We start from the raw sequence: 72,089 nt of genomic DNA, 5'->3' as shown, positions 1-72,089 counted from the left end.
ACCTGCCCGAAACGCTACGCGTACTAGTGGCTGTACAAGAATGTAACAACTCTTGTATATATCTCAAAAAAAAAAAAAAAAAAAAAAAAAAAAAAAAAAAAAAAAAAAAGCATGTAACACTTAATTCGGGTGAGTGAATTTGACTCATAATACAGTCCCTTTAATATTCAATGTAATATTATTAATTTAAACATCCATGGGACACTAGTTCATGGAGTAAAATATTTAACCACTTGCTCTTCCTCCTGTTTTCCACTTTTTCTCAAAAAGTGGTGGTCCTTCGTAGCTATTAAAATAGTATCAATTTATATGATTTACATGAGTCAGGTTTTTCCACAGCATGTCATCAGTGAGCAGGAGCAAGTTTTCAATGAACAAGAGCATGTCGTCAGTGAGCCGGAGTATGTCATTAATGAGCAGGATCATGTCATCAATGAGCCGGATCATGTCGTCAGTGAGCAGGATCATGTCGTCAGATAGCAGGAGCTATCCATGGAGCTATCATTATCCATCAACGAGCATGATAATGTCGTCAGTGAGCAGGACCATGTCGTCAGTGAGAAGGATCATGTCGCCAGTGGAAAGAGCATGTCGTCATTGAGCAGAAGAAGGTCGTCATTGAGCAGGAGCATGTTATCAGTGAGCATGTCGCCAGTGGCAGGAGCATGTCAGTGAGCAGGATCATGTCGTCAGATAGCAGGAGCATGTCATGAGTGAGCAGGAGCATATCATCAGTGAGCAGGAGCTGTTGGAAATTTCCTACTCCCCAAATACTAACCCCTGGCACAATATGATAGAAATATTGTGTTAAGATATTAAATCTACTAATATTACTAACTCATAGTGGGGGGGGGAGGAGGGGGGAATTCCTTATTGGAATCTAATTAAACCCAGTCTAACCTCTGCTTAATTTGCGTCGTAATTTAGACTGGTGATTGATTTAATTCATTTAAAACAAATTATACCTCCATCTCAAGGTGGAAATTTCTACAGCCGTGATCAGCTGATTCCCGGTTAGTATAAAAGTCACGTCACGTATACCACTTATGTATGTGTTTTAGACTACTGACTCTTCGATCTAGTAATATGAATAGTGCAAAACTGTCCGCTGGTATCTAAAGTGCATTATTAAGGCGTAAAACAACGTCGGTAATGTATTGTTAGCTAGTAGGACAAAGTTGAATACCATGACGTATTTTCCCGGGCCTGCACCGAGACAGGAGGAAGGGGTAGTGTCACTTGCTCTCCGAGATTCATAACAACATCCCCATGGAAGCGAGCGAATTATCTTCGTGTTATTTTGGGATCATCTGTTTCCTCACGACTCCCAGACGTTGCTGCTTGCTTCATACATCAAAGGGACGTTGCGTTCGGTCGGTGATTACTTTTCTGTAAGATTTTTATGGCCATATTAACATTTTAGAATAACTGGCCGTTACGCCGCAAGACAAACAAAATAATCTGAGTAAATTTAATTCCTTTAGACAGTCAATCCCTTTAGTAGGAGTCTCGTCGTGGACGTGGTGGTGAGCAGACGTGTTTTGATTCGCTCTGCTACTGGCGTCTGGTGGGTGGACGTGTTTATCGTCGCTGCTGGCCTGCGTGTTGACGGATGGGCGGATAGCGTCACACGCTGGGGGTGGTATATGTGCCGTCATGGGCTCCTACACACCTCCACTAAAGCAGAAGGAGTCCATAGGACTCAAGTTTAGTTGTCATGCTGATTCCGACCTTGTATCCACGACGATCTTCGATGTATTACAGATCAAGCGGGAAGAAATATTTGGTTACCAAACACTGCCAGGGAACAGAGTGGTGTTGAAATTTGAAAACAATGTGGCGTTTTCAGAGATTCTTAAGAAGTATGATGATGAAATTATAAGTTTACCTAATGGGAAAGGATCAGTACAAGTGATTAATTTGAGCAAAATGTTTACATACGTTTCTGTGAGGGATGCGAAATTTGAAATGTTGAATAGAACTATTATACATATACTGGAACAATATGGGAAAGTGGACAATGTTCGTTTTAATAAATATACTTATGGACCAGGGAACGGGTGTTTTAATGGAACAAGAACAGTAAAGATGGGACTTCACCGTAATATTGCTTCGTCAATGTCAGTAGCAGGTCATTATATTAAATTTATATACAATGGCCAACTGCAAACTTGTTTTAAGTGTGGGCGTACTGATCACATGGCTGCTTCCTGCCAGGTGGAGGCATCAGAACGGATCAACGTTTTTCATGAACATGACTTTCTGCCATTAATAGAGGATAGTGTATCAGGAAATGAACCCACTGTTGTAAATACTGTAGTTCCAGGTGAGGTAGATGAAGTAACACACAACTCTGTAAGTGAAACGTCTGTGGGAGTTACTCCCAGTGCGAATGAGGCCGGTGAAGGTAACTTAGATCAGGACGATAAAGGTAATGCAGACAAGGAGGGTGCATACGACACTGCTCAAGACGATAAAGGTAATGCAGACAAAAAGGGTGCAGACGACACTGCTCAGGACGATAAAGGTAATGCAGACAAGGAGGGTGCAGACGACACTGCTCAGGACGCTTTACCTGATGTTGTTCAACCTGGTGAGGGTGAGGTAAGTCTGGTCAATATACATGTGGACGCCCATAACATAGGCGCTGACGCTGCGCAGAGCTGCGAGGCTGACGGTGGCGATGACCTTGGTGAGGTGACGATGGAACAAGTAATTGGTTGTCAACTAGATGTAGAGGATGACACCATGGAGGATAGTAATGTAGAAATGTCTGTGCAGAGGGCAACTCCACCCTCTTCAGTAAGGTATGATAGAAAGGGTAAGGGTAGTGTGAAGGCTGGTTCTGTAACCAGTCATGTGAAGAAATGTGGGAAAAAATTTACTCGGAGTATTGATCTGATACGTATGAAGGACTGCGCCGTTAAATTAAGAGTCTCTGAAAAAATTGAGCAGAATGTTGCCGTTGAAGTTCACCGTGACCAAGGCCACGAAGAGTCACCGAAACGTAGCGAGGGCACGGTACAACCGGTGAGTGGGGATCATGGTAAAGAGAACAGTGATAAGGCATGGTGGGATCTTGTGGAACATGAACAGAATCGAGACGCAGGGGCAAGTATTAAACTTAGATTTCGAAAAGGGAAAGACGACACTAAGATAGTGTCAAGTGAGATAATGATGGATGAAGAGTAATTTTGTTTTCTCTTGTAACGTACGATTATGTTACTTTGTTGGGTTGATTAGATACACAGTGTTTAGTGAGTTTCATATTTATTTAGTAGTCCTGGATACAGCAGTGTCGTAGACGTTGAGACGAAGCCTGGAGCAGAGCAGAGAGCTGAGTGAGGCCGGAGTCGTGGAGCTCTATGTGGGAGAGCGTGGCAGCTTGATTGAGAATTGTGAGTGTCTGAACTCGGGGAGCGAGAGCGTGGCGGCTCGATGCGGTCGTAGTCTGCTGTCTGCTCTGTGTCGAAGCTGTCTGCTCTTGGGTCGGTTAGGACTGTACACGCCGAGTGCTACATTGTTGACTGTGGAAATTGAACTGTCTTCTATTCATCAAATCGTTGCTTATATGGTGATTACACCTCAGCTTCCTCCAACAAGGTGAGAAGAGTATTACCTGTAATTGGGGAAAGGATTGTAGCTTCTGTAATTATTTATGATATTAAGATAATGAGATAATGGAGCGAGTATAAGATTAACTTGCTACACTCTCAAAATTACATTCGGGAAGCCTATTAATTTTAATTGTGCTACTTTGAACATTAATGGCCTCAATTGTAGAAATAAACAGTTGCAGCTGTTATCATTGTTAAAATATCATAATTTGGATGTACTTTTAGTGCAATAACACAATGTACAAGATGTTAAGAAACTTGATGTACTGCTTGATTACTTTGAAATATTAATAAATCCAACGAGCTTGTTGAAAGGTGGTACGATGATATTGATTGCTAAGCGAGCCCACATCAAGGTTCTTAATGCTGAAATGGATGATAATGGTAATGTTTTATATGCGAGGATTTCCTTTTTTGACACCATAATTCCTCTTCTTAATGTGTATGCTCCCTCTGGCACCCGCAGGAAGAAAGAGAGGGAGGACTTGTTCTCTAACGAGTTATTGCATTTTTTCAAAAATGATACACGTAAAGTTATTTTTGGTGGCGACTTTAATTGTGTCACTTCTGTGAGAGATTGTAGCATTCAGTCGAACGCATGTGTATCTCCTTCTTCAATTACACTTTTGAAATGTATTGGTCTCAAGGATGCAAATAGCATTAACGGAGGTGTATATGAATACACATTTGTTCGCCAGAAATATGGTTCTAGGATTGACAGAATATATATGCACTCATTACATGATAGAATTAGTTCTTGCAGTACTGTTCCGGTCAGCTGTTCAGATCACTGTATGGTTGTGGTGAAGCTTGTTATTGACGATCAGGTTAAAGTGGGGACAGGGTCATGGAAGCTCAAGTGGAGTCTGTTGCAGAGTAGAGATGTAATTGATAATTTTCAAGTATTGTGGGAACATCTGGTTGGGCAAAAACATAAGTTCAGATGTCTGTTGGAGTGGTGGGACATGTGTAAAGTTGCATGCAAATGTTTCTTCGTGAAAATGTCCAAAAGAAAAGCTGCTGAAAAATATGGTCTGTTAACCTTATTCCAACACAGACTAAAACAACTTTATGTAAAGGTCAATATGGGATTAGACAAGTATGAAGAAATTACGATTTTAAAAGACAGAATTAACAAATTGCGGGATGAAATATCTGAAGGAGTCAATGTTCGCCTCCAGATTAATGACAGGATGTATGGTGAAAAACTCTCTCCTCATTTGTTAAGTAAAGTAAAAAATAACAAGGGTACAGCACTTGTGACTAGTATTAAAGCAGGTGATGGGACGGATATGACAAATACGGATGGGATTGTATGTTATGTTCGGGGTGAATTAGAGAAATTGTACAAAAAAGTGAACGTAGACCAAGGTATGCGGGAGTATTTCCTTGGAAAATGTACACGGGTTTTAACCCAGGATGACAACACGTCTTTATTGGCAGATGTAGATAAGCAGGAGGTGTGGAGTGTGGTCAAGAGTTTAAAGAAAGGTAAATCACCTGACTGTGATGGGTTCCCGGCGGAATTTTATTTCTATCTATGGGATGTCATTGTTAAAGACTTTGTACAAGTGGTGCAGTATAGCATACAGCACAGGAAGCTTAACATATCGCAATCTCATGGGATTATTAAGATGATACCTAAAGCGGGTGATATGCATATTCTAACGAACTGGAGGCCACTTTCCCTACTAAACCAGGATTATAAAATAGTATCGAAACTGCTGGCAAATAGACTTAGGATTGCAATGGATAAAATTATATCAAAGGAACAGTTTTGTGGTGTGCCTGGAAGATCCATAATCAATTGTAATAATGTAATTAGGGATGTTGTGTATTATGTGTCTGAGAATAATGTTCCTTCCTCTATGATAAACCTCGACTGGTCGAAAGCCTTTGACCGTGTTGATGTTCAGTTTGTATTAGAAATATTGGATAGGGTAGGCGTTGCACAAGAATTTATTGATTGGATCCGTATGCTTTATAAACAGTGTCGGAGCAGCGTCTGTATCAATGGAGTCTTAAGTAAACCTTTTTCAGTTGAACGATCTGTACGTCAGGGATGTCCCTTTTCAATGATTTTGTATGTTATATTTCAAGAGCCACTGTACTTGGCAATAAAAAGCAATGACTTTATTGTTCCACCTCGTCTTCCTAATGCTATGACACTTCCTGTTGTTGGTTATGCAGACGATACAACTATTTTTGTGTCGACAGAAGACTCGGTGGTGAATGTTCAGAATGAGTTAGACAACTTTGAAAGAGCGACAGGTGCTGTCATTAACAAGAACAAAACGTGTATGATGGGGCTTGGCAGTTGGTGTAATAAGGTTAACTGGACAGGTTCATGGTTCAAGGTAGTGGAGTCTTTTAAAGCTCTTGGGATTTGCTGGTGTAAAACATATGAAACAACATTGGTTACGAATTGGCAAGTACTATGTTCTAATATAATAGTTGCAACGAATATGTTGTCAAATAGGAAACTGACCCTGTTTCAGAAGGCTGTAATAATCAATTGCATAATTTTGTCTAAAGTGTGGTATTTGTCTCACAGCTTTCCCATAGACAAGACAAGTGCTATAGAGATTGACAAAACTATTTTTAGATATGTATGGTATGGTAGATACCAACCAATTAAACGGACTACCCTATGTAAAGGTAAGAAAAACGGTGGAATAGGAATACTGAATGTGTACCATAAGTCATTGGCAATCATATGTGTTACCTTTAGAAAGGAGATAATGCAGAGGAATAGTGTAAATGCACTAGGACATTACTATTTTAAATTACGTGTTAGCAACTTGATACATATGCCAGAGTATACTGACCTTGCCTTTATTTCACCTCACTTTTATTCATGTGCAGTTGATGTTCTCAGGCGGATTTGTAATATTGAAGGTTTTTTTAATGATGAACAGTAAACAAGTGTATGATGTTATCCTGCCAAATATAGTTCCTAGAGTAGAGGAGGCATATCCACTCTTTAGTTGGCAAGTAATTTGGGCGAACCTTCATGTTAAATTTATTGCCCCAAAACAACGTGAGCTATTGTATCGCTATATTCAAGAGACCCTTCCTACTAATGATAGGTAGTTCATGTTGGGCATTAAGGACAACAATAGATGTGACCAATGTACTGAAATTGAAGATAATATGCATATATTTTATTTCTGTAAGCAGAAAGTTGTTCTTGTAAACTGGATTAGAGACACTCTTAAAGCTTTATGTGGACCAAATATTAGAGTGGAGTTAATGAGGTTTTATATGTTTCATATTGACATAAAATGCAAGAAAATTAGGAATACAATAATTATGTTACTTTCTGATTACATTTTTTGTGTGTGGATAGGCAGGCAGGAAGGTTACTCAGTAGACAAAATATTGAAGTTCTTGCGAGGCAAGATCAGGTATAACATTTGGGGTTTAAGGCTCATGCTCGGTGATGATATGGAAAATTTGTTTACTGAGCATTATATAAAATATATATAAATGTAATAATTTCCCCTGTATTTTAATGTAAATTTATTCTCCAATTTTTGTAAATCGTTTGTGAATAAATAAGTATAACATTCAGTTTTTTTTTTTTTACAAGATCATGTTCTTTACTACTGAAACACTTGTTCACTAAGAATTGTAATGTATAATTGCCTTGTAAAATTTATGTATATGTGATTTATATTGTATTTTCTTAAATAAAAAAAAAATCCCTTTCTTGGAGATTAGATGAAGATATAGTAACCCCACAGGAGTTGCAGTGTATATTTTCTGCAGCGTGGAGAGATACCAATGGGAGCCTGTCGCCTCAGCTTGTGAATCACACGTGTCTACACTGCCACCATGATTAGGCTAGGAATTTGACTGATTTCGAGAGAATATCAGATGCAGTTCTAATAATCTGCTCGACAGCTAAGCCCCTTAAAATTTAATTTATGATATTATAGTTAGTTTACTAACTCCATAACAATTATTTACTTATAAAATTTTACTGTTGAATTTATTCAAGTATATTTAATTTACAAGGTAGATTTAGCATTATTAAGTCTTCCCAAAAAATTTTGTGGAAGTGGAAACACCCGACAAGATATTAAATGTTATTTCAGTCCACTCATACAGTCCATTTAATTATCTAATAACAATATTAAGAAATACTTGTTGGGAAATTCCGACACTAAATTTATGGTATTTCGAGCCTAGATCCTTATTAGGATCAATTAAAAGAATCAGTACAATAATTTAACAAATTTAACATATTGGTTTAAAACCAAATTATTAAATATAAATTAGCCAGAAATTAGGCTATTCAGAATTAAATTCACACGGCAGTAAGTTACCTGCCATGTGGGCCAGTCCCTTCCCGCCTGTGAGTCTCTAATATTTATATGTTAAAATGTTGCTCAAATTTTTAAATGTTAAAAGGTTGTTCTAGTATTTATTTGTTACAATGTTGCTTTAGTATTTATATTTTCCAAAGCTGCTCTAGTAATGATAGGTTCCAGGGGTTGCTCTAGTAATTATATGTTCCAAGGTTGCTCTAGTATTTATATAAGTTTACTTTATTATTTATAAGTTCTAAGGTTGCTCTAGTATTTATGTGTTTCAAGGGCGCTCTAGTATTTACATGTTCCAAGGTTGCTCTAGTATTTTATAAGTTCCAAGGTTGCTCTCGTATTTATAAGTTCCAAAGTTGCTCTAGTATTTATTTGTTACAAGGTTGATCAAGTATTTATATGTTCCAAGGTTGCTCTAGTATGTATATGTTCCAAAGTTGGTCTAGTATTTATGTTTTAAGGTTGCTCTAGTATTTATTTATTCCAAAGTTGCTATAGTATTTATATGTTACAAGTTAGCTCTAGTATTTATGGGGTCATGGTGGCTCTAGTATTTAGGTTTCAAGGTTGTTCTAGTATTTATTTGTACAAGGTGGCTCTAGTATTTAGTTGTTACAAGGTTTTTCTTGTATTTAAATTAACCACGGTTGCTCTAGTAATTGTATGTTCCAGGGTTGCTCTAGTATTTATATATGAACCAAGGTTGCTCTAGTATTTACATGTTCCACGTTGGCTTATTGGCAATCCAAGATTATACTCAATTTGGCAGATTCTTTGGCTAACCCATCAGGTTTATCATGCTGATAAAGCTTATTTTACATTCACTAGAAAGAAGAAGAATTAGATGTGACATGACCGACGTGTACAAGTGGATGAATGGGCACAGCAAAGGGGGGTATTGATAGGGTATTAAATGTAGGAAGATATAATAGAAAACGAAACAATGAGTATAAATTGAATAAGTTTAGATTTATGAAAGAACTGCATAAATACTGGCTCGGTAGCAGGGTTGTCTATTTGTGGAACCATTTACCGCATTAACAATAGAAGTAGGATCCCTCGGTTGTTTCAAGCATAGATTACACATATATATTAATGAATTTGGGTGGGTATAAGTAGGAACTGGCACGTATGGACATTCTGAATTTTCCTTGATTCTTATGTACTTATTCATCCACCTGTACACTTTAGTCATGTCATCCTTAACTTCTCGCCTTTCTAGGTAATGTAAATACAGGTTTTTCAATCTTCCTTCATATGGAAGGTTTCTGTGTCTTTTTTTTTTTGCTTGTTTTTCTATGACGGTTACTGTGCTACATAGTCGTAATGGCTTGGCGCTTTCCCCCTGCGTAGTAGTAGTAGTAGTGGAGAGTTTCTAATTTGTGGAATTGCCTTTGTCATCCTACCCTGGATGCGTTCTAGGGAAGGACTCAGTGTACACGAGATTAAGGTTAGGATATAAATATTACTGAAAATGCAGTGCTGATGTCAATAAAAAACGTAAGGAGTGTTAATTGTGTAGTTCGCTACACGTTCTCACAACTGGGCTGCACTTTACCCCACGAGCGTAATATTAAAATTCTTGTTAGGCAATGTCTCAGTTACACTTACAGTTAATTCAGTTTTAAAATCCAACTGAAAAAGATCATCAAGGCAAATGGGTGGACCTTTGACAAACCGCCGGCTTCCTGTCCTCGTTGAGGCCCACTAGTGCTAGTGGTCCTCAGGTAAATTCATGTATCATGTAAATTCAAATTCATGTAAATATATGTATCATGTTGAACAATTTGATTGTAATTTTTTTAACATATCACTTGTAGCAATTACACATATAACATTAGGAATTCTGCTTATCTCGGTAAGTTGTCAGCTTATATTGGCATATTATATGAACTAACAGCTAGTGCGGCTTGTAATATTACGCCCCCTCCCTTTCCAGCACGCTGACGTCATGAGGGGGTTTGATAGACGGCTGCCGGGGTGTGATGCTCCATGGGACGGTCCTCTGTCCTTTTGAAGCCTTATGCTCCTGCTGCTGTCGTCATTAATTATGCTGGTCATTATTTCTTCTTCCTTTTGTTTCGTTTTTCCTCCCCCTTCTTCTTTCTGATTACCTTTCCTGCCAACCTTTTGCCAGCCTTGATTATTCTTTTGGATATCATCTGTTTTGACACCCAGGTGTTTGGGGAGGCACACTCTCTCACCCGTAGAACTGTGGTACCCGACGTTGCGATGTTGTTCTTGTTAAAGATTTAGCTACTCAGGACGAAGTGTCCATGTAGCACGGTCTATGGTGAGCCCGTAGGACGTTGCGAGCAACGGGACGCTTTTATTGTCAATCACCTTTCGTTGCTGAACCCGATCTCGACGGAGTGACGGTTCTTAAGGTGGCGATTGCGAGGCGAATACTCACGATGCACCCCTGGGAGACCCCGACTTGTCTCTTGTTGGGTGTCCTATCCTCTAATTGTGGGTCCATCGTGGGTATGGGGCTTCTTTGTGAATGAAGTTATTCCTCCTCATTTCTATGACACTGAATGATCCTCAAATAACTTTCCAGGCTCGTGTGGGTGGCGACCAAGCCCCCGAGTCGGATTGTGTTGGAAAACCAGACTTTGTAGCCCCTGCTACATTGGACCCAGACCTAGCTACTCCTTTGATCCTCCCGACTAGCCCCTCCACTCCAGTCCCCTCCCGCCTCTGTGGTAGGGTTGAGCTCCGAATCCCCAGTGAGTGGTCATCATCTGGAGCGCCATTAACCCCCCCCCCCCCCCCCCCGCCACCGAGGGTGCTCGCTGCCGACTCTTTCACCGACGCCCTCTCACGATCCTTTCCAGTGCTAATACGTTCAACGCCTTGTTTGGTCTTGCTACATGGACTAAATACTTTGATCTCAACCATCTGGACACTACATGTCCTGACAATTTCTTCCTCCATAAACACCTCGTTGATTCGGTGGATGCCTCTGTTACTTTTAACCCAACCCGTTTTGGTACATGTGTCATTGCTGCTCCTTCTCAGGATGCAGCTGCCCACTTAGCCACATTGTCCAGCTTGGGGAGACCCCTGTTAGGGTCCAAAAATACCCTGTTAAATGCTAGTGTTGGCACTTCTCCTCCCGCACCATGTTGCGCCCAGTTAAGTAGTGTGTTAGTGTTAAGGACCTGAAAGACTACCACGAGGATTTAACATATCTTTGAAAACCAAGGCCATTCTCTCCTCCAGGTTGATACGTTCACTCGACCCCTCGTGGTCGTCGTCATCAGTCTCTTCACGTTTTGAAGATCACTTTTGATAGTAGAACCCTTCCGCCTTCTATAATTCTTGCTGGTGTTCGCCGCTCCGTTCAGGAGTACATTCCCTCTCCTAGACTTTGCAATAAGTGCTGGTAATTTGGGCATGGTGCCCTCAAGTGCACAAGTGCAGTCTCTCTATGCCCCATGTGTGGGGGCTCAGATCACTCTAAGACGGAGTGCTCTTCTCCCCAGGTCCACTGCCTCAGTTGCAGTGACGCCCATTCTACCTTCTCCCGCGCATGTATCCACTACAAATTTGAGGAAGCCATCCTTAATTTGAGGCACTGCAATCGTTTGTCTTTTTCTGAGGCACGATGGAAAGTCCGTTGTCTCTTCCCTATCGCTAATATATCTTATTCTCGTGTGTTGCGTTCTACCTCTCCTCATCTTTCCTTTCTTTCTCAGTCTCACAACCGTTTCCAGGCATTGGACCTGCACATGCCAACTGATCCCCACCCCTGCTTCTTTACGATCTGAAACAAGGGGTCCTCCTCCTGGTTCTTCATCTGATGTTTCCCTCCTTCCTTCCTTCCTTCCTTCCTTCCTTCCTTCCTTCCTAGTCTGCCATGTCTCCTGTGTCGTCTTTCCCGTCTCCTTCCGATCTTTCTTCCCAGCCCTCGCCCCCTGTCTCTTGGCGTTCCACGCCGCCTGTCTGCCCAGGCTGTTGTCCATCATCCTCCCAGCAATCTTCACGTTGGTCACTCCTGTTCTTCTTCTCCTGTTGCGACTATGGAGGCTGTCACCCAGTATGTTGGTGCTGGCACACCTGGCTCTTTAAGTCAGAAATGTAAGCTCCTTCTTCCTCCACGGCTGGTAAGAATGCGTCACTTTCTTCTCCATCCTCTGACTCTGACTCTATTACTGCATCCCCCTCCCATTTCGGTGGTCGAGCCCTCTGTCCCGGCTTTGGAAGTTCCTTTAGCCCTTGATTCTGTCTCGATTGCTACCCTTGCTGAGGTGCGCTCCACTGTTTCTAATCCTGATCCCCCCCCCCTCTCCATTGCCTTCACCAACTCCGGACCCTGTCCGCCCGCCTCTAGTCCGTCCTCCCGCTCCCTTAACTCCATCATCCCTGCTCAATTTACCCATGCTCCCTAACCTTGATTACACTGATCCTGGTCCTGATCCTGATCCTAATCTTCTTCAGTATGCTGCACTCTTCTTTGCCTTTGGTTGTTTATTGTTCTCTCTCCTTTTGGCAATGTAGATTCGTCAATGGAATATTTGTCGATTTTATCCAACTTCCATGAACTCCAACTTCTGACAACACAGTTTCACCGCTTTGTGTATTGTGACGGTGTTCCCCCCCCCCCTTATGTTTCTCCCACGCCTGCAGTAAGAGTCATGTCCACTTAACCCGAGCGTTCTCTACATCGCAGGCATCGGTTTGGTATATGTGGGAGAATGTAGTGTTCTCGAAGTGCCGAAAAATTCATAAAAGAAGAGTATTCTGGGCTGTGGTTTAGGCCTTTTAGGAAGCCAATATGGCGCTGGCTCTTCTGTTTTCCCGCCAAAACTGTGTGACGTCAGTGACACCAGATTGGTCACCGACAGCGACGTGGCACAGGGAGCCAATGAAAACCTCCCGTGGCGAATATGACATCACGAAGGAAAGGGGGTCCGGTCAGCGCGCCGCGCTGGCGCCATCAGTCTAAGACAGCACGTCAAGGAGGTCGGACGTGCGCTGGGGGGGTCCTGTCAGTTGGACAGTTTACCCCATCTCCGGAGGACTTACGCATCACCCGTGGTCTGCCAACACCTGTGGGGTCTTCCTTCGTTCATGTGTTGAACCGAAGAAGGAATTGACGGGATATTGAGCAACAAGTGCACCAGGAACAGGTGTTGTGCAAGAGTGGAGTCTAGGCAGCGACGTATGCGACGGCTGATAGCTCCACAGTGATGACGTAGTGGATGAGCCAATCCTCCGTGAGGGAATAAGTCTGACACGACACGTCAAGGTGGTTGGACGTGCGAAGATTGGTCCTGTCAGTTTGACAGTTGTTTCCCGCTCCCGTGGATTTTACGCGTCACCCGAAGTCTGCCAGTACTCTGTGAGGTCTTCCTTCGTTCATGTGTTGGACCAGAGAGGGAATCGACGGGATATTGAGCAACAAGGGCTCCAGGACAGGTACTGTGCAAGAAGAAGTGAAGTCTGTGCAGTGATGTATGCGACGTCTGAGACAGTTCACCCATTTGTGACGGCGTAGTGGCTGAACCGAGCCACCGGGAAGCAGTGGAAGAAGAAAACTATTCGGGAATCCGAACGACTGCAGCCGAGACGTAGGCAGGCAGCCGTAGCTGGGAGGAAAAGTTGACGGCCGGGAGACCGACTCCAACCCTACAAGAAGTCGAGGAGGAGCACGGACCTGCAGTGAAAAGGCACGGAGACGACGCGCTTACGGTGGGACGTTGATTGAGTTCCTGGAGGACACGGCAGTGTGTGTGTGGGGGCGTTCCCTACACGAGGCAGGAGCCAGGACCAGGAGCTACAACTCAACTCTCATCGGAGGATAGGTGGAAGTAGGTGATTCTAGTTTCCCTCCCAATTCCCCTTTAGTCAGCTATATTATTTAGCCTTAGTATTTTGTATGTCGTGAGCAAGGCTCACCTATGTCACAGTAAGGCACCAGTGTGCAGAGTGGTACTATAAAGAGTACTCACGATATTTAAGATTATTATTGGTGTGTACAGGCACCCGGAGAAATTGATAAATTTACTGTGTTGATAACGTCTTTCATGAGACTTTAATGAGATCATTTAGTGAGAGAATATATATATAATTATGCCAGTGTTTGGAGTTAGGCTATGTGCCCAGTAACTATGTTATTACCATTATTGATGTCTGACTCATCCATATATATATATATATATATATGTCTATGCTCGTGTAGTGAATAATTATTCATGTGTACAGTGATTAATTGTGTTATAGCCCACGAAAGGAATTACTGAGAACTCCAGTGATATATACTTGCATCCGTTATTATTGAATGAAGGGCAGTGTGTAATACCATGACAGTGAATTATTGTCACCTTTAATATAGAAATGTTTGATTGAGCACAAGATCAGTGTAGCGAAGTATTTACGTGCTATTGTCCCAAATATTGTGTGTTTGAACTTCTAGTGATCTTTGAGAACTAAAAGAAATTTGTGCGTCACGCCAAGCAAACAGATAAAGTAACATTCGCGCGGGGGGTAGTCGCCCAGCTGATTTTGACATTGATATGAGGGGGGAGCGTTGCCAGCTTAGTGAGTTCATATTATATGTGGGAACGAGCGACTCCCGCCTGAAACAGCTGTTTGCTCATTGATATAATCTTGTGATGTCTTTGAATGAGTTTTAAGTAAAATACAAAGTACATTGGTGTTTATATCATCCCCTCCATATTTCTTGTGGCTATGTAATACCTGAAAGCAGAGAGTGATAGAAGTAAATACCTGCCTGATATCAGATCTATTGAGTGTGTCCTTGCCACTGTTACCACAATTCAACAAAACCACTGACGTGTTACTGGACACCGAAAACACCAGTTGGCGACCTTGTGGTTAGTAGTAGAGCCCTATGGCGGGGCGGGCATACAACAGTTAGGTGAACAAGTTGTGTTCCCACTCCTTCTCGATCAGAGGCCGGTTGGGATTGACTGGGATACTCTCCTGGCGTACAGTGGCGCCGCGAGGATAGAGTGAAGACCCGCAGGGCTACGGTGAGTGCCCTTGAGTGTACTGTTGCTCACCCGAGTAAACCCCGACAGTATGTCTCCAGGAGCCGATGCATGGTGCTCATCCTGGTCACTTTCGTTGTTATTCCTTTCACCCCCCGACCCCCCTCCCAGCTTGTGCTTCACTTTAAGCAATGTTAGAAGTAGATTAACAAATATTACCCAGTCTGTCCATAATCCTTTGATAAAGTGTGTGTGATTAGCACGAGTAACATTCATACCATATTTTGGATAATGTTGTCACCGGGACTAATACATAATTTACGCAAGTTCTTGTTATGACCACACACACACATACATCAGTCCTGATCATGCTGTGACTGGTGTAAGAGATGCGTTCAAATTGTATAGTGATATCCTGGCTGATTAGCCTAGTATCACAAATATTATTATATTTACCTAATTTATCGACAATATACTAGTATAAATTGTGTATTGCCAATGTATGTCTAATATACCTATGCATATTATATTTCAGTACCAAAGGTATTTGTCATGTATTTGTGGATATATTGGAAGTATAGTGAATAGCAGAAGCCTAATGTCATGTAGCTTGGAAAACATTATGTGCTTATAGTATAAAATGCTACGGACATGCTATATGAACTATGATGTGGAATGTATACATTTAGGTCTCTGATGTATTACTAGCATGTATACTGTGAAATATAAATTTCATTACTGTTCATTGCATTGTCCTCTTGTCATGTCAGTAATTTATATTCTTGTACTGTGATATGTATACCACAGAGTCAAGGTTTTGATACTTATGTTGGTATTTGAGACTTTATTTATATTCATGTATATTTATGTATAACGGTTGATCCGGTAACGTCTTGAAATCTTCCTTAACTCAACCCTCCCCCTCTCCTTCCTTGCGTATCGTCTGCAGCCAGTGTTACCATGTCTTGCTAATATGAATTCCCTGTTGACATATTTATATATCGTGATATAATCTTTTATGTATTGAATTACTGATATGTATTATTATTTAAGGTTGTTTATTATAACCTTGGGTTAGTTATTGTATGAATTAGAAGCTAATTACTGAGAAATGTCTGCACATGAGCTTGTAACATTTTAAAGAGGAGAGTTAACTGACTTGTGGATTTGTAAACAATGTCGCTCACGGCCGGCTTGGCCCCTTGGCGGTCACTACTCTTTGATATTCTTAGTCGGGTGGATGTGTGTCGCCCCAGTCCGGGTTTAGTGACCTTATTTGTGTTAATTGACTGCTAGGATATTTAATGTTATGCAGTAGTATTTACCATGGATCTTTTAAGCCGATGTACATCATTTTTATACCAGGTGGTAGGTGCTTTTATTTGGATTATTGAGGTGGGCACCTGAGGCTCTTAAGTAAGTGACGCCATTGTGGTATGCTACTACTGCTCGGCTTAGACTCAGTTACAAGTATCTCTGGAAATGCTCATTATCTGCTGATGTAGACCTGACCAAATGTAAACTGTGTCAACCAAATTATTCGCACACCCTCTGTCACTATGTGATGGAGTTCGAAAAGATTCGTGAATTCAAAGATATTCTATAATCATTGTTCCAACGATGCGTAAACATTTCATTCAAAATGATCTGCTACCAGAAATTTTAGCCAAATATCCCCAGTTTGCTAACTGTAGAAAGTAACTAAGTGATTATAACCTATCCACCGCTACTCACTGGATGGGAGGCGGTATGCAGGACAAGCATATCAATTGTGACACTAGCTCTCCACATGTCAGTTCCTTGATTTGGAAACTGAACTTGTGGTCGATCTCGAACCTATTGATGATGTGACGACATATACTGAATTTTGTAACTAGCTCATGAAGATTGTAACTTGCTTGGCTAAATGAATTGTGGGGTTCAGTCCCTGAGCCCATTATGTGCCTCTGTAACCCTTTCCTCTACCGCCCACAAGATGGGTATGGGAGTGCATATTAAATGAACTAAACTACTGTACTATGTATGATATTGATTCCTGAACCTCATTTGTTAATGATTGTGACTCCACTATCCTGTATTGGTATTAGCAGCATAATAGGTGCTAGTGTCCCACTGCGCCAGGATAGAGCCTGGTGTCAGCTGAGTGTATGCTGTTTTGAGGCCTGTTGATGATCATGCAAAGCTTTAAGAAGCTGAATAAAGTGATAGAATGTGAATTATAGAGATTGTACAAATCCACAAGGGGCGTGACGAGGGTTCGAACCTACGTCCTAGAGGATCCCAGACGCTGCCTTAATCGACTGAGCTACGACATGGAAAAGAATTGCAACCAGAAGTTCTACTGACCTGACTCGGATCCTGCAGCCTCTCCGAGACACAAACCATAATTTTGCACAATTCCCCCATGCATCCGAGCTCTATCAATAAGCTGTTCTACCTCTTCGCCCTTACTTCATTACACACAGAAATCACAATGGCGTGATGCAGCAAATGAACAAATTCCCTTGTGTATTTGTTCATTTGATGCATCACACTATTGCGATTTCTGTGTGTATAGAGATTGTAGTTTACTTATTGTTTTATGGTGACCTATGTTATATGCCCCAGTGAACTGGAATTTTTTTGCCGGTCTTTGTATAACCTAGACTTGTATTGATTATTGGCCAGGCTATGTTTTCCAGTGATGCTGTGGAGCACTAGCCTATAATATTATATGGGGGCTATAACAGTTCTCAGGATTATTATATTTCTTACAAGCATATATAGTGCTATAAAGCCACCTAGGCTTCTTGCTTTCTACTGATCATGACTAATGTTCCCACAAACATGTGGGCTTGGATGACATGAGGACTATGGGGTGCACAGCAAATTATGACTCACAGGAAGAGTAAGGGGTGCACAATAAACTATGACTCGCAGAATGATTCATTTTTTTTATTATACACCCCATTCCCATCCCGTGGGCGGTGAGAGAAAGGATTACTGAGCCATATAAAGGGTTCAGAAACTTAACCCCGTAGTTCATTTAGCTAAGCAAGTAACAATCTTTTGAAGCAAGTTACACCATTGTTAATGTTTCATACACTTGTACAAATATATATATATATATATATATATATATATATATATATATATATATATATATATATATATATATATATATATATATATATATATATATATATATATATATAACGATGATAACCATCTTTGTAACCCATATGTAACTCCTTTTTTGTAACAAAGTTCAAATAAAGTAAATATATATGTGTACATACAAAAGAATGGGGGTGGTAGGAGAAGATAATATTAGTGTTCAGTGAGAAACCACAAGGTCTCCTCTGAATACTTTTTATTTTCTTCTCCGAGGCTATGGGTCCCCACATTGGCACCAGAGGTGGTACCCTCACAAACTTTATATATATATATATATATATATATATATATATATATATATATATATATATATATATATATATATATATATATATATATATATATATATATATATATATATATATATATATATATATATATATATAGATTCAGAGGGGAAATGCCTGTTGCGTCTTGGGCACTAGTCCAACTTCAGAGGAATTCGAAGAAGTGTTTGACTTGCAACAATGATCGAACCCGTCTGTGACATTCATCAATGTTTCCCATTGTTGTGTTTTTCAAGAGATCCATAACCTTTAATCACCTTTTTGCATTATTATTTTTGTATCAACCCATGCATATCTTGTAACCATCAAATGCATAATAAAGCACAAAAAAAAGGAAGGGGGTGGTAGGAGAAAAGCACACAGAAACTGTATTGGAGGGGGTCTAAACATTCCCTCTAATGCGTTATGCGTGGTTTCCTCCGAGGCTATGGGTCCCCCTTCTTCCAGCTAGAGGTGGTAACCCCTTCCATATTTATATATATATATATATATATATATATATATATATATATATATATATATATATATATATATATATATATATATATATGTCGTACCTAATAGCCAGAACGCACTTCTCAGCCTACTATTCAAGGCCCGATTTGCCTAAAAAGCCAAGTTTTCATGAATTAATGTTTTTTCGTCTACCTAACCTACCTAACCTAACCTAACCTAGCTTTTTTTGGCTACCTAACCTAACCTTACCTATAAATATAGGTTAGGTTAGGTTAGGTAGGGTTGGTTAGGTTCGGTCATATATCTACGTTAATTTTAACTCCAATAAAAAAAAATTGACCTCATACATAGAGAAAAGGGTTGCTTTATCATTTCATAATACAAAAATTATAGTAAATATATTAATTCAGGAAAACTTGGCTTATTAGGCAAATCGGGCCATGAATAGTAGGCTGAGAAGTGAGTTCTGGCTACTAGGTACGACATATATATATATATATATATATATATATATATATATATATATGTCGTACCTAGTAGCCAGAACGCACTTCTCGGCCTACTATGCAAGGCCCGATTTGCCTAATAAGCCAAGTTTTCCTGAATTAATATATTTTCTTTAATTTTTTTCTTATGAAATGATAAAGCTACCTATTTCATTATGTATGAGGTCAATTTTATTTTATTGGAGTTTAAATTAACGTTGATATATGACCGAACCTAACCAACCCTACCTAACCTATCTTTATAGGTTGGGTTAGGTTAGGTAGCCGAAAAAGTTAGGTTAGGTTAGGTTAGGTAGGTTAGGTAGTCGAAAAATCATTAATTCATGAAAACTTGGCTTATTAGGCAAATCGGGCCTTGCATAGTAGGCTGAGAAGTGCGTTCTGGCTACTAGGTACGACATATATATATATATATATATATATATATATATATATATATATATATATATATATATATATATATATATATATATATATATATAATCATTTATACATAGACATATCAATAATCTTTTTATATCGCAAGTGATTCAACAAGAGGCTCACAACAGTCACTAGTACTGTGGAGAAATGCACGACAGACCACTGGAACTTTGTCTAACACAGTGCACAGTTACAAACCCATTAAGATTTCAACTTAGATTCAACAGAGCAGAAGAAGTTGTTAAACACATATGGCAAAATCTTACTGAAGCGACCATACGAGTCATAAATACTCATACTCCGCCCAAGTAAAACAGAAACAAGCAACACTAAGTGGGCCAGCCAGAGGCTTAGGGCCCGCGCTGGAATTTCCCTGCAAAAAAAAAAGTCACTATACAAGGCACTTTACATTTATAGTGAGTCACACAGTTACTAGTCTTGCTCCACACCCACCCAACTGGGCGGCAGCTTTACAATCATGTACAGGCTGCATTTACAGTTAGAAAATTTTGGATACTTCGACAAGATTCCTGGCAGTACATCATTATGAATGAAGTACTTACATATTTCTTGGGCTTCACTGATGGTGTTATATCTGAATTCCGCGATTTTTTCACACTCCATTATATAATGATGCAAAGTATGTGAAATAGTTCTGCTGACACAGTTTACATTTAGTTATATCTACATCAGCAGATGTTGCAAAACTCCCAGAAGTACTTATTGCCGAGCCTAAGCCTAGAATCTATGATATCTATGATATTCGTGCTCTATGTTAAGGTAAATAAAATTCATCTATGAACAAATCCAGAAGGGCTGTGATGAGAGTTCGAACTTACGCCCTGGATGATCCCAGATGCTGCCACGACATGGTCAGAAGAATTGTAACCGGGAATTCCACTGACTTCACACAGACCCTGCAGCCTCTCCGAGACACAAACCAGGGTTTTACACAATTCCCTCATGCACTCGGGTTCTGCCAACAAGATGTTCTACCTCGTTGCCCTCATTTCAGTGCACACAGACATTAAAATAGTGTGATGCATCAAATAAACAAATCGACAAGGGCCGTAATGAGGGTTCGAACCTACGACCGGGATGATCGGTTGCAATTATTTTGACCATGTTATGGCTTAGTCGACTAAGGCAGCGTCTGGGATAATCCCGGGCGTAAATTCGAATCCTCATCATGGCCCTTGTGGATTTCTTTTCTGTAAATGATGATAAAGTGCAATTAAGGTATCATTAAGGTGCAACTTTATAGGAAATCGTTAATTCCAAAATATATCTTGGTTATTATACTTGAAATATTTTTACATTAATGTTTGAAAACAAAGTTTATATCTGTATTTTCAATATAATATGAAATATTAACGTTTATCAACGCATCTTTGTGAATTACATAATTTATCAGAACTGTGCAGCCTGTGTTCCCCGCCTGGCTGAACCCTGTTGCTCACATTATCGTCTACATCTGTTCCTTCTTCTGACACATAGACCTTTTAGGTTAATCAGCATATATACAAAACAAGTACACAATTGATTGGCTGGTGTGCAAGGCTTCACACTCCCTGAATTAGCTTGAAGTAACTTTAAAAATGCATATATCTTCCTCTTCACTTCAGTTATATTTGTAAAACTATTTAACATGCAGCTTTCTGTCTTTTTGATGACCTAGAAAACTTCGTTTATAACAGTATTTTGATAAAATTAACGTTGATCTTCTAAAGGTCGTAGTTCCCATCGATAGAGAGAGCGGCGGCCAAGAAGCCTTCTTTAAAATATGAATATCCTTCCTCTCTAATAAGGTATAATCTCTGTGACGGATTCACAAAAACTGTTTTATTTCTGCCTTTTTTTTAACATATATAAATATAAGCTTTATTTGTAAATTTCTATTAATTAAGCAATATATCAGAGAATGTAGGGTTCGGTGTTCTATGAGAAAAATGACATGGGCAGTTTAAGTAGCGAACGCATACCAACGAATAACGATTATATATTTATTTATTAATATACAAGAAAGTACATTGGGTATATGAGAGTTCATAGCATTGCTGTTTTTACGTTCTTACAAAGCCACTAACACGTATAGCGTTTCGGGCAGAAACTCTATTAATTATTATCCAAATAACATAAATATTGTACTATGGAGCTGCTTTAACTTCCAGACACGTTTTTTTTAATAAATCCTAAAGGTTTTTTTTATATTTATGCTAGATATTATTATAAATACGCATTCTACTTATTAATATCACAAATTAAGTTTGCGACAATTGAGCAGAGAAGTGCGACGACTGGATCACTGTGTACAGGAGGCTGATATGGCAGCGAACACTCTCAAAGCAACAATATATCTTGGATAAGTCGCTCCACAACATTGTCGCTTGGACCCCTCTATTTCCTATGGCGTCACTTGCAACATATCTACTTATAATTTCATTATGAAATTTGATTATTTCAGTGTAAACATAGATTCTTTCATGTTCCGCATTCTGCAATAACCTTATAAAGTGTAAATAATTGTACCATATTTCTTCATTACCTGCCTAATGCTAGGAGGCTTTGGGTAGCATTTATAGTGACTTTGGGTAGCTTTGGTAATTCTACGGATCCTATCCTAGGGTCCTAATTTTCTGCTGGCTGAACAGCAGCATTAGGTGAAAAGATACGTGCCCAACACTATGAAGAGTCTCATGTTATCACATTCTAATGAAACACGTAATCAGTCTACTGATTGTGGCAAAAGATTGAAATATCTTGGAAACTATAATATGGCACATTTCAGAGAATACCGGTGACAAACTTAATGAAAGTCCAGAGTATGGGAAGAGGAGCACTCACCTTCATATACGAATTTCTATACAAAAGAATGTGTTTGTACTAAGAACATGAGAGTAACTTATATTATGCAACTGTAACAAACTTTACCTGCAAACAACACACAGCCCCCTCTGTTTAAGTCCCTTAACATGCTAAACATAAATTCACGCCACATATAATTGCCAGAGTCAGACTAATTTAACTGCCAGGTTCAGGGTAATATAACTGCCAGAGTCAGACTAATATAACTGCCAGAGTCAGGGGTAATATAACTGGCAGAGTCAGACTAATATAACTGCCAGAGTCAGACTAATATAACTGCCAGAGTCAGACTAATATAACTGCCAGAGTCAGACTAATATAACTGCCTGAGTCAGGGGTAATATAACTGGCAGAGTCAGACTAATATAACTGCCAGAGACAGACTAATATAACTGTCAGTGTCAGGGTAATATAACTGCCAGAGTCAGGGGTAATATAACTGCCAGAGTCAGCCTAATATTACTTCTAGTCACACCACACACACACACGTGTGTTGTAGTGGCACTGCCTCCCCCCCTGCTCCACACACGTGATACAACATAATGTGGTCATGTGGCCGGTAAAGCTGTTTTATGTTTCACTTTATTGGTGTTTATTTTAATCTTTGCTTAAATTGTCTTTGGTTTTCCGGAACTTGTTATTATCAAACGTCCCTCACTTGACACCTGTGTGGATGACCTGAGATGTTGACACCTGTGTGGATGACCTGAGATGTTGACACCTGTGTGGATGACCTGAGATGGTGGCACCTATGTGGAAGATCTGAGATGTTGACACTTGTGTGGATGACCTAAGATGTTCACACCTGTTTGGATGACCCGAGATGTTGACACCTGTGTGGATGACCAGAGATGTTGACACCTGTGTGGATGACCTGAGATGTTGACACCTGTGTGGATGACCAGAGATGTTGACACCAGTGTGGATGACCTGAGATGCAACAAACAATCTGACGCATTGTTGCTTGCCCGATCTGACTGTTATGCAACAAAAGCTGTTTGATAGTATTCATAAGAGGCTGGTGAACCATGCCCGCTCGGCCACGATGATCAAAGTGTTATAGCATGTTGTACGCCTCGTATATACTGAAGTACAATGTGTTCTATGGAATAGAAAAATTTCATGGATGTTATTTAACTCATTTAGAAAACAGTAACTGAATCTCTGAAACAAATTAATGTTTTTATTGCTCCTAGTATATCTAGGTAAAAATAAACTTATATGTAATCTTACTTTTGCAGCTGATAGAAACCAGGAGCCAGGAAGAAGGTCTTGCCAGGTCACTGCGACGGAGACCAATGAGTTCCCCACGCCCGGGACTCTGCTTTATAGACTTGCAGAGCGCTCCGGTAACTCTGATTGGTCAATCACTCGGTGAGCATAAGGTGCCGGCCGCTCATTGGCTGATAACTCGAGTATTGTGAATCCAGTAACTCTATAAATGTCATTAACTGACGTATACAGTTTAAGCTATTATGGCCAAACAAACATAGTCTCTCTCTCTCTGCGTAGAAGATATTTGCATAGAATGAAAAATATCCACACGAAAATTTATAATATTCACAATGTTGATGTATTTAATGACTTGAGTATTAGAGAACACCTCCCAAAATATACGAATATATATATTTGTACCCAGGCAGAGCTGGGACTCAGCAACGAATGGACGTTGCCGAGCCCCAGCAACCCTCCTCCATCTCTCCATCCACCCCACCATCCCCCTCCCCTCCCCCATCCTCTCATCCTCCAACCATTACCCACTCCCCCGTCCCCCTCGTTCTCCCCACCATCTCCCACTCCCCCGATCCCTTGTAATCCCTGCTATTCCCCCCTTTCCCGTCATCTCCTCCACCCAACCATCCCCAACTTCCCCCATCCCTTCGTCCTCCCCACCTTTCCTCACTCCTCTGTTCGATGCGTTCCCAAATAACCTGATGTTCTCTTCAGTGAAAAATACGAAGAACATTTAAAAAAAATGAAAAATAAACAAAAATAAAATAAACTTTATTCACGAAATGAACAGTATGGTAAACAACAACACAGGTGAATTCCAACACGATATCACAAACGAAATAATTAACTCAAAATGAAAGTAAATCGAAATTTATGAAAATTTAATTTAAGAATGCAATCGGAAAAATTAAAATGGAATCATAATTTTTTTTTGTATACCGTATGTTGCTTTTACGTCCAACAGATGGCGCTGTTTAAAAAAAAAATGTTTTTACCTGTCACAGGTATGGTAAGTATATAAAAACATGCGTATTCGAATGGAACATTGTGTCTCTCTTTCGAATGCGCGTATTCGAATGGAACGTTTATATTACACTGTCAGAGTTGTATGGTCAGCACAGTAACTGGACCAGGCAATGTGATGTAGTCATTGCGCGAATTCGCCTTGGCTATAGACACATCTGGCAGGTTAGTGAGGCTGAGCCACTACCAGAATATTCAGATTGTAAACTCTGTGATAAACCTTTAATGCATTCACTAGAACACTATATTGATGAATGTGAAACCGTAAAGGACTTTAGACCTCCTGGCCTCTTGTACCACCAACTGTGTAACTATTTTATTGACTCAGGTGTTCTGGACGACATCCTAACAATTTACCCAAAATTTGCTTGTCCATTTTAAAGAACGAAGAACAATTTTTATTTATATTACTTCTAAGCTGTATCACTAATAAACCCATCCCTGCCCTTGTGTGGCAGTGCACAATAGAGAGTTGTTTTCACATATCCATACATTAAAACATTGATTGTAATCATGATATATATGTGCTTCAGTCTACAGTTTAGACCTATTGTCTTATGTATGACCGTCTGTCCTGCGTGACAGTGAATACTAGCATTATCCTCACTTTAATAAGACTATCAAAATCCTCAGATTAGGCAAAATTGTAATTAATTTTGTCAATAAAGATGTTAATCATAATAATAACTGTCAGAGTCAGGGTATAATAACTGCTAGAGTCAGGCTACTATAACTGCCAGAGTCAGTGTAATATAACTGCCAGAGTCAGGGTAATATAACTGTCATAGTCAGTGTAATATAACTGCCAGAGTCAGGGTAATATAACTGCCAAGGTCAGATTAATATAACTGCCAGAGTCAGACTAATATAACTGCCAGTCAGACTAATATAACTGCCAGAGTCAGACTAAAAAAAACCTGCCAGAGTTAGGATAATATAACTGGCAGAGTCAGACTAATATTACTGTAGTCACACCACACACACATGTGTTGTAGTGGAGTACAACTTACAACACATGTGTTGTAAGTGGAGTATTGACCACACAATGGAAACACGCAATAATTGTTCCCATACCGAAGCCTAATGACCCTGGTAATTACAGACCTATCAGTCTCGTGTCATGCACTTGCAAGATGCTTGAAAGGATCATCCTAAACCGACTGTTGCACAAAATAGGCAGGTTAGAGGAGGGAGTCAATGGATTTGTTAAAGCACGGAGCACAGCAAATTGTATAGTTAATTACTTGGCTAATGACACGGCTAGGTACTCTGTATTTGTTGACATCAAAGGAGCCTTCGACAAAGCACAGGGGATTGCGATCCTGGACGAGCTTCCATGCATGGGTGTCAAGGGGCGACTCATGAAATGGGTTGAAGACTACCTCACAGGAAGGAAAGCCAAGGTTTGCTTCAATGGAGCACTCTCCAGAACAATGAATATGGAACTCGGGACCCCCCAAGGCGGAGTCTTAAGCCCCACACTATTCAATGTACTTATGAACACCATTGCAAATATTGATTTTCAGGAAGGAACACAACAAGTGGGATATGCAGATGATGTCCTAATACAAGCTCCCACCTTGGAAAAATTGAACAGTCCATTGAACTCCTTGGAAGGAAATGTATTGAGCTCGGTTTCACTCTCTCCACAAACAAGACGAAGGCATACTCCCATCACAAGCGGAGAGCAAATGAAGAACTACAAATTAATGGTGTAACACTTGAATGGGTTGACCACTATCGCTACCTTGGCGTCACTGTCGGCTCTAACAAGGGAAAGAAAGAGGAGCTCAATCAACTCATAGGAACATGGAAAAGTCGACTCAGGGCACTGAAAGCTATGACCTGGAATGGAGATGGAGCCTCTATTGCCGTGCTTAAAATGATGTACACAGCCTATGTGCGCTCCGTCATAGACTATGCCAGTCCACTTCTGTGCACCTACTCCCAAAGCGATATGAAAAGGCTTGAAAGCATTGAAAATGAAGCCATGACAATCATTCTTGGAGTTCCAAGAACTGCCAAAACGTCTAATCTACGAGAGGAGTTGTCCCTACCCAGTGTTAAAATCAGAATTCAGGAGCTGAATGCTAAGCTTGCAATTAGGATAGCCAGAGATCCCCATTACAATGATATTGCTAAGAAAAAACTGAGCTCTGTGCTACTTTCAGGGGAAAACAGGAGACGCAAAAAATGGCATCACAGATCAGTCTGCTACCTTGAAGAGCTTCACCTGCTTAAGCAAGCCCGAGAGCTCCTGCCTGTAGAGAGGTTACCTCCCAGGGAGGAGGACTCATGCAAGATCATCATCAATGAAATGGCAACGAAAAAATCCAACATGATACCACAAGAAATGAGGCACAAGTATCTCGAGGAAATTTATAAAGAAGCCGGAGATGAACTAGATCAAATCTACACTGACGGGTCATCTAATCCTGTCAATGGCAGGGCTGGTGCAGCATACACGGTAATCAAAGATAATACTTTCCAACGCAGCAATAAGGAAAAAGCGCGTATTGAGAACTATGCCTCTTCAACGCAAGCAGACCTAACTGTCATTGTTATGGCGTTAAGGTTTCTTGAACGGAACACTAATGGTGCAGTGATTTGCACCGATTCAAAAGCAGCACTGCAAAGCCTAAGTAAAAATCAGGCAGAAAATCTTGCAATAGTCGCTGAAATTAAGAGAGCTGTGAGAGTACTTACCAATCAGGGAAGAGTCATCAAGTTTCTGTGGATCCCCTCCCATGTTGGAATATGTGGGAATGAACGAGCAGTTGTGCTGGCTGCTGAAGGCGCTGAAGGAGACCATATTGAATACTTCATACCCAAGACTCAACTACAAATTAGAGGTATTATCAGGCAACATCACCGTGACAAGGTAACTGAGGAAAAGAGGATAGAAGCACAAACCAGTGAATCTGTACGATGGTACAACATGGTTGCAGCTGCCAATCCCAGTCATTATGGCCGAAGAGGAGAAGGACGAGGGAGAGAATCAGTAATAGCGAGAATCCGTCTTGGATACAAATATCCATGGAGATTTGGAATGGAAAGAACAGTTGATCAGCGAAGTTGCAGAATCTGTGGTGAGAGTGATGGACACCGCCTTGACCACTATCTACGTGAATGTGAACACCTGAGAGACATTAGAAATATGTGTAGAATAATAAACCCCACATTGTTTGAGTTAGGAAAACACTATTTGTCAAATATTGATACTGTTCTTAAAAGATTTCCCCATTTTGCACCCGCAAGATAACGTAAGCTTTTAAGGGTTGATAGATGTTAATCTTCTTGTTTGAGGAGCTGTTCACTTGAGACAGTTAAGCAAGTCCCAGCTGTGTCTAGGTACAAGTGACAAGATGAACAACCCAGCGGGTTTTCTTCCTATTGGGGAGTGTTGTACATGCTGCTATGGCGGTGTGTCCACTCACAAGATGAGTGGCGCTGCCCAATAAACTCGCCCCTCGGGGCAAAATTTAAAATTTAAATTTATGTGTTGTAGTGGCACCACCTCTCCCCATGCTTCACACACACGTGATATAACATAATGTGGTCATGCGGCCGGTATAGCTGTTTTATGATTCTCTTTATTGGTCTCTATTTTAATCTTAGCTTAAATTGTCTTCGATTTTCCGTTACTTGTTTATATCAAACGTCCCTCACTTGACATCTGTGTGGATGACCTGAGATGTTGACACCTGTGTGGATGACTTGAGATGTTGACGCTTGTGTTGATGACCTGAGATGTTGACACCTGTGTGGAAGACCTGAGATGTTGACGCCTGTGTAGATGACCTGAGATGTTGACACCTGTGTGGATGACCTGAGATGTTGATACCTGCATGGACGACCTGAGATGTTCACACCTGTGTGGATGACCTGAGATGTTGACGCCTGTGTGGATGACCTGAGATGGTGACGCTCGTGCGGATGAGCTGAGATGTTGACACCTGTGGGGATGACCTGAGATGTTAACACCTGTGTGGATAACCTGAGATGTTGAAGCCTGAGTGGATGACGTGAGATGTTGACACCTGTATGGATGACCTGAGATGTTGACACCTCTGAGGATCACCTGAGATGTTGACTCCTATGTGGATGACCTGAGATGTTGACGTGCGTGCGGATGGCCTGAGATGTTGACACCTGTGTGGATGACCTGAGATGTTGACACCTGTGCGGATAACCTGAGATGTTGACGCCTGTGTGGATGACGTAAGATGTTGACACCTGTGTGTATGACCTAGGATGTTTACACCTGCGTGGATGACCTGAAATGTTGATGCCTGTGTAGATGATTCGAGATGTTGATGCCTGTGTGGATGACCTGAGATGTTGACGCTTGTGTTGATGGCCTGAGATGTTGACACCTGTGTGGATAACCTAAGATGTTGACGCCTGTGTGGATGACATGAGATGTTTTCATCTGTGTTGATGACCTGAGATGTTGACGCCTGTGTGGATGACCTGAGATGTTGACACCTGTGTGGATGACCTGAGATGTTGACACCTGTGTGGATGACATGAGATGTTGACACCTGTGTGGAAGACCTGAGATATTCACACCTGTGTTCTTACCTAATTGTGCTTGCGGGGGTTGAGCTCTGGCTCTTTGGTGTGGATGACCTGAGATGTTGACACCTGTATTCACCTAGTTGTATTCACCTAGTTGTGCTCTGCTCTTTCAGCCCACCGCTCAACTGTCAATCAATCAACTGTTACTAATTACTTACAAGTTTCTTTTTTCTTTCTCCCAACTCCCCCACACACACACACCAACGGCCATACCGCGTAGAGAACACCGCTTCTCGTCCGATCAGCGAATTTAAGCAACGTTGGGTTTGATTAGTACTTGGATGGGTGACCGCCTGGGAACACCAAATGCTGTTGGCAATAATGTTTAGCAAGGAGCCTGAGCTCAAACCCCGCAAGCACAATTAGGTGAGTACTCACCTAGGAAGCAGCTCCGTAACAGCTGTCTAACTCCCAGGCACCTAATTACTGCTAGATAACAGGGACATTCAGGGTGAAAAAACTTTTCCCATTTGTTTCTGCCTGGTCCGGAAATCGAACCCGGGCCACAGAATTACGAATCCTGCGCGCTGTCGATCACACCTGTGTGGATGACATGAGATGTTGAAACCTGTGTGGATGACCTAAGATATTGACACTTGTGTGGATGAAATGAGATGTTGACACCTGTGTGGATGACCTGAGATGTTGACACCTGTGTGGATGACTTGGGATGTTGACACCTCTGGGGATGATATGAGATGTTGACCCCTGTGTTCATGACCTGAGATGTTGACACCTGTGTGGATGACCTGAGATGTTAATACCTGTGTGGATGACCTGAGACGTTAACACCTGTGTACTCACCTAGTTGTACTCACCTAGTTGTACTCACCTAGTTGTGTTTGCGGGGGTTGAGCTCTGGCTCTTTGGTCCCGCCTCTCAACCGTCAATCAACAGGTGTACAGATTCCTGAGCCTATCGGGCTCTATCATATCTACACTTGAAACTGTGTATGGAGTCAGCCTCCACCACATCACCCCCTAATGCATTCCATTTGTCAACCACTCTGACACTAAAAAAGTTCTTTCTAATATCTCTGTGGCTCATTTGGGCACTCAGTTTCCACCTGTGTCCCCTTGTGCGTGTTCCCCTTGTGTTAAATAGACTGTCTTTATCTACCCTATCAATTCCCTTCAGAATCTTGAATGTGGTGATCATGTCCCCCCTAACTCTTCTGTCTTCCAGCAAAGTGAGGTTTAATTCCCGTAGTCTCTCCTCGTAGCTCATACCTCTCAGCTCGGGTACTAGTCTGGTGGCAAACCTTTGAACCTTTTCCAGTTTAGTTTAGTTGTGTGAATGACCTGAGATGTTGACACCTGTGTGGATAACTTGAGATGTTGACACCTGTGTGGATGACCTGAGATGTTAACACCTGAGGGTATGACCTGAGATGTCCACACGTGTGTGGATAACCTGAGATGTTAACACCTGTGTGGATGACCTGAGATGTTGACACCTGTGTGGATGACCTGAGATGTTGACACCTGTGCGGATGACCTGAGATGTTGACACCTGTGTGGATAACTTGAGATGTTGACACCTGTGTGGATGACCTGAGATGTTCACACGTGTGTGGATGACCTGAGATGCAACAAACAATCTGACGCAGTTACCTACCCAGAACTGACTGTTTTGCAACAAAAGCTGTTTGATAGTGTTCATAAGAGGCTGGTTAACCATGCCCGTTCGGCCACGATGATCTAAGTGCTATAGTATGTTTTACGCCTCGTACATACTGAAGTACAATGTGTTCTATGTAATAGGAGCATTTCCTGGTTATTCTTTGACTCATTTTGAAAACAGTAACTGAATCTGTGAATTAAAATAATGTTTCTATTGCTCATTGTATATGATGGTAAAAAAATTAAATGTAATCTTACTATTTGGAAGCAGATAGAAACCAAGAGCCAGGAAGGTCTTGCCAGGACACTGCGACAGAGAGCAATGAGTTCCTGAGGTTGTTGTTGTTGTTAAAGATTTGCTACCTGGAACAAAAAGTTCCAAGTAGTCCCTGAGGCCTGGGACTCTGCTTTATAGACTTGCAGAATGCTCCGGTAACTCTGATTGGTCAGAGTCACTCGTTGAACACGAAGAGCCGGCCTCTCGTTGGCTGATAACCTGAGTATGGTAAATCCAGTAACTCTTTGAATGCCATTCACTGACGTTTACAGTGTAGGCTATTATGGCCACACATACATGGTCTGTCTGTCTGTCTGTCTGTCTGTCTCTCTCTCTCTCTCTCTCTCTCTCTCTCTCTCTCTCTCTCTCTCTCTCTCTCTCTCTCTCTCTGTCTCTCTCTCTCTCTGTCTCTCTCTCTCTCTCTCTCTCTCTCTCTCTGTCTCTCTCTCTCTCTGTCTCTCTCTCTCTCTCTCTCTCTCTCTCTCTCTCTCTCTCTCTCTCTCTGTCTCTCTCTCTCTCTGTCTCTCTCTCTCTCTCTCTCTCTCTCTCTCTCTCTCTCTGTCTCTCTCTCTCTCTCTCTCTCTCTCTCTCTCTCTCTCTCTGTCTCTCTCTCTCTCTCTCTCTCTCTCTCTCTCTCTCTCTCTCTCTCTCTCTCTCTCTCTCTCTCTCTCTCTCTCTCTCTCTCTCTCTCTCTCTCTCTCTCTCTCTCTCTCTCTCTCTCTGTCTCTCTCTCTCTCTCTCTCTCTCTCTCTCTCTCTCTCTCTCTCTCTGTCTCTCTCTCTCTCTGTCTCTCTCTCTCTCTGTCTCTCTCTCTCTCTCTCTCTCTCTCTCTCTCTCTGTCTCTCTCTCTCTCTCTGTCTCTCTCTCTCTCTCTCTCTCTCTCTCTCTCTGTCTCTCTCTCTCTCTGTCTCTCTCTCTCTCTCTCTCTCTCTCTCTCTCTCTCTCTCTCTCTCTCTCTCTCTCTCTCTGTCTCTCTCTCTCTCTGTCTCTCTCTCTCTCTCTGTCTCTCTCTCTCTCTCTGTCTCTCTCTCTCTCTCTCTCTCTCTCTCTCTCTCTCTCTCTCTCTCTCTCTCTCTCTCTGTCTCTCTCTCTCTCTGTCTCTCTCTCTCTCTCTGTCTCTCTCTCTCTCTCTCTCTCTCTCTCTCTCTCTCTCTCTCTCTCTCTCTCTCTCTCTCTCTCTCTCTCTCTCTCTCTCTCTCTCTCTCTCTCTCTCTCTCTCTCTCTGTCTCTCTCTCTCTCTGTCTCTCTCTCTCTCTCTCTCTCTCTCTCTGTCTCTCTCTCTCTCTCTGTCTCTCTCTCTCTCTCTCTGTCTCTCTCTCTGTCTCTCTCTCTCTCTCTCTCTCTCTCTCTCTCTCTCTCTCTCTCTCTCTCTCTCTCTCTCTCTCTCTCTCTCTCTCTCTCTCTCTCTCTCTCTCTCTCTCTCTCTCTCTCTCTCTCTCTCTCTCTCTCTCTCTCTCTCTCTCTGTCTCTCTCTCTCTCTGTCTCTCTCTCTGTCTCTCTCTCTCTCTCTCTCTCTCTGTCTCTCTCTCTCTCTCTCTCTCTCTCTCTCTCTCTCTCTCTCTCTCTCTCTCTCTCTCTCTCTCTGTCTCTCTCTCTCTCTCTCTCTCTGTCTCTCTCTCTCTCTCTCTGTCTCTCTCTCTCTCTGTCTCTCTCTCTCTCTCTCTCTCTCTCTGTCTCTCTGTCTCTCTCTCTGTCTCTCTCTCTGTCTCTCTGTCTCTCTCTCTCTCTCTCTCTCTCTCTCTCTCTCTCTCTCTCTCTCTCTCTCTCTCTCTCTCTCTCTCTCTCTCTCTCTCTCTCTCTCTCTCTGTCTCTCTGTCTCTCTCTCTGTCTCTCTCTCTCTCTCTCTCTCTGTCTCTCTCTCTCTCTGTCTCTCTCTCTCTCTCTGTCTCTCTCTCTCTCTCTCTGTCTCTCTCTCTCTCTGTCTCTCTCTCTCTCTCTCTCTCTCTCTCTCTCTCTCTCTCTCTCTCTCTCTCTCTCTCTCTCTCTGTCTCTCTCTCTCTCTCTGTCTCTCTGTCTCTCTCTCTGTCTCTCTCTCTCTCTCTCTCTGTCTCTCTCTCTCTCTGTCTCTCTCTCTCTCTCTCTCTCTCTCTCTCTCTCTCTCTCTCTCTCTCTCTCTCTCTCTCTCTCTGTCTCTCTCTCTCTCTCTCTCTCTCTGTCTCTCTCTCTCTGTCTCTCTCTCTCTCTCTCTCTCTCTCTCTCTGTCTCTCTCTCTCTCTCTCTCTCTCTCTCTCTCTCTCTCTCTCTCTCTCTCTCTCTCTCTCTCTCTCTCTCTCTCTCTCTCTCTCTCTCTCTCTCTCTCTCTCTCTCTCTCTCTCTCTCTCTCTTCCTGTTTATAAGATATTTGCATAGAATGGAAAATATACAAAAGAATATTAATAATAGTCACAATGCTATTGTGTTTAATGACATGAATATTAGAGAACACCTTCTCCCAAAATATACAAATATATATATTTGTACAGCCAGGTACAAATATATATATTTGTACCCAGGCAGAGCTGGGGCTCAGCAACGAATGGACGTTGCTAAGTCTCAGCAACAATCCTCCATCCCCCCATCCTCCGCACCATTCCCCCCTCCCCCATCCCCTCATCCTTCAACCATTCCCCATTCCCCCGATCCCTCGTCGTCCCCACTATTCCTCTCATTCCCCGTCTCGTCCACCCCACCATCCCCCACTCCCCCATCCCTTCGTCCTCCCCTCCATTCTCTAGCCCTCTGTCCGCTGCGTTCCCAAATGATCTGATATTCCCTTCACTGAAAAATACGAAGAACATTTAGAAAAACTAAATAAAAGTAAACAAAAATAAAATAAACTATATTCACGAAATGAACAGTATGGTAAACGGCACAGGTAAATTGCAACAAAATATCACACGCGAAATAATTCAATCAAAATTAAAGTAAATCGAAATTCATTAAAATTAAATTTAAGAATGCAATCGGAAGCAATAAAATGGAATCATAAATTATTTTGTATAGCGTATGCTGTTTTTACGTCCAAAAGATGGCGCTGCTTTTGAAAAAAATCATGTTTTTACCTGTCACAGGTGTGGTATGTATTTAGTAAGTATATAAAAATACGCGTATTCGAATGGATCATTGTGTCTTTCTTTTGAATGCGCGTATTCGAATGGAATGTTTATATTACACTGTCAGAGTCAGGGTAATATAACTGCCAGAGTCAGACTTCTATAACTGCCAGAGTCAGATTTCTATAACTCCCAGAGTCAGTGTAATATAACTGTCAGAGTCAAGGTAATATAACTGCCAGAGTCAGGGTAATATAACCACCAGAGTCAGGGTAATATAATTGCCAGAGTCAGGGTAATATAACTGCCAGAGTCAGGGTAATATAACTACCAGAGTCAGTGTAATATAACTGCCAGAGTCAGCCTAATATTACTTCAAGTTACACCACACACACACGTGTGTTGTAGTGGCACTGCCTCCCCCCCCCCCTGCTCCACACACGTGATACAACAAAATGTTGTCAGGAGACCTGAAAGGCTGTTTTGTGCTTCACTTTATTGGTCTTTATTTTAATCCTATCTTAAATTGTCTTTCGGTTTTCTTCTACTTGTACTAACAAACGTCCCTTACTTGACACCTGTGTGGATGACCTGAGATGTTGACGCCTGTGTGGATGACCTGAGATGTTGACGCCTGTGTGGATGACCTGAGATGTTGACGCCTGTGTGGATGACCTGAGATGTTGACACCAGTGCAGATGACCTGAGATGTTGACACCAGTGCAGATGACCTGAGATGTTGACCCCTTGTGGATGAACTGAGATGTTGACGCCTGTGTGAATGACCTGAGATGTTGACTCATGTGTGGATGGCCTGAGATGTTGACACCTCTGTGGATGACCTGAGATGTTAACACCTTTGTGGATGACTTGAGATGTTGACACCATTGTGGATGATCTGAGATGTTAACACCTGTGTGGATGACCTGAGATTGTGGCACCTGTTTGAATGATCTGAGATGTTGACACGTGTGTTGATGACCTGAGATGTTGACACCTGTGTGGATGACCTGAGATATTGACACCTTCGGGGATGACCTGAGATGTGGAAATCTGTGTGGATGACCTGAGATGTTGACGCCTATGTACTCACCTTGTTGTGCTTCCTGGGGTTGAGCTTTAGCTCTTTAGTCCCGCGTCTCAACCGTCAATCAACAGGAGTACAGGTTCCTGAGCCTTTTGGGCTCTATCATATCTACACTTGAAACTGTGTATGGAGTCAGCCTCCACCACATCACTCCCTAATGCATTACATTTGTCAACCACTCTGACACTAAAAAAGTTCTTTCTAATATCTCTGTGGCTCATTGATGTGAATGATGTACTTCAGTATATACGAGGTGTATAGCATGCTATAACACTTAGATCATCGTGGCCGAGCAGGCATGGTTCACCTTCACTCCACACAGGAGTCAACATCATTCACATCAATTGATATGTGAATGACCACTGATGTTGACACCTGTGTGGTTTACCTGAGATGTTGACACCTGTGTGGATGACCTGAAATGTTGACCCCTGTGTGAATGACCTGAGATGTTGACACCTGTGTGGATGACCTGAAATGCAACAAACAATCTGACGCAGTTACTTACCCACAACTGACTGTTATGCAACAAAAGCTGTTCATAAGAGGCTGGTGAACCATGCCCGCTAGGCCACGATGATCTAAGTGTTATAACATGCTATACACCTCGTATATACTGAAGTACAATGTATTCTGTGGAATTAAAACATTTGTTTGCTGTTCTTTGACTCATTTACGAAACAGTAACTGAATCTTTGAATCAAATTAATGTTTCTCTTGCACCATGTATATCTTGGTAAAAATGCAATTAAATGTAATCTTACTATTCGGAAGCTGATAGAAACCAGGAGCCAGGAAGAAGGTCTTGCCAGGTCACTGCGACGGAGAGCAATGAGACCCCGACGCCTGGGACTCTGCTTTTTAGACTTGCAGAGCGCTCTGGTAACTCTTATTGGTGTGTCACTCGGTGAGCACAGGGTGCCGACCGCTCATTGGCTGATAACTCGAGTATGGTGAATCCAGTAACTCTATGAATGCCATTCACTGACCTGTACAGTTTAAGCTATTATGGTCACACGTACATAGTCTGACTGTCTGACTCTCTCTCTCTCTCTCTCTCTCTCTCTCTCTCTCTCTCTCTCTCTCTCTCTCTCTCTCTCTCTCTCTCTCTCTCTCTCTCTCTCTCTCTCTCTCTCTCTCTCTCTCTCTCTCTCTCTCTCTCTCTCTCTCTCTCTCTCTCTCTCTCTCTCTCTCTCTCTCTCTCTCTCTCTCTCTCTCTCTCTCTCTCTCTCTCTCTCTCTCTCTCTCTCTCACTCTCTCTCCCACTCTCTCTGCATTGAAGATATTTTCATGGAATGGAACATATCCAAAAGAAAATTAATAATAATCACAATGCTGTTGTGTTTAATGATATAAATATTAGAGAACACTTTTTCCCAAAATATTCAAATATATATACAGTATTTGTACCTGGCTGTACCCGGCCAGGTGGAGCTGGGGCTCAGCAACGAGTAGGCGTTGCTGAGCCTTGGCAACCCTCCTCTATCCCCTAATTCTCCGCACCAATCGCCTCTCCCCATCCCCCCCTCATCCTCCAGCCATTCCATACTTCCCCTGTTCCCTTTTCCTTAACACTACCCCCCACTCCCCCGTTTCATTGTCGCCCCTACCACTCCCTCCCCCCTTCTCCATCTTTTCGTCCACCCCTCAATCCCCTACTACCCCATACCTTCATCCTTCCTACCATTCCCCACTCCACTGTCCGATGCGTTCCCAAATGACCTGATGTTCTCTTCACTCACAAATAAGAACAGTTAAAAAAACTAAATGAAAAAGTGGAAAAAATTTAATAAACTATACTCACGAAATGAACAGTATGGTAAACGACACAGGTGAATTTCAACACAGTATGACAAAAGAAATAATTGAATCAAATGAAAATAAATCGAAATCTATGAAAATGTATTTAAGAATGCAAACATAAACATTGAAATAGAATCGTAAAATATTTAGTATAGCATATGTTGCTTTTACGTCCAACAGATGGCAATGTTTTTTTAAAAACTGGGCTTGTTTTTATCTGTCACAGTTGAAGAAGGAATGTAGTAGGTATATAAAAATGCACGTATTCAAATGGAACATTGTGTCTTTCTTTCAAATGCGCATTTTCGAATGAAACATTTAAATTACACTACCAGAGTCATTGTAATGTAACTGCCAGTCAGACTAATGTACCTGCCAGAGTCAGTGTAATATAATTACCAGAGTCAGTGTAATATAACTGCCAGAGTCAGGGGGAATATAAATGTCATAGTCAGTGTAATATAACTGTCAGAGTCATGGTAATATAACTGCCACATTCTGGGTAATATGATTGCCAGAGTCAGACTAATAAACCTTCCAGAGTCAGATTAATATTACTGCCAGAGTCAGGGTAAAAGAACTGCCAGAGTCTGACTAATATAACTGCCAGAGTCATGGTAATATACCTGCCACATTCTGGGTAATATAACTGCCAGAGTCTGACTAATATTACTGCCAGAGTCTGACTAATATTACTGCCAGAGTCTGACAAATATAACTGCCAGAGTCAGTGCAATATAGCTGTCAGAGTCAGGGTAATATAACTGCCAGAGTCAGGGTAATATAACTGCCAGAGTCAGGGTAATATAACTACCAGAATCAGGGTAATATAACTACCAGAATCAGGGTAATATAACTGCCAGAGTCAGGGTAATATAACTGCCAGAATCAGGGTAATATAACTACCAGAATCAGGGTAATATAACTGCCAGAGTCAGGGTAATATAACTGCCAGAGTCAGGGTAATATAACTGCCAGAATCAGGGTAATATAACTACCAGAATCAGGGTAATATAACTGCCAGAGTCAGGGTAATATAACTGCCAGAGTCAGGGGTAATATAACTACCAGAGTCAGCCTAATATTACTTCTAGTCACACCACACACACACACATGTGTTGTAGTGGCACCGCCTCCCTCCCCCCCCCCCCCACCTAGAAGGTTATTACCTTCTAGGTGGGTTAGAAGTCTCTGGTTGATCAGCCTTTCAAAGACTTTGCCAAGTATCTCTAGAAGGCTGATGGGTCTATAGTTCTTTGGGTCAGTGTGAAGTGTCCCAGGTTTTGGAATAAGAACGGCAGTGGCAGATTTGAAGGTGAGAGGGAAATATCCAGAGGCATTGAATAAGTTAGTGATAGCAGCAATGATAGAAACAGTTGTCTAAGAAGGATATGTCCAATGCCAGACGCACCAGGGGCTCTGCGACGAGTGCCAGTGAGAGCTGTCTTGACATCAGTTGGAGTCAGGGGAGTCTGTAGTTCAGTGCGTGAATTGAGGTTGTCAAGGTGGATGAGGTCATCAGATGTAGTTTCATGTCTGTTTTGGTGTATCCAGTTTTCGACTGTTTCAGTGTTGGGGAGGGCAGATGGTTCAGGAGGATGTGGATGAAAAATTTGTTCCAAATTGTGTTTAAAAATGTTGAGTACTTCATCAGGATCAGTGATTTTGTTGTTGTTATGTAGATGGTATTTAAACGGTGCGTGAGTTGATCCTTGTAAGCGTTTGATTTGTTTCCAGAATTCTTGAGGTGTCAGTTTTCTGTGTTGTTCTGCTTGTTCTATGAGGTGTCTCCAGTGTTTTAAGTGATCTTCGTCCAGGCTATTAAGGATGTGTTTTTTTAATGCTGTAAGGTCCCAGAGTACTTGTCCAGGACGATGCATGTTTTGTAAGAATCTAGTATGATAACAAGCTAAGAGGCGTTTTGTGCGATTGGAAGGGGGTGAAAGTGAAATGTGGTTTGTGTGTTGTTTTAGGAATGGAGATATTTGCAGCATGAATGATGGTATCTTGTATGTTGCGTGCTTGTGTGTCAATGTCAGTGTTTATGTTTGTCATTGTATTCATAAGTGAGATCAGTGTCATCAATGTGTTGAATGAACATGTCCCAGTTTGCTCTATGGTATGAGAATTGAGGAGTGCTGGGAATGAGAATAGGATTTGTGGAGACTGTGAGAATTAAGGGAATATGATCAGAGCCCGTAATGGGGCCTGGTGAAATGTGATGTTGTAGGTTGTTGCCATGTCTGTTGGTGAATATGAGATCAGGTCTGCCAGAACCTGTATGACTGAAAAAAGTGGGGAAGTCAGGGCCCAAGAAAGAATAGATTTTTTGGGTGTATATTTGGTGAAGCTGTTGGCCATGCTGATTTGTGGTATTGTTGTGGAATGTAGGGTGTTGTGCATTGAGGTCTGCAAGCAGGAAAACAGGCATGTGAGTGTGGTTGAAGAGAGTTGTGATGTCTTGCATGGGAATGCCAGTGTTAGGACGGTTGTAGGTTGTGCAGATGATGAGAGGACCCATTTGTGTGTGGACTTTGATGGCTGAGAAATATTTGTGAAACCAATGAATGTATAAGAGTTCGTGTTTGTATGAAGACCGTATGAGTATTGCAACTCTTTCATGTGCTTCATCAGGTGACTGGTAAGAGGAGTAGCCATAATGTTTGATTTTATGTGAGTTCGTAATGAATGTGCTATTTAATAATAGCACATCAGGTCTCTCGATCTCAATAAAGTCTGACATTATGTGTCTAATGGAGAAATATGCCAGCACGTTAAATTGGATGATCTTTATGAATTCTGAGGTTTTGATGGGGTGCTGTTGGGGTTTTGTGCATGTATAGGGTGAGCATGAGGTTTGCGTGCTTCAATGATTTTGGCAAAGCGAAGCGAAAATGTCCAAAGAGTTGGCAAGCAGGGGTTTGAAGAATAGGGCTAGGATGCAGAAATCTTGAGCGAGGAACTGGAGACGAGGTGAGGAGGGGAGATGATGGTGGCCCAACCACCGAGGATTTGAACTTGAGGCGAGTGAAGTAGGGTTGAGTGGTGCGTTATTTGCAGTACACACAGGGGCCGGCACCCAACCAGCTGGCAGCTGATGGTTGATTTCAGATGTTGATGTTAAATCATAGCGTTAGTGGTCTTCTTTTTGGTTGACGATTTCAGCAAACTCTGATCTTTGGTCTTCTTCTTGGGCTTGTCGGTCTCGGTCTTGGTGGTCTGACTTTGTGCTGGCTTTGTGGTGCTATCGTTGGGGGTTGTTGGTGCGGTGTCGTGAAGGAAATCGGCAGCTGAGTAGTGACATTTCCGTGAAGGAGGTGATGGTGTTCCAACAGACACGTCCTCATCCGGTTCATCAGATGAATGAAGACCAGAGGTGGTAGATCGCAAAGGTTGAGTTCTTGAAGGTTGATTAGCAGTAGTAGGTATTGCAGCAGAGGGGTTTTCATAGTATATACCCTCTACAGGGTCACACCAAGGGTCCATTGCAGCTAAATTCACCACTTGGACGGGTGAAGGGTCAGCGACAGCTGGAGAAACGTGTGGAGCAGGAGCTGACAGAAAGTCTGAAAGTGTGGCCGCGTTCACAGTGATGTCATGGTTAGCAACTGGAACTGTAGCAGACGTGGGGGTGTCAGGAGGCAGAGTCTTGTGAGCTGAAGGTACTAGAACAAAATCTGAAGTCCGCATTGAAGTGGCAGAATCGTCGTCGGGTGAGGAGTCGGCATCCTCTAAAGGGTCAGTTGCTGGAGTTGAACCTAGAGTGTTGAAGACTTCTTCAGGAATATTGAAGGTAGGGAGATCATTCGCCATGTAAAGAATTTTCACAAATTCTTGGGGGTTAGTGCCAGCAGTCATTCTGGCCGTCGATGTCAAAGCTTTTACTGTGCTACACAGTGACTGGCCGGGATGGGGTGGGGTGAAGGCGGCCGTGTCTGGATCGATGAGTGGCCGGGTGACTGGGATCTGGGTCCCCATTGGCTAGTAAAGGTAGTAACAGGATGATGCTGGTGTTTGGTGGTGATAGTTCCTCCTCCCTGAAGCTCCGGGAAAGTGACTGTTTGGATGTTGAATGTAGAGGTTGAAGTGGTAGCTGAAGTGCTGGAGCTGGTGCCTGCTGCCGAGGTAGAGGAAGATATGGATTTCTCCTGGGTCTCCACGTTTTTGATAACTTCAGTATGCGTGGACATTGATGGAAGATTGCGACATGTTTGCCGTTGCAGAGCAGGCAGTGTGGTTCTTTCGAAGTGCAGATCGAATAGTGGTGGTCTTTGTCGCAAATGCTGCATTTCTAGATGGTCTGTTGGCACTCGTTGGTTTGGTGAGAGTAGTCGTAGCACCGGAAGCATTGGGTGATATTGTAGTTTCTTTCCTTCTTCACTCGAAATGACGGGACGTGTACTTCATAACAGAAGAAGCCATCTGAGATAACTTGGGAAATCTGATTCACAGTGCTGAAGGTGACCTTCAAGGTGCGGCTGTTGCACAACACGGTGTCAAGTACATTCAAGCCTGGATTCTCGTTCTCTATGTTCTCTGCAAGTTCTCCAGTGTAAAGTGCCTCGTTTATCCGCTCAATGATTCAGCGGCTGACCTCGCTGATAATGACAGACCGGGCACGAAGCAACTGGCGTGGGAAGGGGAAAATGAGGTGGAGCTGTGAACAAAATCGATATTTTTGACTGATCAGTTTGTCGACGTCTTCCTCGTTAGAGAAACGAAAAACGAAGTTGGTGCCTTCTTGTTCGATGTCGTCAGGTGTTACTTCAGCTACATCCTTGAATACCTTGGTGAACGCGTGATCGTCAAAGAGCGTACCCTTGACCTTGAAGTGCTTGTGATGCATGGTGGACGAAGGATCTCTCTCAAAGACTACACGTCACTGGAGATGGCCACCCGTCTCTACCCGGCATAAAACACCAAGCTAGGAGTAGGGTCTGACCAACGAGAGTGACGCAAGTCTTGCTGCCAATTATTTAACCACCCTGCAGTGCTAGGTGCCAGAGAGAAGAGCTGGAGTAACGAAAACACGTCCGGCCGTGACGGTTGCAAGTTGCAGAGTCGTGATCGTGATCCTGTGATGGCCAGAACCTCAAAACTTTTAGCGAGTTGAGCAGTCAATGGCGCTCGAGCGGGCGCCTCAAGACTGCATATATTGGCAAAAATTTTGAGGTTGTGATCATGACTTTGACAGTGGGATGGGACTCTGCTTTATAGACTTGCAGAGCGCTTCGGTAACTCTGATTGGTCAGAGTCACTTGGTGAGCACAAAGTGCCTGACCACTCATTGGCTGATAACTCGAGTATGGTGAAGGCAGTAACTCTATGAATGTCATTGACTGACGTGTACCGTTTAAGCTATTATGGCCACACATACATAGTCTGTCTGTCTGTCTGTCTGTCTGTCTGTCTGTCTGTCTGTCTGTCTGTCTGTCTGTCTGTCTGTCTGTCTGTCTGTCTGTCTGTCTGTCTGTCTGTCTGTCTCTCTCTCTCTCTCTCTCTCTCTCTCTCTCTCTCTCTCTCTCTCTCTCTCTCTCTCTCTCTCTCTCTCTCTCTCTCTCTCTCTCTCTCTCTCTCTCTCTCTCTCTCTCTCTCTCTCTCTCTCTCTCTCTCTCGCTCTCTCTCTCTCTCTCTCTCTCCCCCTCTCTCCCTCTCTCCCTCTCTCTCTCTCTCTCTCTCTCTCTCTCTCTCTCTCTCTCTCTCTCTCTCTCTCTCTCTCTCTCTCTCTCTCTCTCCTCTCTCTCTCTCTCTCTCTCTCTCTCTCTCTCTCTCTCTCTCTCTCTCTCTCTCTCTCTCTCTCTCTCTCTCTCTCTCTCTCTCTCTCTCTCTCTCTCTCTCTCTCTCTCTCTCTCTCTCTCTCTCTCTCTCTCTCTCGCTCTCTCTCTCTCTCTCTCTCTCTCTCTCTCTCTCTCTCTCTCTCTCTCTCTCTCTCTCTCTCTCTCTCTCTCTCTCTCTCTCTCTCTCTCTCTCTCTCTCTCTCTCTCTCTTTCTCTCTCTCACTTTCCTTGCATTGAAAGTATTTGCATAGAATGGAAAATATCCAAAAGAAAATTAATAATAGTTACAATACTGTTGTGTTTAATGACATTAATATTAAAGAACAACTTCTCCCAAAATATACAAATATATATATTTGTACAGCCAGGTACAAATGTATATATTTGTACCTGGCTGTACCCGGCCAAGCAGAGCTGTGGCTCAGCAACGAAAGAGCGTTGCTGAGCCACAGCAACCCTCCTCCATTCCCCCTCCCCCATCCTCCAATCATTCCCCACTTCCCCAGCCCCTCGTCCTTCCCATCATTTCCCCTCCTAGTCCCCTCGTCCTCCCCCACTCCACCGTCCCCTCGTCCTCCCCTCAATTACCCCCTCCACTGTCCCCTCGTCCTCCACACCATCCCTCACTCCCCTGTCCCCTCATCCTCCTAACTCCCGTATCCCCCTCATCCTCCCCACTGTAACAACTGAAGCTGTTTTAAAATGAATAATTGTATGAGAGAGTGGGAAGGTTGGAACCACGTATAAGGACCTGACCCAAGCAAGGTCGCATCCCCTGGGGATTGGCGGTGGAAATAACTGGCGCCTTTGTTCACAGTTTCGTATGATGAATTATTCCACATTATTCAGTAATCTTGAGCAATTAGTCTTCATTCAAACTTTATAGTATTACTGTTTATAGTATCGAGAGGATCCTAATTGTCAGGATAATGAGTTAAGTCACCATCAGTGACGTCACGAGCCGTGACTAGACTCTGCTGCGATGTGACCTCAGCTGTCGCAGGTCATCAGAGTTTCCACGTCCACTATTTCTCAAAGGTCAAATAGCAATTTTGTAATCGGAAATAGCCCTTCCCTAAGTGCTTGTGTAATTAACTTCAGTTAAAAGAATTCAACCAATGTAGGTCGTTCAGCACAACAGAGATTAGTTGTTAAACTTAAGCCTTGCTAGTAACTTAGTAAACTAGGCGGAAGACTACCGATCTGTGCTTCTGGGTAGAGGAGCATGAGGGAAAAATAGTGTGGTACCAGGAACAGCTCGGGAAGGTGGCCACTCCACCTCTCCCCAAGATCAGTAGTCCACCGAGCTGGTCGTATAAAGAAGGTAGAGTTGTTAAGATTTGGTATAGGGAGTTAGTTCAACTCATTGCTTTTCACATCAGGGAGTGCTCAGTTTAGGGAGTGCTCAGTTTAGGGAGTGCTTTGATTTTAGATTTTGTTTAGTTTTGAATAAACCATTTAGCTAGTAAATTGTCTTTTTATTAATTTCCATTTTATGTAATTTATTTACATTGTCCCGGACCACGTGGGTAGCCTAAGAGGCCGAGTTGAGTTGGGCCGCAGAGTCTAACACCGAATATGAATTCATTATCCCTTTGATTTTAATTAATACAACACTTAACGTAAAATTCAATTCATATATTACTAGTGGGGATCAAGCCCCAAGGTTTATTGATTAGCATGATCGATCCAGACCTCGGTCATTGCTCAGTGGTAATGGTCTGGTGGTGGCAGCACAAGGCGATTCTAGAGTTTTGCTAGAAGTCTGTTTTCACGTCATAAGGTTGTAGAATCTTAAGCCGGTCAATGGCTTAAGACCACGTGGCGTGGGGTCGGCTCAAGTATAGCTCTGGGGGTCCCTTGGTTTGAGAAGTGAATAAATATTAAGGACAGGGTGAAGGTAAAAGAAGATTAAAAGTAGGAACGAACTCACCCGTGTTACACCATCATCCCCCATTCCCCCGTTTCCTAGTCCTCCCCATCATTCCCCAATCCTCACATCCTCCAACTATTCTCCACTCCCCCATCCCCTCGTCCTCCCCATCATTTCCCCTCCTAGGCCCCTTGTCCTCCCCCACCCCACCGTCCCTTCGTACTCCCCGCCATTCCCCCCTCTGCCGTCCCCTCGTCCTCTCCACTATCCGTCATTCCCCTGTCCCCCTCATCCTCCAAACTTCCCCATCCCCTCGTCCTCCCCACCATCCCCCATTCCCTCGTCCTCCCCACCATTCCCCAATCCTCACATCATCCAACTATTCCCCACACCCCTCATCCCCTTGTCCTCCCCATCATTTCCCTTCCTAGTATCTTTTCTCAAGATAATCTCAAGATAGTCCCCTCGTCCTCCTCCACTCCACCATTCCTTCGACCTCCCTACCATTTCCCCCTCTGCCGTCCCCCCATCCTACCCTCTATCCCTCACTCCCCTAGTAGTGAAATATGTGACTAGAACCGCACGCGCCATCTGCCCAGGTGGGTCTAAGAGAGCCAGCTGAGCAGATGGTGCGTAGGTGTCTAGTCACAAAGGGTTTGGGGGAAAATTTCCCGGAAGTTTGGCGCGTGTCGGACGCGTGTGAGCGTCCGGTGTTTGGGTATGCGGTCAGGAAAGATGGGAGGTCATGTTATTGGGGGTGTAGGAGAGTATGTGGGCTATGTGGGGTATGTGGTAGAGTAAGAAATACAAGGATATGAGTGGAATATGAGGATAATAGTAAATGAATATGTATGAGTGTTTGCCGTAGACTTAATCCTGTGTGTAGATAATAGTTTTGATTAAAGATGATAGTAAGTAAGCTATGTAGAGGCTGTGTGTAGGTGTGAGGGGTCCCAACATAGGCGGATATGTTGATGGGGAGGGGTGGGGGATGGGTGAGGGAAGGGTGAGGGGAGCTTCCCCTCGGCGTGAGAGTGCGTAGGGCCATTTGTGGTTTGTGGTTTTTGACGGGCATTATTTTTCTTCGAGAGAGCAGAGTCCAGGAGGAGATGAGAGCTGCAGCAGGAGGGATGTGATTCATTTGCCTTAATAGATTTTCAATGTCTTCAGAGCGGTCTTGCAGATGTTCACCCCAACAGGCCTCTCCCAACACTGCGGAATCGTTAAGGAGGGGCGACGTTCTTACTTCCGCCAGCAGGCCCTCACCTGCCAACCATCAATCACTCCCACCCCTCATCCCCTCCTCTCCCCATACCATCAGGGGTCCCCTCTCCCTCCCCTCCATTACCATCTAGAGTGGGGCACCCCTCTTCCCCTTACCTTCTAGAGTGGTACGGACCAGGATCACATACCGTCACATCGATCTGAGAAGTGTCACCACATGGCACATCACTTAGTAAACTCAGTCAAAGTCAGTAGATTAGCGTTTACTAAAAGAGGGAAACATTTTTTGGCGGGGAGCGAGCCTGAGGTGTACCATCTCTCTCTCTCCTGACACTCTCACTGGGACATAGCAAAGGCGTGCCATGGGCACAACATACAAATTCCATCAAGAACTACCTACATGTTGCTAAACAGTGCAATCTCACACAAGGCATTCATATGGGCAGTAAAGGCTTGCAGAGACGCATAAAGGAGTCCAGGACTGAACCCCACAATTCATTTTTAGCTAAGCAAGTTACAATCATGACGAGCTAGTTACAAAATTCAATATAAGTCAACCCATCGTCACGGGAGACGCGATCTCTACCTACAAATTGTTCTTGTTAACTGTGATCACATCATCTGCTGGCGCAAATAAATATCATTGAAATGTATGCATGTCTACTCAATCTCCTTCACCTCTTCTTCCTACACCCATTAATGCTGTGCAGACCTTGTAACACACAACCGCGTTATCATAGCAAGACAATGTCACAGAATGTTCAAGACTCCTGAATGAATGAAACAGCAATCCGTCTCGTTAAGGTCTAACCTTCGTGGCGGTTTGAGGCGTAGTGAGATGGACGAGGTACTGGGATGGCCTTACCCTCTCCCCATCCACCCTCACCAAACCCCTACCCCCCTCCCACCCCCCTTCCAAGCCCAAACCATTAAGCATCACATCACCCTTCCCAGACCGGATGTTTTGTGCAAAGCCTTTAGTATTATTTCTGATCATATGTGTAACCTTGTATCGCAATGTGACCAACATGGTATCATCATTCTTTGTTCAAATAGCATTTTTTAAGAATATCGAGAGTCATAAGCGGGTCTTCAATCTTATTATTATAACAAATCATAATTTGTTGTAAACACAACTGCATGGGATACACATAGCAGTCAGTGGTTTCTCTCTCTCTCTCTATTCAGATCATTTAATAGTTGAGGAAAAGTAACATCAATTCCTTTCTCCTGCCGCCGCTGTTCACATATCTTTTTTCATTTCACTTAGACTGACAGCGCACCAGAGTTTGGAAGACTAATGTCAATTTTCGAGTCCCCATCACTCTCACCCTTATAACCTTGTAATGTAACACGACCAACATGATGACATCGTTCTTTGCCCAAATATCATTAATGTAACGTGACCAATGTGGTAACTTCGTTCTTTGCCCAAATATCATTTTAAGAGTAACGAGCAACTTTCTGTCCGATGTCTGAATATTGAAATGTGAACCCCATTTAGCCAAACACAATATCTCCATTACATCTCATACCATATAAATATTACGGTCTGCAAGTTTTAGACCTCTGTAACACATTGTAACGTAACGCAAATCAACTTTCTGCAGTCCAAATAACATTATGAAAGTATGACTTAGTCCATCTCCATTACATCTCCTACCATATAAATATTACTGTGTACCATTTTTAGCCCCTGTAACACATTGTAACGTAACGCAAATCAACTTTCTGCAGTCCAAATAACATTATGAAAGTATGACTTAGTCCATCTCCATTACATCTCTTACCATATAAATATTACTGTCTACCAGTTTTAGCCTCTGTAATTCATTGTAACGTATCGCGGAAATCAAATTTCTACAGACCAAAATAACATTTTTAAATCAAAGTATGACTGTCCATCTCCATTACATCTCCTACCATATAAATATTACTATCTGCCAGTTTTAGCCCTCTGTAACACAATGTAACGTAACGTAATGCAGAAATCATCAACTTTCTGCAGTCCAAAATGTCATTTTGAAATGAAAAGTGAGACTTAGTCCATCCCCATTTTATCTCTTACAATATAAATATTGGTGTCCACCAGTTTTAGCCTCTGTAACACATTGTAACGTAACGTGGAAATCAACTTTGTCTGATGACCAAATAACATTATTGAAAATGTCAACCATGTTTAGCCATTACACAAAGAAAAATATTACCGCTTTTCTTTGAGAAACTTATATGTGGTGATCATATCTCCAGAGTCCACACAATAAGCCACACATCACCCATCTTCTGTTTTCAAATCACAGCTCGCATCTAATTTAATGTTATTTTTTTTTTTTGCAGAAACTATGTTTTGAGAATATGCTAAATGTCAGCAATTACTATTCGTATCATCAAACTCCTTTCAGTCATCAAAACAAGCAGAGGTGCCGCATAAACCACTAAAGATCTGATGTATGCAAGGTACATCATTTTGACAATTCTGTCACCGACCCGCCTTAGCGAGATGACTGTGCGCAACAGTACCCTAGCACTCTTAATAATTTTATTCAAGCACTGTTAACATAGCATAATGTAATTTTTTTCACATTTCATATCGCGTGTGTAGATTTAGTTTTAACAAAAAGTGAAACACGAGAGCATGAACTAATAGGGTTGAGATAGGAGGAAAGGCTTTGTGGAAGATAAAAGAGCCGAGGAGACATGTTCCCTACCTACATTACTATTATTTCTTGCAGACCTGTCCAGAAAAGCAGTCAGTCAGTCACTGAGTCAAACATTTTTATAGTTAAAAGTTTTTCATCTTAAAAAACAGGGACTACTAGTCTTCATTTTTTCTTCTATCAAATCAAATAGACGCGAGGGCCACTACCTATTGTTGTTGTCTGTGTCTGTCTGTCTATCGCTTGACTAGGTTAAGGACCGCAATATCCCACACCATACATGCTACGGGCTCTCACTAGTCAATAAACACAATTTTGTATCATTTCTTTACTAAATAGCACTCCGAATCATCTTTGCACATTTTAATTTTACATTGTCACGTGCACAGCCATCAAAGGGGAATCTCACTACTGCACGGATGTCGTGTGTGTGTGTTAAATAAAAGGTCCTTACATAGCTTATCATTTTCTTTGAGAAACTTATATGTGGTGATCATATCTCCCGAGTCCACACAAATAACCCACATCCATATTGAGAAAGAGAGAGAAGGCAAACATAGCTTGGTTATTGCATCTAGTTTTAAAAAAGGGGTAAGAATAAGAAGAGTCATGTTCCATAAAAATACTTTACAGCATCCATTATTTATGTGCAGTAAGAGGGAAACGGGATCCGCACATACAATTTCCAAGCATTACAACGCTATCGAGGTAAACATAACATAAAGACAATAATGTAGTAGTATGCTATTAATCAGCTAGTCAAAACTTTACATAACAGATATGACTTCACAGAGTTTTTAACCTTTGCAAGTTTTTCAATGTTTTCTCTTCACTTGTGCTAAATGAGTCAGACAAAATGTGACATTTCATTATTAGCCAGGCAATACGCTATTAGCTAGATAGTCAAAACATATAACAAGCATTATTTCAGCGGAATTTTTTCTAGCAAATATGCTTCCTTTAAGCAGCTCAACACATCAAACACCAGCAGTCCGCGAAATTCCCTTTAGTCAATAATCATCCTTTACAGTATTTCTTGACTAAAATAGCACTCCAAAACATAAGTGGTCATATTTATTCTCACTGACGCACTATAGTCAATAATTTGTTTCGCAGAGTGACAAGTTATGCCTAGTGACGAGATTTCACGGTTAGCATAGTTTAAGAGAGTTCACACTGTATTAATTATGGTCATGGATATGTTATGTTATGTTTATGAAGATCATTACTTCTTATTTTTAACATTTTTCTTGCCCCCAGCTTTTCAGTCTTCTCATATTCTTTTCAAATAAAGTTTGCTTACTGTTTTCCAGTAGATTGGCTTCACATTACATATATTAATCAATTTTCAAATTCAGTTCAGTTTCTTTTAAATATCACAGCTTTGTTGTCCCCACTGCCAGTATCTAGTTCAAGACCTCTTATTATCAATGTCATTAATACTACTATCATCATCCATGTATTGGTTGTCTCAGACATTCAGTTAACAACTTAGTAAGTGTTTAATGAACGTGAGAATCACTTCATGTGCGCTCATTTTAGTTTAGTTTAAAGTTTTCCATCTTGAATAAATACTACTATCACCAACTATGTATTGGATAGCTCAGGCATTTAGTTAACAACTCAGTAAGTGAAAATCACTTCATGTGAGCTCATTTTTAGTTTAGGATAAGGTTTTTCCATAGTGAAACACTATTATCATTAACCAGGTATTGGGTGGCTCTACCATTCAGTTTACAACTCAGTAACTGTTTACTGAACATTGATATCCCTCCATGCGACCTCATTTTTTAGTTTAAAGTTCCTCCATCGTAAAAAAATAAAATATTACTATCACAAACCATGTATTGGGTGGCTCAACCATTCAGTTTACAACTCAGTAACTGTTTACTGAACATAGATATCCCTCCATGCGACCTCATTTTTTAGTTTAAAGTTTCTCCATCGTAAAAAAATAAAATATTACTATCACAAACCATGTATTGGGTGGCTCAACCATTCAGTTTACAACTCAGTAACTGTTTACTGAACATAGATATCCCTCCATATGACCTCATTTTTTAGTTTAAAGTTTCACCATCGTAAAAAAAAATTAAATATTATTATCACAAACCTTGTATTGGCCGGCTCCGGCATTCAGTTTACAACTCAGTAAGTGTTTACTGAATGCAAAATCGCTACATGTGTGGTCATTTATTTTAAAGTTTCTCAATCTTAAAATATTACTATCATCATCAACCATGTATTGGCTGGCTTAGTCTTTCAGTTTACAACTTAAATTAAATACTATCATCAACCCCGTATTGGGCTCTCGGGCATTCAGTTATCCACTCGGTAAGTGTTTACTGAACGTCGAAATCATTTCCTGTGTGCCCATTTTTTACTTGAACCCGTCTCCACTCCAAACCAGTCAGGACCTAGGGCCCAGACTCGGACCGCAGGTCCGGTTTGGAGTGGAGACGGGTTCAAGTAAAAAATGGGCACACTGGGCAATGATTTCGACGTTCAGTAAAACAGTTGTGTTTACAATCAGATAAAAAGATTCCGGAGCTTTCCCTCACATCAAACCTCACATGAAAAACACAGTATTTAAAAAAAAAATGTTTTTACCTATCACAGTCGTGACATCTATATACCAGGTATAAAAAACATGCGCGTATTCGAATGGAATGTTTATATTACACTATCAGAGTCAGGGTAATATAACTGCCAGAGTCTGGGTAATATAACTGCCAGAGTCAGGGTAATATAACTGCCAGAGTCTGGGTAATATAACTGCCAGAGTCAGGGTAATATAACTCCTAAAGTCAGACTTACATAGCTACACGAGTCAGACTAATATAACTGCTAGAATCACATTACACACACATGTAGTAGTGGCACAAACACTCCCCCCTGCTACACACACGCGTGATACAGCATAATGTGGTCATGTGGCCGGTAAAGTTGTTTTATGCTTCACTTTATTGGTCTTTATTTTAATCTTAGCTTAAATTGTCTTCAGTTTCCTCTACTTGTTATTATCAAACGTCCCTCACTTGAAACATGTGTGGATGACCTGAGATGTTGACACGTGTGTGGATGACCTGAGATGTTGACACCTGTGTGGATGACCTGAGATGTTGGCACCTGTGTGGATGACCTGAGATGTTGACACCTGTGTGGATGACCTGAGATGTTGACACTTGTGTGGATGACCTGAGATACAAAAAACAATATGACTCATTGTTGCTTACCCGATCTGACTGTTATGCAACAAAAGGTGTTTGATAAGCTCAAAGTGTTCATAAGAGGCTGGTGAACCATGCCCGCTTGGCCCCAATGATCTATTAGAACATGCTATATTCCTCGTATGTACTGAAGTACAATATGTTCTATGAATAGGAACATTTCCAGGCTGTTCTTTGACGCATTTGAGAAACAGTAACTGAATCTCTGAAACACGTTAATGTTTCTATTGCTCCTTGCGTATCTAGGTAAAAAAAAATTAAATGTAATCTTACTATTTGGAAGCAGATAGAAACCAGGAGCCAGGAGGAAGGTCTTGCCAGGACACTGCGACGGAGAGCAATGAGACCCCCACGCCTGGGACTCTGCTTTATAGACTTGCAGAGCGCTCTGGTAACTCTTATGGGTGTGTCACTCGGTGAGCACAGGGTGCCAACCGCTCGTTGGCTGATGACTCGAGTATGGTGGTGAATGCAGTAACTCTATGAATGACATTCACTGACGTTTACAGTTTCTCTCTCTCTCTCTCTCTCTCTCTCTCTCTCTCTCTCTCTCTCTCTCTCTCTCTCTCTCTCTCTCTCTCTCTCTCTCTCTCTCTCTCTCTCTCTCTCTCTCTCTCTCTCTCTCTCTCTCTCTCTCTCTCTCTCTCTCTCTCTCTCTCTCTCTCTCTCTCTCCCTCTCTCTCTCTCTCTCTCTCTCTCTCTCTCTCTCTCTCTCTCTCTCTCTCTCTCTCTCTCTCTCTCTCTCTCTCTCTCTCTCTCTCTCTCTCTCTCTCTCTCTCTCTCTCTCAACCCCCTCTCTCTCTCTCTCTCTCTCTCTCTCTCTCTCTCTCTCTCTCTCTCTCTCTCTCTCTCTCTCTCTCTCTCTCTCTCTCTCTCTCTCTCTCTCTCTCTCTCTCTCTCTCTCTCTCTCTCTCTCTCTCTCTCTCTCTCTCTCTCTCTCTCTCTCTCTCTCTCTCTCTCTCTCTCTCTCTCTCTCTCTCTCTCTCTCTCTCTCTCTCTCTCTCTCTCTCTCTCTCTCTCTCTCTCTCTCTCTCTCTCTCTCTCTCTCTCTCTCTCTCTCTCTCTCTCTCTCTCTCTCTCTCTCTCTCTCTCTCTCTCTCTCTCTCTCTCCCTCTCTCTCTCTCTCTTTCTCTCTCTCCCTCTCTCTCTCTAGAAGAGATAGAGAAGATATAAAAAAATAGAGATAGAAGAAGAAGAAGATGAGAGAGAGGGGGGGGGGGGAGAGAGGAGAGTGAGAGTCTTATTAGTTAGACTAGTAAACTAATAAGTTGCTGTTGATGAGCAACAGCAACCCTCCCCGTCTCCCAGACATCCCCACCATTCCGCCCTGCCCCGTCCCCTCGTCCTCCCAACCATTCCTCACTTCCCCCTTTCCTTCATCCTTCCAACCATTCTCCGCTGCCCCGTTCCCTCGTCCTCCCCACCATTTCCTCTCTCCCCACCATCCACCGTCCTTTCGTCCTCCTAACCATTCCCATTCCACCGACCCCTCGTCCTCTCCACCATTTATTTATTTATTTATTTATATACAAGAAGGTACATTGGGTTTGTGAGAATACATTGCGTAGTACAGTATTTACACTCTTGTAAAGCCACTAGTACGCGCAGCGTTTCGACCATCTCCCACTTCCCCATCCCCTCGTCCTCCCTACCATTCCCCCGTCCCCTCGTCCTCCCCATCATCCCCACTTCCATGTCCCCTTGTCCTCCCCCAACAATCTCCATTCCCCTGTCCTCTCGTCCCCACCATCCCCAACTCCCCCATCCCCTCACCATCCCCATGATTACCCCCTCCCCTGTCCCCTCATCCTCCCCACCATCCCCCACTCCCGTCCCCTCGTCCTCCATACCATTCGCCACTCCCTCATCCAACTCATTCCCAAATGATCTGATGTTCCCATCAGAAAATTGGGAACATCAAATGATCTGATGTTCCCATCACTGAAATATCAGAAAAACAATTAAAAAACGAAATGAAAAACAATGAAAAACAAATAAAATAAACTATACTCACGAAATGAACAGTATGGAAAACAACAAAGCTCAATTCCAATGCTATGTCACACAAAATAATTAAATCAAAATGAAAATAATTTAAAATCTATGAAAATTCAATTTAACAATGAAATCGGAAACATTGAAATGGAGTCCAAACATATTTAGTAAGCGTGAGTTGCTCTTACGTGCAACAGATGGCTCTGTTTTTAAAAAAATCGTATTTTTACCTGTCACAGGTGTGGCATCTATACTTATACTCACGAAATGAACGGTATGGTAAACAACACAGCTCAGTTCCAACTCAATGTCACACAAAAAAATATTAAATCAAAATGAAAATAAATCGAAATGTATGAAAATTTAATTTGTCAGAGCAATTGAGAACATTGAAATGTAATTGTAAAATATTTAGTTAGTAAGTTAGTTTAGTTTAGTTAGTTTAGTAACATAAAAATACGGATAGCATGTGTGGCTCTTGCGTGCAACAGATGGCGCTGTTTCTAAAAAAAAAAGAAGAATGTTTTTACCTGTCACAGGTATTACTTGTGTACTTATACTTTTGAAATGAACGATAAGGTAAACAACACAGCTCAATTCCAACACAATGTCACACAAAATAATTAAATAAAAATTACAATAAATCAAAATCTATGAAAATTAAATTTATCAATGCAATCAGAAACATTGAAATGGAATTTGTAACATATTGAGTATAACGTGTGTATTGCTATTACGTGCAACAGATGGCGCTATTTAAAAAAAAAAAAATGTATTTACTTGTCACAGATGTGGCATCTATATAGTAGGTATATAAAAACACGCGCACGTTCAAATGGAACGTTGTGTCAGAATTTCAAAACATTCGGTGAAGAACTTTGGGAAATTACAGCGTGTGTTGCTCTTACGTCCAACAGATGGCACTGTTTAAAAAAAACATGTTTTTTCCTGTCACAGATAACGCATATATATAGTAAGTATATAAAAACATGCGCGTATTCGAATGCAACGTCGTTTAAAAATTTCAAAGCAATTGGTAAAGAGGTTTCAAAAATTTCTCTCACATGGAAAACACATGAAATACACAGTTAAACGAAAAAACGTTTTTTTTTCCGTCAGAGACGTGACATCAATATAGTATGTATATAAAAACCTGCTCGGATGCAAATGGAACATTGTGTGAAAATTTCAAAGCAATGGATGAAGAACTTTCGGAGATTAGCGATTTTAAACAATCGAACATTTCCATTTTTATTTATAAAGATACAAGAAGGTACATGGGGTTTGTGAGGATACATAGCATGATGTTTACAAACTTGTAAAGCCACTGTATGTGCAGCGTTTTGGGCAGGACCTTAATCTAACAGATAATTTTAAGTTGGTACATTCTAGCAAAATATATAAAATGATAACAGGTACATTGCAAGAAAAAAATGTGATGGAAGAGATTAGTAGGTATATTAAAGCACAATGGTAGCTGTGGTTGATTGCATTGACAGCTTGATTGGTAATTTAACAAAGATAAATAGGCACAATACAGCATATTGATAGCACCTATAAGAAGACAGCAGTGATCACAATGGTAAAGTTGTTTGGATTAGGTACATAAGGATTGAGAGATTGGGTACCACTAGATACAGTGCAATTTTATAGCACAAGGTGGGAAACTATGATGATGAAGTTAGGTACTTTTTGGTTTAGTTTTTGAATGAGGCAAAAGTTGGACAGCTTTTCAATTTATTAGGGAGTGAGTTCTATAGACTAGGGCCCTTTATTTGCATAGAGTGTTTACACAGATTAAGTTTTACTCTGGGGTTCTTTACTCTTAAGTTTTTTTTGTTCGGCAATAAATCCTCAAATCAAATCAATCTCAACAATACCCAAATTTGTAACAAAGTAGATGGCAAATTTCTTGGCGTTCTCATTGACCACAAGCTGAATTTCCAGGGACACATTCTAAATATAACAAAAAAAGTTTCAAAAACTGTTGGCATTCTTTCTAAGATCAGATATTATGTACCTCGCCCTGGCCTGATGACGCTTTATTACTCCCTCATCTATCCTTATCTCAACTATGGTATTTGTGCTTGGGGTTCTACTACCCAAAAACATTTACGTCCTCTAATTACTCAACACAAGCTGCTATTAGGACAATATCCAATTCTGGCCCCTGACATCACTCGGTACCCCTACTCAAATCTTTGAATATATTAGATATTAAGTCACTGCACATCCTCTCATGTGTATTGTATATATACAAAACGCTGAGCTGTAATATCAGTCCTGACCTTAAAATCTTCCTAGAAGGTTGTAACAGAACCCATAAGCACCACACCAGAAACAATTAAATACCTATTTGATATTCCAAGAGTATGACTTAATCAAACTAGAAATGCTCTACAAATCAAGGGACCCAGAATGTGGAATGACCTTCCCAATCATGTTAAAGACTGTACCTCTCCCAACCAGTTTAAAATAAAAACTAAGCACTACCAAATTAACTCCATTTAACCTACCTTCCCCTAAATGTCAACCCATGTCTGCTATATATTTCAAACAATGCTGTTTGTCGTCCAAATTGTATATTTGCTATTTTTCTGCCATGTTCCCCCTTTTTTTTTAATTCTGTATTTTCTCAACACAATTTATACTGTAACACTGTAATGGTGTTTTGTATTTAATATATACATAGTACAGGAGTCACAGACAAGTTTGAGAGGCGCCAGGTTGGCGGCTCCTAGTAATTAAGAAAGTCACACCTCCAGAGTGTTAATGACCACCAAGTGACCAAGGTCAGGTCGTGTGAAGTTGACCTGGTTTCTGCTAAGCTCATAATTGCAGCCGGGTATCCGGGGGTGGGGTGTCCTTCAAACAAGTCGCCAGTCTAAGGTGTGGCTTGGTAGAGTGCCTGGGGCTATCTACTTGTGGGCGGAGTTAGCTAGTTGGCCTCAATATATACTGAGGGAGCTGTAGAATCGAGAGGATAGGAGATAGGAGAACAGCCAGCAGAGCAGAACAGAGGACAGCATAGCCAGGGAGGCTGTCTGCCGGACGGGGCAGGACAGTCTCTGTCAACTACAGACCCTGCCCCCACCCCCCACCCCCTCTCTATCCAGCTATAGGCAGACACTTGGTGAGGTGGACATGAAAGGTGACTTATTTCGTGTACTAAGATGTGTGATCTCAAGGGGGCAGCCAGCTGTAGGGACTCTCAGAGTTCTGTGTGGTACGTGGCTCACATTGTTTATCTGGACATAATGAACCTTCAGTTCGATTGCTTGAATTCTGATATTTATCATGCTAAATAAATAATTGATTGACTTACTTTTAATTTGATTTTAATTGTGTTTCCGAGTTCTTGGAATTTCTGATATATGCAAACTAGAGTGTAGAGTACTCTTGAGTTAGGGACTAAAAGAATCTTGCCTGGAACATGATTTCAGTTGACTCATGCTAATAACATCTTTTGATACAGACAAGTTCCATTCCTTGTCTTGTATGTACTGTCTAGAATGGATGGTGGCAGCCTTTCTACTTCTACTTTCTACTTCTACCTCTCCTATTCACTTCCTACTCCCTTTCCTCTCCCTCTGCCTCTCTCCTCCCTGTCCTTTTCACCTGACGACCCTCATTACTCCTCGCTACATATATCGCCCTCACCCCAACCCTCACTAATTTCTTCATTATTCATCTTTCATTTCGTTCTCTTATATGTTCGTGGCAGTGAACAGCTGTTCTAGAGTTCTCTAGAGTCGCGAGTAGTGGAACAAGTTACAATGCCTTGTGTTCGTGATACCTATGTAATCAAATACCTAGGTCACAAGGTGTTGAATTAGAGAGGCTGCAGCAGGGACTCTGGTGGGAACGCTGGAATACCTAACTGGGGGACGGGATAATGAACAAAAGAGAGCTATTTCCCTCCCCCCCCCACCCGATAGAATAGTTAACTAGAGGCAGGATAATGGACTTGAGAAAGTTATTATCACCCCCCCCCCCCCGTTACAGTACTTTAATCTCAATTAGTATTATGTTTTAGTCCTAGTGTTTTTCCTGCCCTAAACGCTTTGCATAATAGTGGCTTTAGGCATTGTATGTACTAGCTCTATCTATAAATCCATCAATGTTTGTATCACACCTTGTATGTATGTTCTTTACCTGAATAAACATTTGAATTTGACAAAGACAAATACAAACTCTTCAGCACAGCTAGGACACGAATACGGGGACACAGGTGGAAACTTAGTACCCAAATGAGCCACAGAGACGTTAGAAATAATTTTTTCAGTGTCAGAGTAGTTAATAAATGGAATGCACTAGGAATTGATGTGGTGGAGGCTGACTCCTTACACAGTTTCAAATGTAGATATGATAGAGCCCAGTAGGCTCAGGAATCTGTACACCTGTTGATTGACAGTTGAGAGCCGGGACCAAAGAGACAAAGCTCAATCCCTGCAAGCACAATTAGGTGAGTACGCTAGGCATTGTTAATGGAAGCGGTAATTATATGATCAAGTGTCATGTATTTTTTCAGACCTTCTTCTTAAATTACATCATTATGGAGTCAGAGGACACTCCCTTCAATACCTCAAGTCTTACCTTACTGACAGGCTCCAGTATGTTTCTGTGAATAATTCAATTTCTCCCACCCTACCCATCAACATCGGTGCTCCTCAAGGCAGCATACTTGGCCCTCTCCTCTTTCTCATCTACATTAATGAACTTCCAAATGCCTCCCAACAGCTCAAACCAATTCTATTTGCTGACAACACAACCTTCATTTACTCCAGTCCTGACCCCTTTGCTCTAAATACCACAGTAAATACTGAGCTAAATAAAGTCCATCTTTGGCTAACCGCCAACAAACTCACCCTTAACATTGACAAAACTTTCTATATTCTGTTTGGCAATAAATCCTCTAATCAAATAAATCTCAAAATAAACAATACCCAGATTTGTAACAAAATAGATGGCAAATTCCTTGGCGTTCTCATTGACCACAAGCTGAGTTTCCAGGGACACATTCTAAATATATAAAAAAAAGTTTCAAAAACTGTTGGCATTCTTTCTAAGATCAGATATTATGTACCCCGCCCTGCCCTGGTGATGCTCTATTACTCCCTCATCTATCCATATCTCAACTATGGTATTTAATTGTGCTTGGGGTTCTACTACCCAAAATCATTTTCGTCCTCTAATTACTCAACACAAAGCTGCTATTAGGACAATATCCAACTCTAGCCTCAGACATCACTCGGTACCCCTACTCAAAACTTTGAATATGTTAGACTTTAACCCTTAAACTGCACATGGCGTATATATACGCCATAGGGTGCCAGGCCCGATTCAAATGGCCGGCGGCTACATAGGGATCATTAGCTTCCTCAGGGCTCTTGTAAACTGACGCCATTTAAAAAAAATCGTGGGCAATATTCTCAGGTGTGAGAGGCAGAGTACTGTTGGAGCAACCAAGGCTGGCGCACGCAGCATGAGCGAACAGCATTTTTGTTCAGCTTGTGACCACAACATCGCCGAAAAATGTCAAAATAAATATATAATTGTTATTATTCAGCGATGACAATATTACAGATGACCCCTGACTGTGATATAAATAACCAGGGTTGTGATAATAGCAGGAATGTTGTAATAATTAGCGCTGTGGGAGGAGTGATCCTGAGAGACGGAGGGAGACAGCATCGTTTACTGACTGTGGCCACCTATTATTGTTTGCATTCACCATACCAGCTCAGTGGTTCTCTATGGTGAACACAAATGTAGATACTTATATATAATGTGTGTATCAGTGTAATAACAGCAAAAGGATTATGCTGGGAGAAGCCATTTGGGTGACGGAGGTGACGTTGTTTGCACGATTTGTCTAGCTGTTTAGAGGGTGGCCACTATGCTCTTTGGGCGCACTACAAGCTTATGTGTACAGTTACGGTGCATACAACATGCAGATACTTATATATAATATGTGCATATAGGGTAATAACACTGCAAACAGTATTGTTGGGGGAGAAAGCTTAGTGCATGTGACCTTGAATGAGTGAGGGAGCAGCCAGCCGCCAGCTGTGTATAGCAACGACTCTTAGTGCCTGAACTAACTATATCAGCTTAGCTGTACAGTTGTGGTGAACAAAATATATACATACTTATATATAATGTCTGTATATAGTGTAATAACACCACAAATGGTATTCTTGGGGGAGAAAGTTTAGTGCGTGTGTTGAGGGAGTGGCAGTGAGTGGATGGCTGGTGTGTGGCGGTAACTCCTCGTTGCTCTTTGACTCTCAATACCAACTTAGTGGTTCGTTATGGTGAACAAAACATGCAGATACTTATATATAACCTGTGTATAGAGTGTAATAGCAGCAAAACTATTTGTTTATTGTTTTATGAACATAATAATTGAATCACTAATATGCACACCATACTTTTGAATATAGCGATTATTCACCACTTTTATTATATAAATATATTACAATACACACTATTGAATAATATTACTGCAAAAAAATAACAAAAAATCAATCGGAGACATTGAAACAATTAGGTTATAATATCTTTGTGGCAACTCTCACCTGTCAGCGCGGGTGACCGGCTCTGACGACCGCTCTGTCAACGCCCACTTTTTGCCCGACTTCCTTGGTCAATTGCGCTCAAAATATGTCACCTACGATTTTTTTTTCATTTTCCCGTGCTCAGGGGACACAAATTAACATGTTTAGAAGACGTAAAAAAATTTTGAATTTTTGTTTTTTCTTACGCATAGGGGTGTAAATGTCCTCAGGACCCCTGAGCAGTGGAAGGGTTAAGTCACTGCATATTCTCTCATGTGTATTATACATATATAAAACGCTGAACTGTAATGCAAATCCTGACCTCAAAAGCTTCATTGAAGGTTGTAACAGAACCCATGAGCACCACACCAGAAACAAATACAGTTTTGATATTCCAAGAGTACGACTTAATCAAACTAGAAATGCTCTACAAATAAAGGGACCCAGAATGTGGAAAGACCTTCCTAATCATGTTAAAGACTGTACCTCTCTCAACCAATTTAACATAAAAACGAAGCACTACCTAATAAATTTCCTGTAACCTACCTTACCCGTGTATTGGCAACCCATGTCTATTTTTTTTTTAAACACCGCTGTTTGTCGACCTAATTATATTTGTGCTGCTCTTTCGGCCATGTTCCCCCCTTTCTTATTTTTATATTTATTTGCACTCAACACATTTTATACCTTAAACTCAATAATTTATTTATTTATTTATTTATTTATTTATTTATTTATTTATTTATGCATATACAAGAAGTGACATTGGAAATGAGAGGATACATAATATGGTAATTACAATCTTGTAAAGCCATTAGTACGTGCAGCGTTTCGGGCAGGTCCTTAATCTAAGATAATTTTAAGTAGGTAAATACTTGCAAAATTTATAAAAAAAAAAGATAACAGTTACATGGCAAGAAAAAAAAAAGATGAGAGAAAATTGTAGGTACAGTATATTAAAGCACATAGGTAGCTAAGATTGATTGCAATGACATCTTGAATGGTAGTTGACAAAAATTGGTAGGCACAATACAGCATATGGCTAGCACATAAAAGAAGACAGCAATGAACACAATGATAAGGTTGTTTGGGTTAAATACATAAAAATTAGGAGATTGGGTAACACTAGGAACAGAGCAAATTTAAAGCTCAGTGTAGGAAACTAAGAAGATGAAATTAGGTACTTTTTGGTTTTGCTTTTAAATAAGGCAAAAGTTTTACAGTTTTTCAACTCACTAGGGAGTGAGTTCCATAGACTAGATCCCATAATTTGCATAGAGTGTTTACACAGATTAAGTTTGACCCTGGGGATATCAAAGAGATATTTATTTCTGGTGTGGTGATAATGGGTCCTATTACATCTGTCCAGGGAGAGTTTCAGAGCATGGTTTGCATTTCAGAACAGGGTTTTGTAAATGTAGTTGACACAAGAGAATGTGTGGAGGGAGTTAATATTTAGCAAGTTTAGGGATTTAAACAAGGGAGCTGAGTGTTGTCTGAAAGCAGAGTTAGTTATTATTCTGATAGCAGATTTTTGCTGCGTGATGATGGGCTTAAGGTGGTTTGCAGTGGTAGACCCCCATGCACAGATACCAATATTAAGATAGGGATATATTAGTGCATAATATAGTGAGAGGAGAGCAGAGTTAGGAACATAATATCTGATTTTGGAGAGTATACCAACTGTCTTAGAGACTTTCTTAGTTATGTGTTGACTGTGGGTGCTGAAGTTGAGTCTCTTGTCTAGGAATAGGCCAAGAAACTTGCCATCATTTTTATTACTGATGTTAATGTTGTCTATCTGTAGCTGAATTGCATTTGATGATTTGCTTCCAAATAAGATGTAGTAAGTCTTTTCGATATTTAATGTTAGTTTGTTAGTTGACATCCATAAGTGGACTTTTTTTAATTCATTATTCACAACATTATTTAGTGTATGTGGGTTGAGGTCTGAATACATAAGGGTAGTATCATCAGCAAACAATATAGGTTTGAGAATATTAGAGACATTAGGCAGATCGTTTATATATATAAGAAATAGAAGAGGTCCTAAGATACTGCCCTGTGGCACTCCAACGGTAATTGGTAGAGCGGAAGAAGTTGTATCATTGATGGTTACATATTGGTGTCTGTCCCTAAGATAGGATCGGATGTAGTCAAGGACAAGGCCTCGGATTCCATAATGCTGGAGTTTAAGTAAGAAGTAGTTGTGATTAACAGTATCAAAGGCTTTTCATAGGTCAATGAAGAGTTCAATCGGAAACTCATTTTTGTCAAGGGTTGAGTTGATTACGTCAAGGAGACTAATGATTGCATCGTTGGTGCTCTTTTGGGACTGGAAGCCAAACTGGCAGGGGCTGAGTATGTCGAATTTTACGAGGTAGGAATAGAGCTGTTTGTAAATATTTTTTTCAAATATTTTTGATAGAATGGGTAGATTTGATATTGGTCTATAATTGTTTATGTCCGCCGAATTGTCTTCTTTATGGTCTGGCGTTACTCTTGCGTTTATGAGGATATCAGGGAAGGTGTGACACTCTATAGATTTGTTGAACAGTAGGGCTATGGGTGGGGCAAGGGCATGGGAGGCTCTCTTGTATACAATGGACGGAATTTCATTGGTGTTCCCTGCCTTGGTTTTTAGAGAGTGTATGATGGACACAACATCTGCTGGGCTGATTGGTGAAAGGAGAAGAGAGTTTGGATAGCTGCCTGAGATATATGTGTTAATATATGTCTGAGTCTGTGGGAAAAACATTAATGATTAAAGCTTAAAACTAATGGGTAAAAAGAATAAAATGTGTTGAGAACAAATAAAAATAGAGGTAAAAGAGGGGGGAACATTGTTGAAAAAGCAGCACAAATACAATTACAAATTATTACAGAAAATTACAATCAAACAGCGTTGATTTGAAAAAAAACAAAAACAAAAAACATACATGGGTTGACAACAGAGGGGTAATGTAGGTTACAGGGAATTTATTAGGTATAGCTTCGTTTTTAACTTAAACTGGTTGAGAGAGGTACAGTCTTTAACATGGTTGGGAAGGTCATTCCACATTCTGGGCCCCTTGATTTGTAGAGCATTTCTGGTTTGATTAAGTCGTACTCTAGGAATATCAAAACTGTATTTATTTCTGGTGTGGTGCTCATGGGTTCTGTTACAACCTTCTATGAAGCTTTTGAGATCAGGATTGGCATTATAGTTTAGCGTTTTATATATGTATAATACACATGAGAGAATGTGAAGTGACTTAATGTCTAACATATTCAGAGATTTGAGTAGGGGTACGGAGTGATGTCTGGGGCCCGAATTGCATATTGTCCTAATAGCAGCTTTGTGTTGAGTAATTAGAGGACGTAAGTGATTTTGGGTAGTAGAGCCCCAAGCACAAATACCATAGTTGAGATATGGATAGATAAGGGAGTAATAGAGAGTCACCAGGGCAGGGCGTGGTACATAATATCTGATCTTAGAAAGAATGCCCACAGTTTTTGAAACTTTTTTTGATATGTTTAGAATGTGTCCCTGGAAATTCAGCTTGTGGTCAATGAGAATGCCAAGGAATTTGCCATCTAATTTGTTACAAATTTGGGTATTGTTTATTTTGAGATTTATTTGATTAGTGGATTTATTGCCAAACAGAATGTAGAAAGTTTTGTCAATGTTAAGGGTGAGTTTGTTGGCAGTTAGCCACAGATGGACTTTATTTAGCTCAGTATTTACTGTGGCATTTAGAGCAAGGGGATCAGGACTGGAGTAAATGAAGGTTGTGTCGTCAGCAAACAGAATTGGTTTGAGGTGTTGGGAGGCATTTGGAAGGTCATTAATGTAGATGAGAAAGAGGAGAGGGCCAAGTATGCTGCCCTGGGGAACACCAATGTTGATGGGTAGGGTGGGAGAAATTGTATTATTCACAGAAACACATTGGAGCCTGTCAGTAAGGTAGGATTTGAGGTATTGTAGGGAGTGTCCTCTGACTCCATAATGATGTAATTTAAGAAGAAGGTTTTGGTGGTTGACAGTATCGAAAGCTTTACGCAGGTCCACAAATAACCCAACAGGGAATTCATTTTTATCAAGAGCTGTATGAATCGAGTTAAGCATACTAATAAGTGCATCTGAAGCCATATTGGCAAGGGCTAAGTATATTGAGTTTGGCTAGATATGAGTAAAGCTGCTTATAGATTAGTTTTTCAAAAATTTTTGACAAGTTTGGCAGGATTGATATAGGTCTGTAGTTGTTAACATCTGTGAGATCACCACATTTGTGGACAGGCGTTACTCTTGCTTTTTTTTAGAATATCTGGAAAAGTTTGGAGTTCAAGTGACTTGTTGAAGAGCAAAGCAATAGCAGGGGCTAAAGATCTGGAGGCTTTTTTGTAGATTAAAGTTGGTATCTCCTCAAGGGCACCAGACTTGGTTTTTAGGGAAAGGATTATCTCATTGACGTCAGTGGAATTAATAGGCTTTAGGTACAGAGACTGTGGATAGTTACCTGTAAGATAGTCCTTAATGTCAGTACTGGAAGATGGAATATCATTAGCAAGGGATGAACCAATGGAAGAGAAGAACCTATTGAACTCAATAGCAGAATCAGAGGCTGAAAGCTGACCATCGTTATTAGACAAGAGTCGGTTTGTTATTGAAAGACTTCTTTGATCCCAATATTTGTGAAATTGTTCTCCAAGTTTGTTTAATGTTGCTCTTTATTTGGGTAAATTTATCTTCGTAGTATTTAGTTTTGGCTCGTCTAATTATCTTAGATAGCAATAATGAGTAATTCTTTGAGAATTCTTTGGAGACAATTCCTAACCTATACTTCTTCTCAAGGTCATGTTTTTTATTAATAGATTTAAGTATTCCCTTTGTAAGCCAGGGATTGTTAAGCCTTTTGGTTGTGACTTGTTTTGTAAGCATAGGACAGTGGGTATTATAAAGGCTAAGAGTTTTTTGAATAAAAGATTGCACTGCTAGGTTGATGTCCTCTATGTTTCCTAACTCGGACTCCCAGTTGACATTATCAGCAGCAGTTATAAAATTGTCTATAGCAGTTTCATTGTGTAGTCTAAAACGTATCTCTCTTGACTCAAGAGGTGGTTTGCTAATGTTAGTTAAGAGAAATGTGGGGTAATGGTCTGTAGTGCTATCAGTGATTATACCTGAAGTAAGCGGAGAGGTTATGTTTGTCCAGATGTGATCTAGAGTCGTGGCAGTGCTATCAGTGATTCTAGTAGGTCTAGTGATTAAGGGTATGAGGAAGCAGGAATTCATACAGTTGAGGAAGCTAACAGCAGTAGGGTGTTCTGTTTACCAAGTGATCTAACATTTTGGTTGTAAACTGATAAACAGGTGCTATTTTGGAGTTTGTTTTTTGCCTGGTGTGCTGTGTAATACTTGCAATAATGATGATCAATGTGCTGGTTGGTGTAGATATGAGACAGAAGATTTTGATCAAGATCAATATCAGTATACATAGAGATGCAGAGGGATCACGATACAAGATACACAATAAAGCAAAACACAAGAATAAAAGCAAAAACAATAAAATAGTAACAATTTAGAAGTAAAATACAGATCCAATAGATAGCCAGGAAGGACACAGAAGTTACATAAAATAAAAAACAAAAAATCAGTAGAGACTGACAATATAAATGTAAAATAAAAAATAAGAAGAAAAATAATAATCATAAAGTAAAATGATTTTGAAGATAATTAGCTTAGTAATGGTTAATTAAAATCCTATAATTGGTATGACCCTAAGAAAACAAAGTGAGCTCAAATAGATAATTCCGAGAGAGAGAAAAAAAAAGATGACTTAAATCTTGAAATTTACTCTAATATAAATCAAAGTGTAAAAATAAACAGGGTGAGAGTGTATTCATGTGGAAGATTTTACTATGATACTAAGATAGATGCTTGTATAAACAATTATACTATTAATTAATTCCAATAAATGATTACAAGAAATAAATACCAAGTTACTTTAAATATAACAGGGTAATAAAAAGCCCTAGGTTTAGTGACAAGGGGATTAACTAAGACCAAATAATTAAGAGTAAAAACAGGCAACGATGACAAACAAAAAATAAAAATAAAAATAAAAATAAAAACCTTTGGAAAGGAAAGGCAGAGCTTAAGTACACTTTGGTTGTATGTGAGACTACAAGTTATGTTCTGGTTATTCAGCTGATATCCCACAGTCATCCAGGAAAGAAGTGAGGTGTGCCTCAGTGGTTATGACATAAGTTTTTCCCAGAGTCAGTCTTCCTAGCTATTATTTTACCATCGCGCACAAAACAATGTTTAATAGCAGGGGACCTTTTGCAGATTCCACGTAGTTTAAATAAGAGATTTTGTCTGAATCTGGTTAGACATTTGTTCACATAAACATTGGATTTCCTAGCGACTGCATCCGTTAAGGGGACTGGTCAAGTCGTCTACTGCAATTTCGGATACCGGGCTAGAAACAACTTCGTTCACTGAGAAATTTGTACATTCAAACCGTTTTTTTCGTATATGCGCTGGTTTGTGTTCGCTGCTGTTCTGGTCTGAATAAATAAATGACACTTCATCATATAATCAGCGCTTCCATTAACAATGCTTAGCGCACTGTTTGTATTACTTCGTTTGTTAACAAAGCGCTCTCGTATCAGAGAAGGGAAGAGAAGAGAACTCTCAGGGGGGGGGGGGGGGGGGGAGAGCGCCACGCCATAAAGACTATATAGCATCAGAGGTCTATATTGTATATAGACCTCTGTATATTGATTGTATAAACATCAGACGTCCACGGTTGTTCAACGTCCTACCAGCGAGCATCAGAAATATTGACGGAACAACCGTGGACATCTTCAAGAGGAAACTAGATTGTTTCCTTCAAGGAGTGCTGAACAAACCGGCCAGTGGTGGGCCTGCGGGCCGCTCCAAGCAACAGCCTGGTGGACCAAACTCTCACAAGTCAAGTCTGGCCTCGGGCTGGGCTTGGGGAGTAGAACTCCCAGAACCCCATCAAGCAGGTAAGCATTTGGATGGGGTCAGGTTAAGGATTTGGGATGGCATGGGGGGAGGGAAGGATGGTGCCCAACCATTTGGACGGTCGGGGATTGAACTTTTATCAGAGAAGACATCCATTATTAGAATAACAAGGTGCAAACCATACCCCTTACAGTTGAAATCTGTTTATTTATATACACGAAGGTACATTGGGTTGTGAGAGTACATAACATTTGTTAAGAGGTACATTGTAGCAAAATTTGAGTTGACGGAGTGGGTGTTACGGCCCTATTGGGTCGCAACCGGGTTCTTCTCTGATGTTATTAGAGTTTGGGTATCCGGCCCCAAGTTAGTAGTGGCTTTCAAGGGGTGCGTTCCGTAACGCAAGTTAAATTAAAGGGGAAGGGATACAAATGCACTGCTTTTGTATATATATTGCTACCACCACCATAAATAAATATATGACAGTCACACGCGGGTATGCTATAACTACACTTATTATATACAGATTAGTCTTCCTCTGAAGACACAGGATGCTCCATGGTGCTCAAGATGAGTAGCCCTGGTTCTCTTCATCGTGGCCCACGATGAATCCTCTGATTCTCTCGGCGAATCTACCCTGGCCACAAGCCAGCCAAATCACAGTCCTACTGGGTGTACTGTCGTGGAGGCCTTCAACCACAAATCCAGCCTGTAGCTGGCAGGTTCCAATCAGCTCTGCTGTGTAGGCCACTCGACGACCGATACTAGGGCTGCAAGCCCTAGGCAGGAGCCTCGTGTGATTCCTCAGATCACTCTCCTCTCTCCGCACCACAGTGGCTAGTCTCTTCCACCAGCCAGCCCCCAGATAAGACGATTCCTGGTACTGCCACTTCACAGGCAGGCTAACACACTCAACAGTGCCAGTTCGGGGGTGACACAGCTTCCTCAGAGCAAACTCGTGGAGAGACTATGGCTGCCTTGGGTAGACTGCCCCATCGTCCGATACAGCAGTCCCAGGTCGACTCTGTAATCAGACACGTCATTAGTACTGGTGACACTCTAGGGCACCTCACTTACAGGCTTAGACACAAACGTCCACCTATCCACTCCATAGATGGCGTTGCTGTCTAAGCGTCACCTCACCAGAGGTCAGCAGCGGCTACGTTACAAGCTGATTAAGACGGGGAAACCAGCCCCTGTGGCCGGTATATCTTGTCCTCACTAGATGGCGTCGTCCATTTGGAGGGGGGTTTCGGGAGCTGACCCACAGATGGCGTGGACGTCACTGCTCCGTGCTACGACGCTGGACTCGGGTCCGTAACAAGGGCGTATGTGGGTGAAGGCCGTCAACTTGACATCATGGCAAATGGCATCAGTCTGGGTCGGGACCTCCCCGAACTGACTGGAGAATTTATCAACCAACGACTGCACCTCTTCACATTGGGCCATCTGCAAATGGGACAGTCCCTACTCCACAGCATTCAAAGAACTAGAATTATTGAGAATGAGATTAGTTGTGTCCCCAGAACAATCATCCCCTCCCTCACTGGAAATGGAAACATTGGTTAGTGCAATGGGCCTGGGGCCCTGGAACTTTTTCAGTCGATTTACGTGTATGAGCATTACCTGGTTACGCTTGTCAGAGTGCCTCACTTTGTACGTGAGGTCCCCAGTCTTTTCTGTTACAATGTAGGGGTCTTCGTACTTGTGGGACATAGTGTTCCCTAGTCAAGGCTTTAATACCAGGACAGGGTCGCCAGGCTGAAATACCCGCCACTTAGCCGTAGCATCGTTTCGTTCTTTCATCTTTTCTAGGGCCTTCCCAAGATACTTTAGTGCCGCCACCTTGCAGTCCTTGAGTCTCTGGTGGTGTTGCGCAAAGAAAGCCGAACCTTCGGTTAACGTTACGCTCCCTAACAGATTCTCCTGTAACATTTGCAAGGGTCCACGAACTTTATGGCCAAAGACTAACTCAAAAGGAGAACAACCCAATGAACTTTGTAATCCCTCTCTAGCCGCAAACAAAACATATGGTAAATTCTCATCCCAGAAGGTGTGGGAACTCTCGCACGATGTCTTTAACATCTACTTCAGTGTTAGATGGAAACGTTCCATTACCCCCTGACTCTGTGGATGGTATGGGCTGGAAACCTTATGAGTTATTCCATGGTCCTTACAAAATTGTTCAAAAATATCAGACTTAAAGTTGGTACCATTGTCAGTTTGCACGACCCGAGGCAGTCCAAAAGTGGAAAAAAATTGCAACATACGAGCAACAACAGTCTTTGCTCGAATGTTCCTTACAGCAAAAGCCTCTGGGTAACGAGTCGTGATACACATCATCGTGATTAGGTAAATATTACCAGATTTAGTTTCAGAAACATAATGATTACAAATACCTGTTACTCAGATCACAACTTAATTGAAGTTATGACAACCATGGGGAGTAGACCTTCAAAACCAGTCCAGATTCCCGGTGGAGGAGATTTCAGCAAATTCAACTTCAATAATAAACAGATAAACTGGGAGCAAATAAACCAGGACTTCACAGAAATAAACTGGGAAGAACAGCTAGAAAATGCAAACCTGAACCAGTGCCTGGAAAAAAAAGCTCAGTAGCACTAGAAATATGTTCAAACCGCATACCCCTAAGAAAAAAGAGAAAGAGATGCAGATTGGAACGGGAACGTCGTTCCAAATATAGGCGAAGAAAACGAATTGCGGAACAACTTGATCTCAAGTTGTCTCACCTTATCTCAAGAACGGCGAAGAAGGTTAGGCAGAGAAATAGAAACAATTGAACTCAAGCTACAAGAATCATTACAAAACCCAGGAGAGGCAAAGAGAGCAAAAGGCCATCAGTGAAATAGAGAGAAATCCGAAATATTTTTTCTCCTATGCAAAATCAAGATAAAAAACCACATCTAGTGTCGGGCCCCTGCGAAAGGGAGATGGAACTTTCACCGATGACAACAAAGAAATGAGCAAGCTACTGAGGAAGCAGTACGACTCTGTTTTCAGTGAGCCATTAAACGCACTAAAGATTGATAACCCAAATGAATTTTTCATGGATATGATACCAACATCAAATCAAATATCAGACGTCACTCTATCCCCACTAGATTTTGAAGAAGCCATAAACAGTATGCCTATGCACTCTGCACCAGGCCCGGATTCTTGGAACTCAATATTCATAAAGAATTGTAAAAAAACACTATCGCAGGCCCTCCACATTCTGTGGAGACAAAGCCTAGATACTGGCGTTATTCCTGTTATACTAAAAACAGCAGAGATAGCACCACTTCATAAAAGAGGAAATAAGGCAGAGGCAAAAAATTACAGATCGATAGCACTAACATCGCACATTATAAAAAATTTTGAGAGAGTGCTAAGAAGTAAGATCACAAAATACATGGACTCACAGCATCTCCATAACCCCGGACAACACGGTTTCAGAACAGGGCGCTCTTGCCTATCGCAGTTGCTGGACCACTATGATATGGCATTAGATGCTATGGAAGACAAATAAAACACTGATGTAATTTACACAGATTTTGCAAAAGCTTTTGATAAATGTGATCATGGCGTTATTGCACATAAAATGCGTTCAAAAGGAATTACCGGAAAAATAGGCAGATGGATCTACAATTTCCTGACCAACAGAACCCAATGTGTAATAGTCAACAAAATAAAATCCAGCCCATCAACCATGAAGAGCTCAGTCCCCCAGGGTACTGTGCTTGCTCCAGTACTTTTTCTCATCCTCATATCGGACATAGACAAGAACACAATCAATAGCACTGTATCATCCTTTGCAGATGACACTAGGATCTTCATGAGAGTAGGCAACATAGAGGACACGGCAAACCGCCAGTCAGATGTCGATCAGGTCTTTATATGGGCTACAGAAAATAATGTGGTGTTTGACCAAGATAAGTTCCAGCTCATGCGCTATGGAAAAAATGAAAATATAAAAACGGAAACCACGTACAAAACTCAGGCAAATCATGACATGGAACGAAAAGGCAATGTAAAGGATCTGGATGTACTCATGTCGGAAGACCTTACCTCTAAAGAACACAATAAAGTAGCCGTCACAACTGCAAGAAAAATGACAGGTTGGATAACAAGAACTTTTCACACTAGAGATGCTATACCGATGATGACACTTTTCAAAACGCTTGTGCTCTCTAGAGTGGAGTACTGCTGCACAATGACAGCCCTGGAGCAATTTCTCCATGAAGAAATTGCTGACCTGGAGAGCGTGTAGAGATGCTATACTGCTAGAATTCACTCAGTAAAACACCTAAACTATTGGGACTGACTAAAGAGCCTAAATCTGTACTCCCTTGAGAGCAGGCGGGAGAGATATATAATAATTCACATGTGGAAAATGTTAGAGGGGCTGGTCCCAAACCTGCACACAGAAATAACATCACATGAGACAAGAAGACATGGCAGGATGTGCAGAATACCCCCGTTGAAAAGCGGACGTGCAACAGGTACTCTGAGAGAGAACTCTATCAACATCAGAGGCCCGAG

General features: G+C 41.5%; 1 protein-coding gene and 1 non-coding gene across 2 annotated transcripts; one reads left to right on the top strand and one right to left on the bottom strand.

Annotated features, from left to right (window-relative positions):
- Positions 1-29,633: 29,633 nt before the first annotated feature.
- LOC123774204 (5S ribosomal RNA) lies at positions 29,634-29,752 on the top strand. Its single transcript, XR_011224559.1, has one exon. It is a non-coding gene; the product is annotated as a 5S ribosomal RNA (ribosomal RNA).
- A 10,623-nt stretch (positions 29,753-40,375) lies between these two features.
- LOC138356567 (uncharacterized) lies at positions 40,376-41,233 on the bottom strand. The gene has a single exon (XM_069312771.1). The coding sequence runs from the start codon at positions 41,231-41,233 to the stop codon at positions 40,376-40,378; it is 858 nt and encodes a 285-aa protein (XP_069168872.1).
- Positions 41,234-72,089: the final 30,856 nt, after the last annotated feature.

This window comes from Procambarus clarkii, chromosome 73 (genome assembly GCF_040958095.1).
Source record: "Procambarus clarkii isolate CNS0578487 chromosome 73, FALCON_Pclarkii_2.0, whole genome shotgun sequence".
Lineage (NCBI taxonomy): Eukaryota > Metazoa > Arthropoda > Malacostraca > Decapoda > Cambaridae > Procambarus > Procambarus clarkii.
The sequence above is the reverse complement of the archived record's forward strand: the minus strand, read 5'-3'. Positions and strand labels throughout refer to the sequence as shown.

Coding starts and splice junctions, on each gene's coding strand:
- LOC138356567 (XM_069312771.1), bottom strand. CDS start 41,233: ATGGGGACCCAGATCCCAGTCACCCGGCCACTCATCGATCCAGACACG.